Here is a 69,396-nt window from a genome sequence, read left to right as displayed (position 1 = left end):
GGTGGCTTCCCACCCCAAAAACAATATAAAGAGAGTACAATGCAGACTAAACCTGCCCAGTCAGCCTGTGTCCTAGAGAAAGAAAACCTCTTTACAATTCTGCTTCCATTTTGTTTTTCCTAATTATGACCTGTAGAAACTCCACTTTTGGGTTAGACTTGGCCGTGCTGGTGTGGAGGGAGAGGGTATCCCTCCCAGAGATACTAAGGGGACCATGTAGTACTAGGGATGAACCTAGGACTCCAAAATACAAAGCATCTGCTCAGAAGGTTGAGTTATCACTCTAACCCTAGAAATTTTTTTGAAGGGAGTGAGGAAGAGGCTCTCACACCTGACTATAAAGGTGTGTGTGTGTGTGTGTGTGTGTGTGTGTTTGTGTGTGATTTTCAGGAGACTATGATGTAATGCACACCAAATCCAGGGCCAGCATCTAGCACTCTAGCCAGAGACCTTTCACCTCAACCTTAAATGGCACTGCCCCACATTGTATTTCTATCTGACTGCACTCTAAACATCTCAAAATGGATGCCCTCTGGCAATGGCTCCTTTTTCAAAGTGTGGGAGGTAAAATCCAAGTGCTCTAAGGCTGAGCTATATCCCTAGCACCATCGCTGAAAATTTGGAATTGATGAGTTAATTTGAAGTGTCTCACATTGCAATTTTACCCAATAAGTCCCAAGTTTTCAATAGTTTTTTGGTTTTCTTTGTTGTTTGTTTTGGCATCACACCTGGCAGTGCTCAGAAATCAGTTCTGGAGGAGCTTGGGAAACTGTAAAGTGGCAGGGATTGAACCCAGATCATCAACGGGCAAGCAAGCGCCCCAGGGCCTGCTGTAGTACTATCTTTCTTGCTCCAATACGGAATCCTTTGAAATGTACAGGATTCTGTCCTAATCATTAGTAAAGATAAAGCAATAATAACAAAAGACAGGCCTGAGTGGTAATACAATAAGTAGGTGGGGAACTTGTCTTGCATATTGCTGTTCTGGGTTTGACCCCCAGCACCACACAATGGGTCCCCCAAGAACGTCCAAAGTGATACTTTAGTGCAAAGTGAGGCATTAAAGATTGTATGTGGTGATGGTATTTGAACTATTTTCAGGACCCAAGATGCCTGCAAAACTAGCACCTACTCCATACTATCTCTCCAGCCTACCTGTCATTATTTCTTTTATTACTTTTCCTCCCTTTTTGGGCCACACTTGGTGGTGCTCAGGGGTCATACCTGGACATTCTGAGGATTGTATATGGTGATGGATCAAAGCTGCATGCAAAGCAAGCACCTACTCTACTATCTCTCCAGCCTTCCAGTCATTATTTATTTTGGACCCTGAGCACCACCAAGTATGGCCCAAAAAGAGAGGGGGAAAATATATACTATATATACACATATTTATATAAAGAGATGCCTCCAAATCCTATTTTCAGATTTTAGGTTACTCTCAAATAACTCTTCAGAGCAAACCCCTACTGAGGCTGTAATGTTCCAGTAACCACAGCACAAATAATTACAGACAAAATGTAAAAACAATTCTTTAAAGATAGTGAAAGCTAAAACTGGTCAAATATTTTCAAATCCTAGAGCAGGGGTCTCAAACTCAATTTACCTGGGGGCCGCAGGAGGCAAAGTCGGGGTGAGGCAGGGCCGCATAAGGGATTTCGCTTACCGAATATTCACAATAAAAATCGCATTAGTAAGAAAAAAATCACAAAAAATCACATTAAACATTTGCATACCCTGAACGGAACTGCTCGGGGTATGCGAATGTTAAATGCGATTTTTTTCTTTTTCTTTTTTGCGATTTTTTTCTTTTTTTTTTTTTTTGGTTTTTGGGCCACACCCGGTAACGCTCAGGGGTTACTCCTGGCTATGTGCTCAGAAGTTGCTCCTGGCTTGGGGGGACCATATGGGACACCGGGGGATCGAACCGCGGTCCGTCCAAGGCTAGCGCAGGCAAGGCAGGCACCTTACCTTTAGCGCCACCGCCCGGCCCGCGATTTTTTTCTTACTAATGCGATTTTTATTGCGGTTTTACCGAATAATCGCGAATACTGCGATTTTGAAGGCCGGCCACGGGCCACAAACTATTGTACTGAGGGCAGCAAGCGGGCCGCAAGTTTGAGACCCCTGTCCTAGAGGCTCCCAAACTTATTTGGCCTACCAATGTCTAGAGAAGGGGAATTCACTCAGTAAGTCCCTGAAAAATCAACCTTTAATCAAAGAGTAAATGCCCCTTAATTGCGCTACCACCCAAACTGGGCTATTCCAAAAACCACCCCTTCCAGTGGGGCCACAACCAAAACCACCTGCCCCAACTTTCCCAGAAGCTTGACAGTTGCCTGCCAAGCCAGAGTCATAGTTCAGTGGGGAGGGCATTTGCCTCCCATACTGATAACCCCGGTTCAATTCCAGTGGCTCAAATAGTCCCCCATCCCCAGCAGGAATGATTTGGAGCAAGCCGGTGGGACCCCAAAAAAAGGGGGGACGGAGCGGTGGCGCTAGAGGTAAGGCATCTGCCTTGCAAACGCTAACCTAGGATAAACTGCGATTTGATCCCCCAGAGTCCCATATGGTCTCCCCAAAACCAGGAGCGATTTCTGAGCGCATAGCCAGGAGTAATCACTTAGCTTCAATGGGTGTGGCCCAAAAACAAAAACACACACAAAAAAAAAGGAAGGGGGAAGGTATCCTGTTTACCAGAAAATGTGACTGTTTTGTTCTAACCTTGTAAAGATCGTTTCTTTTTTTTTTTGGTTTTTGGGCTATACCCAGCAGCACTCAGGGGTTACTCATGGCTTTACGAAATCCATCCTGGCAAGCTCAGGGAACCATATGGGAAGCTGGGGATCGAACCCGGGTTGGTCCCAGTTTGATTGCATGCAAAGCAAATGCCCTACAGCTGTGCTATAGCTCCGGCCCAGCATTGTTTCTTTATATGTGCCTGATAGTATATGATAGCCTGAAAGGAAGGGGTCCAGAAAGTACAGGGGTTAAATAAACATAATTAAAACTCTCAGAGTTTAAAACTAAATGATAAAGCACCTAATCAAGATTCTTAAGATCTGTTTTGTGTGGGGGCTGGGGAGCTAGAGAGACAGTACAGCAGAGAGCATTGGCCCAGTACACGGTCAACCAGGGTTCCATCCTTAGCATCCTATATGGTCCCCCAGCACCACCAGGAGTGATCCTGAGTAGCCAGAAGGAACCCCTGAGTGTGGCCCAGCCTCCAAATTTGTTTTTAAAAGAATTCAGTATCCTAACTGTGCATAAAATAGTGCCTTGCCACTTAACTTTACTCCTAAAACTTGCTCTCATCTCTCATACTTGGAACCAGGCTCTATTCTAAATCTAACATTCCTTTCTCACTGTTTTCATATATAAATGCTACAAAGATTCTGAATTATTTGTTTCTAAGCGCTAAAATTAAGATACTTAAAGCAAGACAACAAAATGACTATCTATAGCTGTCGCTTATAGATAATAGCTGTCTGCTTTCATCTTGTCTTCAACAGTCAGTGTACCATTGGCCAGAAAGAAAATATAAAAGGGGCCCGGAGAGATAGCACAGCGGTGTTTGCCTTGCAAGCAGCCGATCCAGGACCTAAGGTGGTTGGTTCAAATCCTGGTGTCCCATATGGTCCCCCGTGCCTTCCAGGAGCTATTTCTGAGCAGACAGCCAGGAGTAACCCCTGAGCACCGCCGGGTGTGGCCCCAAAAAACAAAAACAAAAACAAAAAAAAAAAAAAAGAAAATATAAAAGGTAAGGTGCCTGGAGGAGAGCTACAGCTTAGCAAAACCAGGAGGGCTTTTGCCTAGCACATAACTGACAGAGGTTCAATATTGAGAATCCCATATGGTGCCATGAGCACCACCAGAAGATTCCTGAGTGTGGAGCTACAAGTAACCCATGAGCACTGATGCTGAGTGCTGTGATGGGTGTATGTGTCACACACACACACACACACACACACACACACACACACACACACACACACACTCTGGGTGTATGTGGAGCTAGGAGTAACCCCTGAGCACTGATGTGGGTGTATGTCCCCAACACAAAATAAATAAATAAATAAGTAAATAAATAAAAATGGGAGACTGCCAACGGGGTACTTGCATGTTTTCCTTTTTCTCCTAAAAGGGGGAGAGGTCAGTCAAATAAATGTGGGACCTCTGAACTAATGTCTAACTTCTACCACTACTCTTAGGACGGACTGCGATTGTCTGATTCCTCGGCGTCCCATATGGTCCCCTAAGCCAGGAGCCAGGAGTAATCCCTGAGTGTGACCAGGTGTGGCCCAAAAAGCAAAAAAACAAAAAAACCTGAAAGCTACAGTTCAATAAACATCATCAATGATTTGCAATACCCAGTTGTTCAAAGAATTTTACACAACTAAACTATAAGATACACAATGCTTTAAAAACATTTTTTTTAAAAAATAAGCACCATTTTAGGAGGGGGCCAGAGAGACAGTAAAACCGACAGGAAGCATCTGACCAGAGTCAGATCCCTGGCCCCCCCCAAATGGTCCCCTGTACAATACAAAGAGTAATCAATCCTAAGAGCCAGGAGCAAGTCTCTAAACACCATCAAGGATGCCCCCACCCCTAGTAACCACCAAACCACAAATTTTAAGTCAATAAAATGTCACATATAAATTTGCTACGGAATATACATGCAGCTAAAATATATTACAAAAAATCAAAGTATCAAATCCTATTAAAAGTTATAAGTATGAAGAAGCAACAATACTTCAAATGTAGCTGTTTCCCAACCACATATTTGCTCTCCTCAATGAAATCACTAATAGCCTAATAAAGAAAAATGCCAACCCCCCAACCACAGCCTGCAATTGTTCCAAACCATCCTCAAAGTGCTTCCACTCTCAAATTCCTAAGGGAGCAATTGCCCCGAATGTGAAACAAGTTAAGAATTCCTTTGTTGAGAGTCGCCAACTACTAGTTTAATACATCTTAAAAATAAACTGTTAGGAAATGCCACTTTAAAAGATGTCTTTTCATCTAGAGAAACTCCTCACCTAATTCATGTCGATGATTTCCATCACTGATATGAACAGTCGGCCTCTCTGGCACTTAGCTAGCACACGAGCTATCTATCTACAAGCCTTTTTCATGACTCAGTTACCTACTAGAACATTCTCTCTCTCCCACGTTTCTCCACTAGAACCTGATGGGGGAGAGTTTGGAAACCGTACCTGATAAAAGTATACATGCCAGGATCAAGGGCTCAAAAGATGGTACGGTACCTGAATGACATTTTGTGGGATATGGCAGATTCCCACAAGTCATTTTTCACACCACTGGATGTATTTGAGAATTTTGTTTTTTTAAAAAGGGCATCTTTCAAATAATCTGGATTTGACAGAGGTCTTGGAGAGGTCTTCTCCAAACAGTTCAAAAATCTTAATGGGGGAAAAAAAAAAAAAAAGCTCTCAATTATTACTTCTACCTTCCACATCAACATGATCAACTGGACGGACCCTCTGAGCCCACTTGGACAGGCTCCTAGATTCGCTTCATCAATGACAGGTTTGACATCTTCAAAAGCCTCTCTCCCTCTGAAAGCCTACTCGCTCTGGGGTGCCTGCGTGGAAGCTTCCCACAGCCACAGGCTGCCCCCCAAAGCGAGGTTCTCCCACGCAGTTATCTGGAAAGATGGATGAGAAACGAAACCGGAGTGCTACAGCCTCAGCAGCTTCCTGCAGTCGGAAACCTAGGACTTTCGAGAGGAAGAGGGGTTGTCGCTCCATGGGAATCCCCCCGTTCAGGCTAGCAGCCTTCGAAAGGACCCTCGTTTTCAAAATAGACCTTTTGAAAAAAAAAAAAAAAAACAACTCGGAAGCTTCAACCAGGAATCCCAGGGACATTATCATCAACTTGCAAACGATGCACCAGGATTGTGCAAGAAAGCCCAGGACAACCTCCGAGTGATGTTTCCTAAAAACACAACCCAAACATTGCCCTGGGGGTGTGCGGTCTCCAGATGTGACGATCTTTCTGGAGAGACAAACACAAAACTCACCAACCAGTCGGTGGCGACGCGGGGATGCTTACTTAAGCTGGGCGGGCAGCGCTGCGTGCCCCTCTTAAGGGAACTTTGTCCCCAACCTTTTCAAAGTCTGCAAACGCTCGTCCGGGGCCCTGAGGCCCACGGGGAGGGTTGGCCTGTCAATGAAGTCCACACCCGCCAAAAAAAAAGCAAAAGCCGCCTAGAAGAAGCGCCCCCGCTTCGAGCAAGATGCTGGGCCAACGCAATGGGGCTCATTCAAGCCGCCGGATCACGAGGCCTCAAATTAGGGTGCAAATGCAAAAACTTAAGATAGAGAAAAAGCTTTCCATTCTTTCATTTTCCCTTTTGCTCCAAGAGCTGCGCCGGCAAAGGGATCACCATACCATACCATACCTACCATGCCCGTCCCGTGCCCCGTCGCCCCCTAACTTGCCTTCCGCGGTACTTAAGACCCAAAGAGGCAGGACGAGAGGGACGAAGAGGACGGGGTCGCGCCGGGACAGTAAAGCCCGGGGACAAAGTGCACAGTGGGTGGCCTGATGGACGGACGGACGCAAGGCTGAATGCAAAGATGCGGGCTGTCGGCGGCGGCCTGCAATGCGAGCTCGTCCCGGCCTGCCAGTCGGGTGGCGCAAAGTGGCGCGGGGTGCAGAGGCCCCCCGTGCACTGACAGCTGCGCCGCCCTGGACCATGCATAGCCAGAGGACCCCCTGTGGCCCTCCCCACCCCAGCCCAGCCCAGCCCGGCCCGGCTGGGCCCCCCGCGTTGCAAGCCAGGATACTCCCGGGTGCGGAAGGCCTCCTGCGTGTGCGCGATGGTGAAGAGCCGTTCCTCCCCGGGCGGCGGCTTCACCAGCGGGAAGGGCTTGCGGCCCAGCAGCGGCGCCATGGCGGCGGCGGCGGAGACGACGAAGGCGGAGAAGGCGAAGGCGAAGGCGCAGGCGGTGCAAGCAGCAGCGGCGCCACGCTAGGCCCCGCGTCGGCGATCCCGGGGCGGGGTGGGGGTGGGGAGGGGTGAGAGGGCGGCGCGAACTCGGGCTGCTCCCTCAGGGCCGAGCCGCCAGGAGCCACGGAGCGCGCGCCACAGCCTCCCCGCCCCAAAACCTCTCGCTCCGGCGCTCGGTCGCCTCGACTTCGGCTGCAGCGGCACCGGGAGGAAATTATTGAAAAATGGCGGGAGATTCCCCTCCTCCCCCCCGGCCCGGGCCGCGCGCACACTAACTTGCTTCCCTTGTGGCGCCGCTGGCGGAAGCTCCGATAGGCGGAGAGATGGCCAGAGCTCTCCGCCGATTGGCTAAAAGCAGCCGCCGTTCCGAGCTCGGGTCCCGCCCCTTTTCCTCCCGCCCCTCCCTCCCGGGCGCGTAGTTAGGTTGCAGCGCGCACTCCAGGGCAGGCTGAAGAGGTGAAAGGTCACGTTATATAAGCAGCGCCGCTGACGGCCGCGCGGTTCTGCCGCCGCCCACCGGCGGAAAATGGAGTCCACCGGGTGATTGAAAGGTTGGGAAGGTAAAGCGGTGAGGCCTGAGGCGGATTCGAACGGATACAAACACTGCGCCATCTGTCACCCGACGGCGACACCGACATCCGGGCCCTGCTGTCCGTGCGGCGCGCCGGAGCAGGAGGGCGGGGGAGGGAGGGAGAGCGCGCGCGGCCAGGGGCTTTGTCTTTCCACTCTGGCTCCGCCCCTTTCTTAAAGGCGCCGCGCGCGCTCGGCCACGCCCGGGACTCTAGGGTGGGGCAGAGGGGAAGGGTATTGGCGGGAAGTTACCCCTCTCCCCTAGCTCTTGCTCAAGCAATCCAGTCTGTCTGAGTTAGAAAAGTTGAGCCCCAAGCCTTCATCACCCCCTCAGAGTTCACTTATTAGGGGAGGAAAAGGTTGGTTGAGGAACTGGGAAGCATTGGTAAACACAATTTCAGGCCTGGCTGGAAAGGAAAGTAGGATTTCTTTACAAATATATAGGAGGGCCCGGAGAGATAGCACAGTGGCTATCAGCCGATCCAGGACCTAAGGTGGTTGGTTCGAATCCCGGTGTCCCATATGGTCCCCCGTGCCTGCCAGGAGCTATTTCTGAGCAGACAGCCAGGAGTAACCCCTGAGCACTGCCGGGTGTGGCCCAAAAACCAAAAAAAAAAAAAAAAAAAAAAAAAAAAAAAGAAAAGAAATATATAAAGGCCGTTATCTGTTAAAATTATCTCCACTATTCAAATAGTGTTCACTAGCACGTAGGATCTTCTGGGAACTGTGCAAACTGCTACTGAAGAATAAAATTAGACGCCAAGCCTGCCTAAAGAAATAGTGTGGTAGCAATGCAGTAGAGACGTTGTCTTCTTGCACATGGCCAATCTAGGACTGATCCAGGTTCGATTCTCAGCATCCTATATGCCCAAGCCTACCAGGAGTGATTTCTGAGCACAGAGTTAGGAGTAACTCCTGAGTGGCTCCGGTGTGGCCCTCAAACCAAAAAAATAAAATGATAATTAAGCTAGCAGACAAATGAATAATCACAATTTTATGTGATGAGTGCATGGTGCACAGTAAGAAAACAGCAGCAGGGGCCGGGCGGTGGCGCTGGAGGTAAGGTGCCTGCCTTGCCTGCGCTAGCCTAGGACGGACCGCGGTTCGATCCCCCGGTGTCCCATATGGTCCCCCAAGAAGCCAGGAGCAACTTCTGAGCGCATAGCCAGGAGTAACCCCTGAGTGTCACAGGGTGTGGCCCAAAAACCAAAAAAAAAAGAAAACAGCAGCAACTGCCTGGTTGTCAGGAATTCTGAGCTATTTCTCCTTGCTGACTGTACCCACAAAAATCCAAAATTGTTTTGGCTATCCAGTACAATCAGAAACATTCACAATTCACTCTTCTTTAAATTGTCACTCACAGGGGCCGGAGAGATAGCATGGAGGTAAGGCATTTACCTTTCATGCAGAAGGTCATCGGTTTGAATCCCGGCGTCCCATATGGTCCCCTGTGCATGCCAGGAGCAATTTCTGAGCATGGAGCCAGGAAAAACCCCTGAGCACTGCCGGGTGTGACCCAAAAACCACAAAAAAAAAAAAAAAAAAAAATTGTCACTCACAGTCAAAGATTAGGTGTTCCTAAAAACAATTCCAGGATCTTGTCTCTTTTCACCTCAAGAAATAAGGCTAGGCTGGTCCAATGGCAGTGGTTTATCAGGACTTATTAACGTTAGTATATAAAAGTTGGTATATAACCCCCCCACTGCTCAATTTGACTGGCTTAAAAAAAAAAAAAGAAATAAAGCTAGAAAAAAATTGATAAAGAAAGGGGCCGGAGAGATAACATGGAGGTAGGGCATTTGCCGTGCATGCAGAAGGTTGGTGGTTCGAATCCCGGCATCCCATATGGTCCCCCAAGTCTGCCAGGAGCAATTTCTGAGCATAGAGCCAGGAGTAACCCCTGAGCGCTGCTGAGTGTGACCCAAAAATCCAAACAAAACAAAAAGAAATAGGCTAGAGTGATTGTAGGGAGAGTATAGCACTTGCTTTGCACAGGCTGATCCAGGTTGAATCCCAGCATCCCATGTGGTCCCCAAGCATCCCCCAAGCATCACCTGCAAAGTTTCTTGAATGCATAGCCAGGAGTAACTCCTGAGTATCTGCTGGATGTGTCCCAAAGGCAAAAATAGATAAATAAATAAAAATAAAGACAAACAATAGATAACTTCCCCTGATCCCCCAGTCAAAAACTAAATTCTAAGTCAGATATTACTTCTGTGAACCTTCACGATGATAGAAGAAAATTCATTTTCAATTAACATTTCTTTCTAGTACAGGATTTAGGAGAAACCTGTCATTGGAGTTGCCAGTGAAGGGATCAGTAATACTTTACTAGGCATAGAAATAAGGACAGAACATCTAGACAGGAAATTGAGCAGACTTGGAACATTGAAAAACAGAAGGCTTTTGAGAGAGTGAAAGAGGCAAAAGGAAGTAACAATCTTACTGGTGCTGATGGAACTGAGAAGTTTGAAAGAGGCGAGGATGGTGGTGAGTTTGGCAGGAAATGCAGCCAGTGGGCAAAGGCAAGTCACTTGGAGCCTCCAGATGAGGTGATTAAATGCATTTGTAGGACAACACAAGACTCCAGAAACATGCAGGGGCCAGAGCGATAATACTGGGAGGTTAAATGCTTCATATAATTCAGTCCCCTAAATGCAGTGCAGTCAGGCATAGGCCCTCAAGCACTACTAGGAGTGATAGCACAGGGAGTAGGGAATTTGCCTTCCACGCAGCCAACCCAGCTCGATCCCTGACATCCCATAAGATCCCCTGAACCTACTAGGAGTGATTTCTGAGCAAAGAGTCAGGAGTAATGCCTGAGCACAACCGGTGTGGCCCCAAAACAAACCAAACAACCTGAACCTACTAGAAGTGATTTCTGAGCATAGAGTCAGGAGTAATGCCTGAGCACAACCGGTGTGGCCCCAAACAAACCAGCCAAAACATAAAAAGCATATGTGTTGGGAATACTTGTTTAAAAAGCATTCCAGGGCAGGAAAGATAGAATAACAGGTAGGGCACTTACCTACCTTGCCCATTGCAGACTTGAGTTGATTCCCAGCACCCAATATGATCCCTCAGGTCCCACCAGGAGTGATCTCTGACATTGAGCCAGGAGTAAGGCCCCCAAACAAAAATATTAAAAAGTATCCCATTGGGGCCGGAAAGATAGCATGGAGGTAAGGCATTTGCCTTTCATGCAGGAGGTCATCGGTTCGAATCCCGGCATCCCATATGGTCCCCTGTGCCTGCCAGGAGCAATTTCTGAGCCTGGAGTCAGGAATAACCCCTGAGCACTGCCAGGTGTGACCCAAAAACCACAAAAAAAAAAAAAAAAAAAAAAAAGTATCCCATTACCCAAGAACAGACAGTATAACCATTTTGGGCACTTGGGGGCTGCCTGTGGACAGGAATCCAGCCTTGGTCTTGAAGCAGAGATCTAAAAGAAAACAGCTCAAATAAAAGCCACAAAAATCTGAGGTGCCCTAGAGAGCAAACTGAAATAAAGCTGAAAATCCTGAAGAAGGAGGTGGAACTGAGGCCCAGAGAAATAGCACAGTTCAATCCCCAGTATCCCATAGGGTCCCCTGAGCCTGCCAGGAGTGATCCCAGTGTCCAGAGTCAGAGTAAGTCCTGAGTATAGCTAGATGTAGCCTAAAAAATAAAAACAAGAAAAGGAAATGGAAATGAAGGTAGGCTGGAACAGATAAGCACCTCAAAAAAAAAAAAAAAAAAAAAAAAAAAAAAAGGGCCCTGAGAGATAGCACAGAGGTGTTTGCCTTGCAAGCAGCCGATCCAGGACCAAAGGTGGTTGGTTCAAATCCCGGTGTCCCACATGGTCCCCCGTGCCTGCCAGGAGCTATTTCTGAGCAGACAGCCAGGAGTAACCCCTGAGCACTGCAGGCTGTGACCCAAAAACCAAAAAAAAAAAAAAAAAAAAAAAAGGTTCTTTCTTTACATTTATTTTTGGGTTTTGAGCTACACCTGGCACCTGGCAGCACTCAGGGCTCTGAGCTCAGAAATCGCCCTTACAGGCTCAGGGAACCATAAGGAATGCTGAGAATCGAACCCAGGTTGGCTATATGCAAGGCAAACATCCTACCACTATGCTACCCCTCCAGCCCTCAAAGATAAGATCTTATAGACCAGGAAGACAGTTGGGGTGTGTGTGTTTTTAAGGCATCTGTCTTTTTTTGCAATAGACCAATTTCCTTCTCCAGTACCAGAATGGTCCCCACAAGTACTCCCAGGAGTGATCCCTGAGCACAGAGCCTAGAGTAAGGCCTGAGCACCACCAGGTATAGCCCAAAATAAATAATACAAAAGAAAAAGGGAAAAAGAAATAGTCAACTTTGTGGCTTCCAGGCGCCATATGGTCCCCAGAGCACCTCCAGAAACTGCCTTCCCCCCCAGCACAGCCTCATGTGGCCCAACCCTATTTCCCCCTAAAAAATTGTCACTGTCACCCTTAAATCTTCTATTTGATGGATGTCTTCCCCTCCTGTGACAAATCTACAAATAGTGAAGCTATTAACACGTGTTAACACCTTATCCTGGAGGTGTGGAAGAGTAGAATCAAGTCAGTGCAGCCAGGATTGGTTTCCAGTTCTAGCACATTGACTCCTGCTGCCCACAAATTGTCCTTTGGGGCCCGGAGAGATAGCACAGTAGTGTTTTGCCTTGCAAGCAGCCAATCCAGGACCAAAGGTGGTTGATTCGAATCCCGGTGTCCCATATGGTCCCCCATGCCTGCCAGGAGCTATTTCTGAGCAGACAGCCAGGAGTAACCCCTGAGCAACGCCTGGTGTGGCCCAAAAACTAAAAAAAAAAAAAAAAAAAACCGCACAAATTTTTCTTTGTTTGAATTTATTCCTTCTGCCCTGTCTTGGAGCCTCTGACTCCTAGAAAGTCCTAAGTGGGACATTTTCTGCTAACTCCCAGCATTTACCGCTTTTCTCCTATGATGAGTTTCTCCCTAATATTTCTTTGCAATAGTCCCCCATTTCATTTCACTGAATTCTCAGGACTTGTAGGAAGAATAATCATTTTAGGGGGAGGTGGTATGGATGACACCTAGGGGTCCAGGGGTCCAGGTGTGACCCAAAACCCAATAAATGAATTAAAATGTTTTAACCAAAATAATAGTCCAGCATGTAAGGCATTTGTCTTGAACAAAGTTGACTGGTATTCTATATTGTACGTACCCCCACCACTGCCAGGGGTGATTCCTGAATGCAGAGCCAGAAGTAACCCCTGAGCACCTCTGGCTGTGGCCCCAAAACGAATAAACACGCAAACAAAAAATGTCTTAAGGAAGGGGCTGGAGCAGTAGTACAAAGGGTAGGGCACTTGCTCTGCATGCAGCTGACCCGGGTTCAATCACTAGATTCTATATGATCCCCTGAGCCCTCTTGGGAATGATCCCTAAACTACACTAGGGGGTAAGTAACCCCAAAACAGGCACCTCAAACTCCCATCACTCATCACTCCCTACTCCCCCAGGCAACCATTTTCAATCTGGAAAGCAGTTTTCTTTGGTATTAATTAACCTTCAGAGTCCCAAATAGCATATTTTATATAGCTAATTAGCTTTTAGGTTTTATTATTAGTTGGTGGCTTTTTTCAGTGGAATTTGCAAACTTACCTCTTATCCCCACAAGTAAATCTGTTACAAAACTAATTATATTACTGGGCCAGAAACATTGCTCCCTCTAAGGGCTGGAGGGCCTGTTTATCATGAAGGAGCAGTTTGATCCCAGCAGGGCACCATCCCAAGGCACTGCTGGGAGTGATATCACTGAGCAAAGCTGGAGTAGCCCTGAACACTAGAGGGCATGGACTAAAGGCTATGTACATAGATCTAGTAGTTGTTTATTAATGTCCCTGGACCAGAGAGATTGGGGATTTTGGGTTTTTGACCATACCGAGGACTTACTCCTGGCTTCATATTCAGTCATTATTCCTGGCTACCTTGGCGGATCATACAGGATCCCAGGAATCAACCTGTGTATGCTGAGTGCAAGGCAAACACCTTTTTCTTTTTCTTTTTTTTTTTTCCGGTTTTTGGGTCACACCCAGCAGTGCTCAGGGGTTGCTCCTGGCAGGCTCAAGGGACCATATGGGATGCCAGGATTCGAACCACCATCCTTCTGCATGTGAGGCAAATGCCTTAGTTCCATGCTATCTCTCCGGCCCCGCAAACACCTTATCTACTCTCTAGCCACTACATTTTTCCCCCTCCACCTCACTCCAACACTGACCCCTACTTTTTAGTTTGGGTGCTACAACTAGCAATTCTTAGGACTTATTTCTGGATCTGCACTCAGAAATCACTCCAGGTGGGGTTCAAGGGACCATACATTTCAAATGCCCAAACCCTACCACCACTAAAGGAAAAAAGACCAAAGAGATAGAAGGTAAAGCATTTGGGGGCTGGAGAAATAGCATGGAGGTAGGGCATTTGCCTTGCATACAGGATGGTGGTTCGAGTCCCAGCATCTCCTATGGTCCCCCGAGCCTGTCAGAAGCGATTTTTGAGCATAGAGCCAGGAGTAACCAGAGTTCTGCCGGTGTGACCCAAAAACAAAACAAAACAAAAAAAGAAGGTAAAGCATTTGTCCTGCACACATACCACTCTAGTTTAGTGTGTTTCCCCACCCTTCTGCATGATCATTGATAGAAGCAGCCCAGAGCAGCCAGAAGTGAGGCTTCTGCCCCAACAGGTCTAGCCCCAAAATAAAAAAGAGCAACTAGGCCTTTTCTGGTGCTCAGCCTCCTATGAGTCCTGGCCAGGTCATGCTAACCTCTCCCCAAGAGGGTAGGGTGCTTGCCTTGCATGCTGTCAACCTGGGTTCAATTCCCAGCAACCCACCTGATCCCCTAAGTTACCTCCAGGAGTAATACCTGAGTGCAGAGCCAGGAGTACTGTGGGGTATGAGTCCTCACTAAAAAAAAAGAAAAGAACCCAGGATATGTTTTCAACAGATTTGTTTGTATATGTGGGGCCACATATGGTGGTATTCAGGGATTACTCCTGGCTCTGCACTCAGGAATTATTTCTGGTAGGCTGAGGGAACAACATCTAGTGCCAAGAATCTATCCCAGGTTGGCAGCATGCATTGCAAGAGCTATACCTGCTATTTCTCTAGCTCCTCAACAAATATATTTAAAATAAAACATAGTTTAAAAATAATAACATCAGGGACTAGAGTGATAGCACAGAGGATAGGGCGTTTCCCATGACTTGGCCGATCTGGGTTCAAACCCCAGCATCCTATATGGTCCTGAGTCTGCCAGTAGTAATTTTGATTTCAGAGCCAGAAGTTATAACCCCTGAGCATCTGGGTGTGGGCCCCCCCCCCAAAAAAAAATTCGTGATTGTTGATTCACAATTTACAATTTGGTTTCACTCAAAACAAAGATCATTCTTGGTTTCCTGGTGTGCAGGGTGGTCTCTACTCAATAAAAACTGCAGTTCTGGGGCCAGGCGGTGGCGCTAAAGGTAAGGTGCCTGCCTTGCCTGCGCTAGCCTTGGACGGACCGAGGTTCGATCCCCCGGTGTCCCATATGGTCCCCCGAGCCAGGAGCAACTTCTGAGCGCATAGCCAGGAGTAACCCCTGAGCGTTACCGGGTGTGGCCCAAAAAAACAAAAAAAAACAAACAAAAAAAAAAACCTGCAGTTCTGGCAGAAAGCTCTCTCTCTCTCTCTCTCTCTCTCTCTCTCTCTCTCTCTCTCTCTCTCTCTCTCCCCCCCCCCCCCCCCCTTCACTCTCTCCTCTCCCCCTTCTCTCTGTTCTCTTTCTCCCCCCTTCTCTCCTATCTTTCTCCTGTCTCCACCCTCTCTCTATCTTGTGTTCCAAAGCTGGAGAGATAGCTCAAAGGGTTGAACACAAGCTTTGTATGTGGAAAGCCCTGGTTCCAACTATACAATTCCCTGAGCACTGCTGGGAGTGACCACTCCCCAAGCACAGAACCAGAGTGCCCCTGAGCACCATTAGATATGACTCAAGAAGGGAAAAGAACAATCAATAACCAAAGAAGTTATCAGAGCTGTAGATCTTTTTGTTTGTTTGTTTTTGTTTTTGGGTCACATCTGGCAGTGCTCAGGGGTTTCTCCTGGCTCTAGGCTCAGAAATCGCCCCTGGCAGACACAGGGGACCATATGGGATGCCGGGATTTGAACCACTGTTCTTCTGCATGAAAGGCAAAAACACCTTACCTCCATGCTAGCTCTCTGGCCCCTGTAGATCTTTTTTTATGGGGGAGAAGGGATTATTCCCCAGGTGACTGGGGGGCTCATGTAGTGCTGGAAATTGAACCCAGGGCATCTGAAGAGATAGTACAGAAGTTAAAGTGCTTGTGTTATGTACAGTTTATGTAGTTCAATCCGTGGCAATCCAGAGAGTCTTCCAAGCACTGCCAGGAATGGTCCTGAGTGCAGAACCAGGAGGAAGCCCTGAGTATCACCTGGTGTAACCCAAATACAAATTAGCAAAAAACCAACTCAGGTGAAAGGCAAGTGCTCTATAAGTGATCTAACAATCCCAGGCCCTCCACTGATCTTAGTTTAATTTAGTTAAGTAATTCATTTAGTTGGGGTCTGGATCTTATATGCAACTTCCTTCATAACTAAGAAACACAGCGGCACAGAATCTTCCACTGTAAGCTGATTGTTCCTTCACTTTTCCTTTCTCATCGAATCCTCCCAGCTCCAGCCCCACCGAGATTAGCCTGCAAGATAGGAAACAGTTAAGTTGTTTGCCTTGCACACAGCCAATTTTAGTTTGATCCTTAGCACTGGATAGATCCCCCAAGCTGTATCAGGAATAAATCCTGAACACTGCTGGGTGTGACCTAAAAACTAAACACCAGGGGCTGGAGAGATAGCACACAGAGGTAAGGTGTTTGCCTTAGATGCAGAAAGAAAGTGGTTCAAATCCCGACATCCCATATGATCCCCCTAGCCTGCCAGGAGTGATTTCTGAGTATAGAGCCAGGAGTAACCCCTGAGCGCAGCTGGGTGTGACCCAAACAAACAAACAAACAAAAAAAAAAACAAAAAAAAAAAAAACCCAACTGAACACCAGAAACAAAACCCAAAAACAAATCAAGGTTCTGGCATGATGGGGCTGGAATGATAGCACAACAGGTAGAGCTTTTGGCTTGCATGCAGCAGCTGACCCAGGTTCAATCCCCAGCATCCTATATGGCCCCCCAAGCCTGTCTGGAATGATTCCCGAGTGCAGAGCCAGAAATAACCCTTGAGTACTGCTGGGTGTTATTCAACCCCCCACCAAATAGATCCTGGGATGTTAGTAGACAGTATTTGCCTTAACTTCCTGTCCCTACTTCCTTCCCCTCTGTTAGTTTTGTGTTGGGATGTCTGGGCTTTGAATGTCTGCACACCTGTTTGCTGGGGTCACTCTCTTTTTTTTTGTTTTTTGTTTTTTGTTTTTTGGGCCACACCCGGCATTGCTCAGGGGTTACTCCTGGCTGTCTGCTCAGAAATAGCTCCTGGCAGGCACGGGGGACCATATGGGACACCGGGATTCGAACCAACCACCTTTGGTCCTGGATCGGCTGCTTGCAAGGCAAACGCTGCTGTGCTATCTCTCCGGCCCGAGGGGGTCACTCTCTTAATTGAAGCAGTTTTTGTCTTGCTTTTTTTTTTTTTTTTTGGCCACACCTGGCCTCTGCACTCAGAAATCTTACACATCAGGCTCGGGAGACCATATGGGATGCAGGAGATCAAACCTTGGTCAACCGTGTGCAAGGCAAACACCCTATCCACTGTGCTATCACTCTGGCCCATCAGCCTGGATATCTTAAACTATCATTCAAGTGGTACCTATATATATTTTGTGTGTGTGTGTGTGGGGGGGGGTAGGGATCACACCCAGCAGCGCTTAGGGGTTACTTCTGGCTCTACGCTCAGAAATTGATCCTGGCAGGCTCGGGGACCACTTGGGATGCTGGGATTCAAACCACCGACCTTCTGCATGCTAAGCAAATGCTTTACCTCCATGCTATCTCTCCGACCCCAAGTGGTACCAATATTAAACAGGGCCAGGACCAATATAGTAGTTAGGGCACACACCTAACATGCACAGTCAGGAGTTGACTCCTGGCACCACATGGTTCTTTTTTTTTTTTTTTTTTTGGTTTTTGGGCCACACCCGTTTGACGCTCAGGGGTTACTCCTGGCTATGTGCTCAGAAATCGCCCCTGGCTTGGGGGGACCATATGGGACGCCGGGGGATCGAACCGCGGTCCTTCCTTGGCTAGCGCTTGCAAGGCAGACACCTTACCTCCAGCGCCACCTACCCGGCCCCTCACCACATGGTTCTTGAACATCCCCAGGTGCAGCCCTGAAAGTCCCCTCACAACACTGCTGGGTTTGCCCAGCACCACCAGGCTTGAGAAGCACCAGGTCCTCAGGCCCTTGCACTCAACTTCAGCTGAGACTGACTGAAGTGGGGCCACTGTTCCTCAGAGCACCACTGGCAGGCCCAAAAAAGTAACTGAAGGGGCTGGAAAGATAGTCGGGTGATACAGTAGGGCGATTGCCTTACATGAATGGAAATTAGGCCTTGATGCACAGGAGGAATGTGCTTCAACTCTGTGAAGCACATTTTGTGTTTATGTTTGTTTTTTGTTTTGGGTCACAGCCGGTAGCACTCAGTGGTTACTCCTGGCTCTACACTCATAAATCGCTCCTGGCAGGCTCAGGGGACCGTATGAAATGCCGGGACTTGAACCACTGTCCTTCTGCATGCAAGGCAAATGCCCTACCTCCATGCTATCTCTATGGCCCCTTGTGTTTTGTTTGTTTTTTTGGGTCACACCTGGCAACACTCAGTGGTTATTCCTGCCTCTATGCTCAGAAATTGCTCCTGGGGGCCGGAGAGATAGCATGGAGGTAAGGCATTTGCCTCTCATGCAGAAGGTCATCGGTTCGAATCCCAGTGTCCCATATGGTCCCCTGTGCCTGCCAGGAGCAATTTCTGAGCATGGAGCCAGGAGTAACCCCTGAGCACTGCCGGGTGTGACCCAAAAAACACAAAAAAAAAAAAAAAAAAAAAAGAAAGAAAGAAAGAAAAGAAAAAAGAAATTGCTCCTGGCAGGCTCTGGGGACATATGGGATGCCGGAATTTGAACCACCATCCTTTTGCATGCAAGGCAAATGTCCTACCTCCATGCTATCTCTCCGTCCTCTGAACTTTGTGTTTTGAGGTCTTAGTCAACAGTGCTCAGTGGCTATTCTGGGCTAAGTGCTCTAGGAGGAACAAGTGGCACCAGGACTTGAATCCAGACCCCCATAATGCAAAGTGTGCATACTAGACTCCATGCTTTCCCCAGCCCTGTTAACTTTATTTTTTGGCTTACACAAATAATAAAGTGCTAAGGAAGTTTGAAGTTTGAAGGCCTCACCAGTTTGAGGGATTAGGTAGTACTGGGAGTGGTTCTAACCACCAGATCATCTCCCACCTTCACCCCCCACTCCAATGTTAACTTTTGGTGTTTTTTGTTTTTTTTTTTGGGGGGGGGGGATATACCCAGTGGTTGCTCAGGGATCACTCAGGGACCAGAAAGATCATATATGATACTGGGGTTCAAATCCAAGGAGCTACTTGAAAGACAAGTAGTGTCCTACCTGCTGTGCTCTCTGACCCCTAGGTTAACTTCTTTTGGTTGTTGTTTGCTTTTGGTTTGAGGCCACACCAAGAAATGCTCAGAGGTCACTCCAGGCTCTACACTTTGGAATCATTCCCGGTGGTGCTTGGGGAACCAGGAGAAGCTGGGGATCAAACTCAGGTCAGCTGTGTGCAAGGCAAGTGCCCTATCCACTGTACTACCTCTCAGGCCTCCATGTTAACTTGGGAAGAAAAAAATGTGGGGCCAGAGATATCACTCAATGAACTAAGAACATGCTTCACTTGCCAGATGCTCAGATTCTATATAGCTGGCACCACATGGTTCCCATGAGCCTGTACAGAGTCAGGAGTAGTAGAGAACTAATGATTTTTCAGTGATTCTCAAAAACAGAATAAAAGCCAGGTTTCAAAGCTATGGCTGTGGTAGAGCATTTGCTTATGTGAGGCCATGGGTTTGATTCTTGGCACTGCCAAAACAAAACCAAAACAGCAGAGATGACATAGCAGGGACGCAAAGAAGAGCCAAGAATAAATCCTGAGCATTGCTGGTATGACCCCAAAAGAAAAAAGAAGGAAAGAAAAGAATGAGGGACCAGAGAGATAGCATGGAGGTTAGGGTGTTTGCCTTGAAAGCGGAAGGACAGTGGTTCAAATCCTGGCATCCCATATGGTCCTCTGAGCCTGCCAGGAGCGATTTCTGAGCATAGTGCCAGGAGTGATCCCTGAGCGCTGCTGGGTGTGACCCAAAAACCAAAAACAAAAGAAAAACAAACAAACAAACAAACAAAAAGAATGAGAACACTCAGACAAAAACATATTTCAAATAGTTTAATTTTTAAAAATATTCTATTCAGTGCTAAAATATGTCTTCACTTACTGTCATCCATTTCCGTTTTCTTAAACTTCTTTTTGGAACAAAAAATAAAAATCACAAAGTTCAGTTAAACATGCAGATTTCAAAGTAAAGGAACTTTCTAGAACATCTGAGCTATAGGGACAGATACTGTCCTCAAATTCTTGCTGGGGCAGGTTGTGGCAGATAGGGTGCTGGCATGAAATGCAGGGGTGAAAACAGGGAAGCTGGGGGTGGGGTGGGGGGACATACAAAGGACTCTCGGTAGCTGAGGAGACCATGACAGGCGACAGGGCCGAACCAGCAAGAACTCTCTGGACCTTTCCCATCTCTCTCGGGGAGGCCCTTCTCTTGCTGGGCTCCCAACTTCCTTCCTTGTCACTCTCCATGGCAGCAACCGTCTTCGGTCTCTAGCGCAGTGGCCCTGGGCATCTTCCTCTCCAGACGTGCCTTCTGCATCTCTGCCTTCTCTAAGCCTGCCGCCTAGGGGTAACGGATGGACCTAGGGCAGCCTACTTGGGGGTGCAGAAAAGAGATGAGCGCTTCTCTTCTTGTGAGCAAGCAGGCCTGGGTGCCAGGGACAGGGAGATGCGATGGCTACCCCAGGTCAAGGGTTTGCCTTCCAGCCCAGGAGGCATCTGGGCACAGCCACACAGCAGCACAGCCACACCAGACCAGACCAAGACCAGCACGCGTGGGGAGGGTCCCCAGCACAGGGGCACTGCTAGCTCTCGGATGCCGAGGCTATCTGCGGCACTGTGGGCTGCTCGGCACAGAAACGTTTCAGTGGTGGGGCACTCGAGTTTTCTTCTTCCTCAGCAACCTGGGGACAGTAAGCATAGCGTGCTGCCATGATTAGCCCTGAGCCATCAGACCTTGCCATCTCTCCAATTACATACCGCCCTTCCCACAAATGAACCCAATTTTCTCCCCTTCCCTCCTCCTAGGCACCTGGAGACATGGGTCTTTAATGAGTCTACCCCACTTTAGCATCTTTGATGCTACAGTCCAGACCCCTTGGTCTCACCTGGGTCTCCACAGGAACCGGCTCTTCCTTTGTCAGGGTGGGCGGTTCATCAGCCACTTCCGATGCAGGCAGGGAGGGTTCTGAAAAGCACCAGGGTCAGAAGCGCAGGCAGGACCCCTGTGTGCTCTGCCTCTACTTGGGCTGGGGGTGGGGGCTTCCTAAGAGCCTTGTGGAGGCATCTACACTGGTTCATGGATCCACACATTAGAAGAAATTGAGGGACTGAATGCAAAGAACATGAACTCAGATTCTGGGGTAGGAAAAAAAGTTGAAGCTTCAGTCAAGTTTAAGTAACTAGCTCAGTCCTCTTGGACCAATAGTAATGTGACTGTCACTGTGACTGTGTGTGTGTGTGTAACTTTTGTCTGTTTTTGTTTTGAGGCCATACCAGGCATCACTCAGGAGTTACTCCTGGATCTGCATTCCTAGTGGTGCTCTGGGGATCATATCAGAAACCAGGGATCAAACCAATCTCAGTGGCATGCAAGGCAAACACCCACCCTGCTGTGCTATCACTCTGGTACCTTGTGTGCATGAGTGCGTGCATGCGTATGCGTGTGTGTGTGTGTGTGTGTGTGTGTGTGTGTGTGAGAGAGAGAGAGAGAGAGAGAGAGAGAGAGAGAGAGAGAGAGAGAGAGAGAGAGAGAGAGAGAGAGAGAGAGCGTGCGAGTGGGTGTGTGCAACAGATATACACACGTAGCTGTGCTCAGGGCTTACTCCTGGTTCTGCATTCAGAGATCACTCAAGTGGGGGTTGGAGACCATATGGGGTGACAGGAATCAAACCTGGATTAGTCATGTGCAAGACAAGTAAGATGCTGTATTATCTCCCCAGCTCTGGCAATTGAGCCCTCCTAAACCTTTCTTTCTCTCAGTGATGGACCCACTAGGGCAGAGCATGTGCCTCACAATCTGCTAAGCCTGAGGCCAATACCCACAGGACCTCTGCTGGCACTTCCAGGAGAGGCCTAAGTAAATAAATGAAGGTAATCCAGGAGTGAAGGTGCTGGCCTTGCATGCCGTCGGCCCCAGTACAGTTCCTGGCAACAAGTCCCACCAGGAATGATCCCTGAGCAGTCAGGAGTAAATCCTGAGCACCGGAGTATGGCCTCCAAACCTCAAATCAATCAAGAAGTAAAGTTGGGGCCAGAGAGATAGCACAGCGATAAGGCATTTGCCTTTCATGTGGCTGACCCAGGACAGACCTGGTTCGATCCTGGCATCCCATATGGTCCCCTGAGCTTACCAGTAGTAATTTCTGAGCAGAGCCAGGAGTAAACCCTGAGCATCGCTGGGTGTGGCTCCAAAACCAATCAATTAATTAACAAATAAATAAATAAACCTTTATAAAAAAGTAAAGTTAACAGTTGTCCAGAGTTTTTGAGAGCATTAGACTAAGCATCAAATATGAATAGCTTTCTTTGGGCTGGAGTGATAGTACAGCAGGTCGGGCATTTGCCTTACACTCCACCAACACGGGTTTGATTCCTGGCATCCCATATGGTCCTTCAAGCCTGCCAGGAGTAATTTCTGAATACAGCTAGGCATGGCCCAAACGATAAAAACAAAAAGAAGTGCTCTACACAGAGACCCTAGCACTCAACTATCTTGTTCTTTTTTGTTTCTGAGTCACAACCAGCAGAGTGCCTTGGGATCCTGTGGTTTCAGGATCTAGCCTATGGCTCCAGCATGCACTCCAACCTGAGACATGGCCTCAGTTTCCCATCCCCTCTTTGTTTTGGGGCTACACCTGGTGGTGCTCAGGGGTTCCTCTTGCTTTGCACTTAGGGATCACTCCTGCCTGGCAGGCTCAGGAGACCTTATGGGATGGCCAGGGATCGAATCTGAGTCAGTCACATGCAAGATGCCTTCCCTGTTGTACTAGTGCTCTGTCCTCCCACTACCCTCTGCTTCTACTTTCTTTTTTTTGTTTTTGTTTTTGTTTTTGTTTTTGGGCCACACCTGGCGGTGCTCAGGGGTTACTCCTGGCTGTCTGCTCAGAAATAGCTCCTGGAAGGCACGGGGGACCATGTGGGACACCGGGATTTGAACCAACCACCTTTGGTCCTGGATCGGCTGCTTGCAAGGCAAACGCCGCTGTGCTATCTCTCCGGGCCCTGCTTCTACTTTCTATAGGAGCCTTATCCAGTAGTGCTTTGGGCTGGATCACTCCTAGCAAAATCTGGCCTGGAGTGCTTGAAGGGCTATAATAATTGTCCCAGTAGTGCTAGGGGTGGGGTATGGGAGGGAGGGTTGGGAGCTATGGTGTCAGGGCCTCTCACATGCCAGGTATAGGTCCTGCCACTCAAGTGATCTCCTCTCTGGCCTGGGCTACTAGTTTCCCCCTTTCTTCCATGATGGGAGGAAAGAGAGCTCTTCCCTCCAACATGGCCCTGCCCACCCAGCAGCTCACGGTAGGTGGGAAGGCCCCTGGCCTGAAGGTACACATTCTGACCTTATTCCAGAGAAGACAAATTGGGGCTGGAGAGACAGGACAGTGGAGAGAAGTTGTTTGCTTTGCATGTAGCAGAACCCATTTCAGTCTCTGGCCCTGAACATATCTGACCCTCAGCACTGTCAGGAATAACCCAATCCCACCTACACCTACCCCCTGAAGAGTCGCTGGAGCAATAATGAAGCAGGTAGGGTGTTTGCTTTGCATGCAGTCAACTCAGGTTCAATCCCTGGCAATCATATGCTTTCTCATGCAATGCAAACCCAGGAGTGATTCCTGAGTATGGAGCAAGGAGTAAACCCTGAGCATCACTGGGTGTGAACAAAAAAAGAAAAAAAGAAAAGGAAAAAGAGGAAAGGAAGAAAAAAGAGAAACGTGTGTCCAAAGTTGTCCCAGCTGAGGGAGACTCACCCTCAAGGATCTCCTGGCCCAGAGTCGGGGGCTGGGAGTCGTCGGTTCGGAAGTCGGACGTGTGCGCGGGGCTCAAGGACTCGCTGTGCTGGGGGCTGGGGCTGGAGTTGGTGCTGCTGTCCACCCGCATCTGACAGGCATCAGACACCGAACTCTGGTTGCTGTTCTCGTCTGGAAGGCGAGACAAGGGCACCAGCTGAAGGGGCAGGATCCGGGCCGACAGCCGCACCACCTCCAGACACCAGCATCACTGCTTGGTGCTCCTGAATATTGGACAGACACTCGGGGTATCTTCACAGATGCATGGGCATGTGCGTACCTACTGCAGCACAGAGGCTCAGCCCTGAGTGCAATATCTGTCATCGTCTGTCTTTTGGAAGGATCTGCTTGCTGATCCAGGAGTCTTGCTTTCCAACCCCCATCACAGCAGGGACTGAGTATTTCTTTTCTATTTTTTTTTTTATTGTGACTGAAGTTCATTTACATAGAACTATTTACCATACATAGTGACAATGAATGAAGGGCATTCCCACCACCAATGTTACCCTCCCTGGGACTGAGTATTTCTTACTGGTTGGTCTAAGGGCAGGACAGCCTAAATTCTGGAGCTAGCCTGTCAAACTGTGCCATAGTCAGTCTGGCATGCTCAGTGACCTGAGGGGGTCATATGTGCAGTAGGTGTGCCCTGGCCCATCTTCTGTCCAGCACCCAGACAGCTCTGCACCTTGCTTCAAATCACCACCTCACTTCTCAAGGTATGGTTCAGATGCTTTCCCCCCTCCTCCTCTGAGAACATGGCCTTTGGTGGTCTAGCCTTCAGGATAAGGTCCTTCATCTGGCCTGGCGTCCAGTTCCCCCATGGCACCCCATGAGATCAGACATACTTCACAGCCCTTGCTCAGCCCCCATCCCCATCCAAACTGCATGGAGGCTGCTCTGTACCCAGACATGTGTCCATGTGCCATCTCCGCCCATCACCATCTGCCTCAGCCCTTATAGTCAGCACAGCACAGGGTCCTCATGCACCTGACAGTCAAGGTGCCGGCCCCCATGAGTGGAATGACAACCCCTCTTTTTGGCCCACAGTTGTCGGCGGGCAACTGCACTCTGGTTTCCTCCCACATGCTATACAGCAGCCCAGGGGGCTTGGCCCTATATCTCCCACAACAGCTCACTCATTGTCCCTGGGATAAGAAGGATGAGAGTGACCAGGCAGAGGAAGGGGCCCCACATGTGTCCCCAAGCTGTGGACCTCACAGCTGAAGAGAACCTGCCTAACTTTCTCCTTTCTACAATCCCCTTTGTCCGGAAGAGAAAGCAAGAAACCTTTGGCCTCTTTCGTCAGGCCCCCCTCAGCCTGAGGAAGCATTGGCTGTGTGAAGAATTGGACCTGGCAGTCTGGGGTGTGTCTCCTTCTGAGGGTGTGAGGGCATCCCCAGGTCCCTATTGCAGGCATGGAACGGTGATAGGCGAGCTGAAGAGAATGGGTACGGATGGCTGGGATGGAAAAGGAACTCAGACCACTGAGTGCTTCCCGGGTCGGCCCCTCCAAATGGGTTTGGGAAGCTGGATCGGGGCCAAGGGAGGAGCAGATGCCAGTTTTGGGGAGCAGTTCCAAGACCTTCAGAGAGACTGTACCATCTAAGGAAAAGTGCTACAGACCCTGAAAACAGCACCTCCTGGTGCCTTGCTAGTCAGGACATCACTGGTTGAGCTGCTCCTGCTGTGGACAGGAGAAAGACATTTCTCTCCCTTGTGGGGTAACTGATGAGGTTTAAGTGAAAAGACTCTGAAGCACTGAGCAAGGTGAGAGAAAACCTATTGGTGAGGAAGTGGCGCACAGAACTAGCCTGGCTGGCAGGACTAAGTTTCTCCTTCCCTGCAAGGAAGACAGACATAAGGATGCAACTCACCCTGGAATTCAAGAAGGAGAGAGGAATTGGCTGAGGCATCAGAGGGAAAGCCATTAGGTTCCCGGGCTGCTGAACTGTTCGATTTGGACTTTTCTTTCTAGAAAAGGAAAAACAGAGGAATATGACAGAGCCAAGCAAGAGACTGACAGAGGGAGCACGAGAGGGGCGCTGCTGCGACCCCACAGAGGCCTGGAGAATCAGGATGGACTGAGGACCAACAGCAGATGTTAGAGTCCGGACAACGAAAGCTTCCCCACTTCCCCCCCACCCATGTCTCTGTGACAGCAACACGGAACCCCTACATCTGGCTCTGCCAAAGGAACTCAAACACCCAGGACAACCTGCGCACCTCCATTTCTGAGGAAGACACAGCCCTGTCCACCCACAGGAGAAAGCTGTCTTTCTGCAGCACACAGGGACAAAGGATGCCCTCTGAGAGGGCAAAGGGAGGTGCCTCTCTATGGGGAATTCAGGACCATGGGCCCAGTGATCTCAATTCCTGGCCAGTCAACCACAAGCTAAGTGGTCTCCGCATGTCCGCTTGTCAAGATATCAAGCTCCTAGAAGCAGGAAGGAGGTGACTAGTGGGGAAATGAGCAAATGAGCAATAGAAAAGGCACACATCACCCGAAGCAGCGTGGAAAACACCCCCCACAGCCGAAAGGCTAGGGTCGGAGTCAATTCCCGCTCCTGAAACCAGGCTCACCCACACACCCGCATCTGGTTACAGCCCACGAAGGAACAAAAAGCAGGAAGAAGCTCTGGTTTTGGCCTTTAGGACCCCGCCTATTTCTGCAACAGGCCAATTCAGCGGCACATCAGGCAGGTTCATCGATCTTGCCACTAAGCTCTCTAGAGATACTAGTCAGAGCTGCATACTTGTCCACAGCCATGAGCTTACTTTTCACTCGGCAGACACATAGCTTTATTTACTTGTTTATTTTTTGCTCTTTTGAGCCATACCTGAGAATGTTTAGGGTTTACTTCTGGCTCTGCACTCAGTTCTACACTCCTGGAAGGAATCATATGGGACGCTGATGGAATTCAGGCTGGCCACATACAAAGCAAGCAACCTCCCTGCTATCCTTATCTCTCCAGCACCATTAAAGTTTTTTTTGGGGGGGGGGGTCGAGAGGTGGCGCTAGAGGTAAGGTGTCTGCCTTGCAAGCGCTAGCCAAGGAAGGACCGCGGTTTGATCCCCCAGTGTCCCATATGGTCCCCCAAGCCAGGGGCAATTTCTGAGCACTTAGCCAGGAATAACCCCTGAGCATCAAACGGGTGTGGCCCAAAAAAAACAAAAGCAAACAAACAAAAAAGCCAAAAACATAGGACAGTAGGTAGGGCGCTTTGCATGTGGTTCAATACTTGGCATGCCAAATGATCTCCTGAGCCCACCAGGAGTGATTGCTAAGCGTAGAACCAGAATTAATTTCTGAGAACTGCTGGATATGGATCACCCAAAATAATTTGTTTTAAAGGTTATGGAACAAATTCAAGTCGTTATTAACAGAATATAGGGCCAGAGAGATAGTACAGTGGGTAGGAAACAGCCAACTGAGGTTTGCAAATGACAAACACAGGTTTGATCTCCAGCACCTTATATGTTCCTCTAAGCATAGCCAGGAGTGATTCCTGAGTAATTCCAGAGCCAGGAGTAACCCTTCCGCACCACCATGTGTGGTCTAAAAACAATCCAGAATTTTCAGATAGGATTCTATTTATTTACCTGATAGGTATGCCACAAGCTATTCTGAGAATGCACTTATGTTCTGAAACAATTTCAAGGAAAACTCATTAAATCCTAGTGCCCATCCTTCCACACCTCCTCCTGTTGCCCTGTATCTCCAAGTGTTGAATAAATGGTTGGCAATCAACGTTGAAACATGATAAAAAATAGAGCAGAGGAAAAGGGACTTGTTTAATGGGTCAAAATGGGTCAAGATGAGGGTTCTAGAGATTGGTGGCATAAGAAAGTGAACATAGGGATAGGGCCTGAGAGACAGACAGCACAGCGAGTAGCAAGTTTGCCTTGCATGGAGCTGAATCGGGTTTGATTCCCAGCACCTCATAAGGTTCCCTGAACCCACCAGAAGCAATCCCTTAGTGCAGAGCCAGTAGTAATCCCTGAGCACCACCAGATGTATCTACAAAACAAAAAACCCATACACTAAAGCAGCCACATCCTCATCCTGTTTCTATTATCCCAAATAACAGGAGAGTCAGGAGGATTAATTAATCTTCAGTCCTAGGATGGAATTCCATCAGAAGGAGAAGGAACAGAAAGCTCCAAAGGCATCATGGATGAATTTCACATGGAAAATCGGCACAAACAAGGCAGCGCTAAACAGCAGGACGCACAAGAATCAGCCAGCTACTGTGACAAGGCTTCTAGTTCAGAGCACTTATAGATGGTTCAAGAAGTGAAAAGCAAAGCAAAGGTAGAAGAAAAATGGCCATAGAGGGGACAGACAGCTTCAGAATCTTTGGGGAAGTTAGCAACGTTTTTTTACTGGGGGTGCTGAAGGCCAGAGCAGGGCTCCACACGGGACAGTCTCATCCCTGCCAAGCACGGGCCCTCCCACTGTTGCAGACCCCTGTCCCCAGCAATGCTCTATTTCCTACCCTGAGTGGTTTTCACCAGGTATGAGCTTTTTTTTTTTTTTTTTTTTTTTTGGTTTTTGGGTCACACCCGGCAGCCCTCAGGGGTAACTCCTGGCTTTATGCTCAGAAATCGCTCCTGAGAGATAGCACAGCGGTGTTTGCCTTGCAAGCAGCCGATCCAGGACCTAAGGTTGTTGGTTCGAATCCCGGTGTCCCATATGGTAAGGTGTCTGCCTTGCAAGCGCTAGCCAAGGAAGGACCGCGGTTTGATCCCCTGGTGTCCCATATGGTCCCCCAAGCCAGGAGCTATTTCTGAGCAGACAGCCAGGAATAACCCCTGAGCACCGCCAGGTGTGGCCCAAAAAAACAAAAAAAAGAAATCGCCCCTGGCAGGCACAGGGGCCCATATGGGATGCCGGGATTCGAACCACCTTACCTCCATGCTATCTCTCTGGCTGGTATGCACTTTATTCACTTCCCTGCACTGTAACCTGGGTCAGCTGTGTGCAAGCTGCTACCCCACTGAAGCCTCATCCCCCCCCCTTCCTAGGTAACTTGACCTTACCTGCAAGACCCCGCCCATTTCCTGGGAGGGGTCTTGGAAAGGGAAGATAAGGCTTCATCTCCCCCTTCTCTGAAATATAAAAGAACCTTTTGTAATCCTGACTCCACCTTTAGCCAAAGGTGGGTTAATATTTCATGTAACAACGTAATAAAGTGAAAATTAACATACCATCCCTTTTTAAAAACATAACATTTCTGCAAAATATACTATACTCTTCCTAGGTAACTTGACTTTACCTGCAAGAATGGGGGGGGGGGATGAGGCTTCACCCCACTATACTATAGCTCTGGGCACCATATATGAAATTCTTTTTTTTTTTTGTGGTTTTTTTTTTTTTTTTGGGGGGGGTCACACCCGGCAGTGCTCAGGGGTTACTCCTGGCTCCATGCGCAGAAATTGCTCCTGGCAGGCACGGGGGGACCATATGGGACGCCAGGATTTGAACCGATGACCTTCTGCATGAAAGGCAAATGCCTTACCTCCATGCTATCTCTCTGGCCTCGAAATTCTTTTTTTTTTTTTTTAGTCTGTGGGCCACACCCAGTGACGCTCAGGGCTATGCACTAAGAAATAGCTCCTGGCTTGGGGAACCATATAGGACGCTGGGAATTGAACATAAATCCATCTTGGGCAACTGCTTGCAAGGCAAACACCCTACCACTGTGCTATCTCTCTAGCCCCCATATATGAAATCCTTAAAATTATAAGGGGAAACCAAAACGATTATACAGTGGATAGGGTGCTTGCCTTGCATATGGCCAACTTGGGTTCAATTCTGAGCATACCATATGGTTCCCCAGTTTGCCAGGAGTGATTCTTAAGCACAGATCCAGGAGGAACCGCTAAGCATTAGTGGGACTGGTGGGTGGGTGTGGCCCCTAACAAAAATAAAAAAGCAACAACTATAAAGGGGCTGGAGACAATGTACGCAGGGAGGTGCTTGTTTTGTATGTGGCCAATGCTGATTGGCCTCAGCACTGCCTAAGGTCCAAATACCACCAGGGGTCACTACTGAACACAGATTTAGGAAGAGCCACTAAACATTGTTGGGTATGGCCCAATATCCTTCACTCCCCAAAAAACACACACAGAACTATGAGGGTCAGGGAGGCAGTTGAACAGGCTGGAGCACATGCTTTGCAAGAAGACTGGGGTCCAATCCAGGTACCAGGTCCTTAGTGCTACTGGAAGTGATCCATGAGCATTGTTAGGTATGTCCAAAAATATAGAAATCAAGATTAAAAATCTACCAGGCCAGAGAGGCACGCAGCTGACCCAGATTAAATCTCAGGCTACACATATGGTCCCTCATCCCTTTTGGGAGGGATCCCTGAACACAGAGCTGGGATTCAAAGTCCTGAGCACAGCAGGAGTGGCTCCCAAAAAAACCTCAAAACTAACAAAATGTTACAGGAGCTAAAGACATGTACAGGGATTTAAGGTGATTCCCTTGGGGTCTGAGAGATATCACAGCGGTAGGGTGTTTGTCTTGCATGTGACACAGGATGGACCCGGGTTTGATTCTCGGCATCCCATATGGTCCCCAGAGACTGCCAGGAGCGATTTCTGAGCACAGAGCCAGGAGTAATTCGAGCGCCACCAGCTGTGATCCAAAAATAAACAAACAAAGAAAGGTGCTTCCCTTGTATATGGTTAACCTCAGTTTGATCTCTGGAACATCTGATCCCCTCAAAACTACTGGAAGCAACTGCCAGCACAGAGATAGAAGTAGCCCCCCAAGCATGGCCAAGTGTGGCTCCAAAAAGCTAGGGAAACAGTACAGATGTTTATCACCCAGAGAATATGTTTACACCAGAGAACATGTACATAGAAAGAAAATAATACAAGGGCAGGAGAGGGCCACAGTTTAATATTTTCAATATTTTAATTTTTAGTATCTTCATTCTGGATTAATGAGTTCCTTTATAATTAGAAGAAAGGGAGAGAAGGGGAAAAGGCAAACCGGTACCTTTCGTTGTCTTGATTTTCTTCCACTTACCTCCTTGCTGTCTGTCACAGGAACCCACTTAAATATCCTAAGGGATGTGTCGCCCACAGTCACCCATTTTTTCTCCCTATAAGAAAGATACATTTTAGGGGCTGGAGAGATAGCATGGAGGTAAGATGTTTGCCTTGTGTGCAGAACAGTGGTTCGAATCCTGGCATCCCATATGGTCCCCCGAGCCTGCTAGGAGCGATTTCTGAGCATAGAGCCAGGAGTAACCCCTGAGCGCTGCTGGGTGTGACCCCCCAAAACAGACTAACAAACAAGATACATTTTAGCACCAATAAAAAAATAAGACTTTCCTTTTTCATAACTGCATTTTTTTTTTTTTTTTTTTGGTTTTTCGGCCACACCTGGTGACACTCAGGTGTTACTCCTGGCTACATGCTCAGAAATCGCTCCTGGCACAGGGGACCATATGGGACACCTGGGGATCGAACTGCAGTCCATCCTAGGTTAGCTTGTGCAAGGCAAACGCCCTACCGCTTGCACCATCTCTCCAGTCCCTAACTGCATTTTCTATTTCAGCACACAGATTACTCCTTCGATCTAAGTGCCTTTCCCTTCCACAAAAGAATCCTTCCAGAAAAATGTCTCTGTCAAATGGCTTTTGTCTCTAGCTACCACCTTTCCTGATGTAGAGAACCAAATTCAGGCATGCAGCGACCAGCACTGCCTGTTTCGGTTATTTCCTCTACCTGACTTTTGGGTAGGTGCTGGGAATCAGAGCCAGGCTTCCCATGAGTGAGGTGTTTGCTTTATTTTTTTATTTTCCAAAACAATCAAATTTCACTGCTATTTTTTTTTTTTTTTTTGGTTTTTGGGTCACACCCGGCAGCGCCCAGGGGTTACTCCTGGCTTCATGCTCAGAAATCGCTCCTGGCAGGCTCGGGGGACCATATGGGACGCCGGGATTCGAACCAATGACCTTCTGCATGAAAGGCAAACGCCTTACCCTCCATGCTATCTCTCCGGCCCCAATTCACTGCTATTTTTTAAGCCCTGCAGGACAGAAAATATTTTTGTTTGGGGCCTACACCCAGCAGTGCTCAGGGGTCACTCCTGCTGATCCTCAGGGGACCATAGGTGGTACTAAGAAGCAAATTGAGGCCTGCCACATGCCAGACAAGAACCATTGTGTTTCGAGGTCATACCCAGAGATGATCAGGGGTTACTTTTGGCGGTGCTCAGGGGACCATAGAGGATGTAGAGGATCAAACTAGGGTCAGCCATAAGGCAAGAGCCTTTCCTGCTGTACTATCTCTCTGGCCCCAGTGCAAGAGATAAGTTGGTAAGGCTTGCACACAATTGACATGCTTTTAATCCTAGCACCACCGGGATGGTCACAGGTAGTGATGATCATCAGGAGTGATCCCTGAGTAGTTGGGAGTAAGCACTGAACACTGCCTGATGGATCCAAACACAAGCCCCACATAAGGCACTGGCCTTGCAGTTGGCTCAATTCAGGAGTCATCCCTGAGCACGAGTGTGCTCAAATCCCTTCCCCCAAACAAAACTCAAATGAGTCTCAGCTGTATATAAAACCCTTGGATTTTAAAGAGGTAAGAAATGTGGTTTGGGGTGGGAGCGATGATAATACAGAGGGGAAAGCACTTGCCTCGCATGCTGTCAATCTGCATCACATATTGTCCCCTAGAGCCCTTTGGGTATGGCCCCCAAATAAAACGCAACAATCTGCATCACATATTGTCCCCTAGAGCCCTTTGGGTATGGCCCCCAAATAAAACGCAACGAAACAAAAAGAAATATGGTTTGCTTTTCAAGTCTGTGTTGTCCTTTTAACAAGTATCTCATCTGCTTGTTGGTTTCTTCTCCATTTACTTTCTATTTTGGTGCTCAAGGCTTACTCCTATCTTTAAGCTCCTTGTGTGGCTAGGGGGACCATATAGGACTCCAAGGAACATACCCAGGTTAGCCTTGTGCAAGACAAATGCCCTACACAGGCTGTACTATCGCTCAGACCCTGTTTCTTGGCTGGCTTATTTCCACTCTGAAAAAGGTCTGTATTCTTCTTCTTTCTCAAATCTTCCAAAGCAAGTATTGTTCAATAAAAAAAACTACCCGGAAACCAAAGAGATAGCATGGAGATAGTGCATTTGCCTGGCATGCAGAAGGATGGTGGTTCGAATCCCTGCATTCCATATGGTCCCCTGAGCCTGCCAGGAGCGATTTCTGAGCACAGAACCAGGAGTAGCCCCTGAGCGCTGGTGTGTGTGATCCAAAAACAAAACAAAACAAACAAAAGAAAAACAAACCAAAAAAACCCCTACCCGGCTGGGGCCAGGGAGATAGCAAAGTGGTAGGGCATTTTGCCTTGCATGTAGCCAACCCTGGACTGACCCCGGCTCAATTCCCGGCATTTCATATGGTCCCCGGAGGCTGCCAGGAGGGATTTCTGAGCCAGGAGTAACCTGAGTGCCGCTGGGTGTGACCCAGCCTGCCCATCCCCCCCCAAAAAAACTACCCTGCTTAGCAAAAGAAAGAAAAATAAAGAAAAGACATCTGGCCACAGATGTGGCCAGAAAATGGAAAAGATAAAAAATCTCAAATAAAGGGGCCGGGCGGTGGCGCTAAAGGTAAGGTGCCTGCCTTGCCTGCGCTAACCTTGGACGGACCGCGGTTCGATCCCCCGGTGTCCCATATGGTCCCCCAAGCCAGGAGCAACTTCTGAGCACATAGCCAGGAGTAACCCCTGAGCGTTACTGGGTGTGGCCCAAAAACCAAAAAAAAAAAAAAAAAAATCTCAAATAAAGCCTAAATTGGAGCCAGAGAAAAAAATTACAGCGGAAAAGGAGTGCCGGGCCAGGAATGATCCCGAGCTCAGCCGGGTGTGGCCACACCCAAGAACCACCACCACCACCAAAAGTCCAAGCTGACAAGCGCCCCTAGAGGGGGCTGGAGGGTGCGCGCTCGGGGATGCTTCCTTGAGGGTGCCAAGCATCTACCCGGGGCTCCCGAAAAACGACAAGTCATCAGCGACCACAAAAGCCTCCAGCGGTCGATGAAACTCTGAAGCTGCGATAGGGGCTGGAGCGATAGCACCGGTGGTCGGGCGTTTGCCTTGCAGGCGGCTGATCCAGGACGGACTTTGGTTCGATCCCCGGCGTCCCATATGGTCCCCCAAAGCCGGGGCGATTTCTGAGCGCATAGCTAGGAGTAACCCCCGAGCGTCACTGGGTGTGGCCAAAAATAAAAGCCCCAAACAAAAAAAGAAGCTGGGATAGAACAGCAGAGGACGCTTGCCCTTGCACGCAGCAAACCAGGGTTCGATCCCCGGCATTCCACAGGAAGGAGCCCGGCCTGAGCGCAGTGCCAGGAGGAGGCACCCCTGAGCTGTCACGGGTGTGGCCCAAAAACCTAAACACATAAATAAATAAAAAATAAAAAGTCGCCTAAGGAGTTTAATAAGACGCCCCGAGTTCAATGAATGTCACACGATCCGCTCCCCAAAAAGTTCCTTCTCCATTTATTTTCTATTTTGGGTGCCAAAACGGACACCAGGGCGGGGATCGGGGAAAAGAGCTAAGTTCAGGGCCCCCAAAATGCGCTAGCCCACGCCCCTAACCCAGACGAGAGAATGCACGCGGAGAGCCGGGACTGGCTCAGACTCCGGATGCTCGGGCCAGTCCCGACTGCGCATGCTCCGGCGCGGGCGCGACGTCAAGATGCTCCCCGGGCACAGACGTCGGAAGGCGAGGGCGGGGCCTGACAGTCGGGCGCGTCGCTGATTGGCTACAACCAGCGTGCCCTTTGACCTCACGCCGGCGTGAGCGTGAGCGGCGCCAGCTCAGCTCAGCTCAGCTCCCGCCTTTTCCGGCGCCCCCTCCCCCAGGGCCGGCCGCCGGGTCGCTCGCTTAGGCCTGGAGCTGACGGACTTGACGGGCTGGCCCCGCCAACCGAGTCCCCGCGGGCCCGGCGGCCCCTCACCATTTCCGCACTTTCTCGATGGCCGCCATCACTTTTTTGATGTCATCTTTAGCCCGGCTGCGGGTCTCGGCCCGGACCGACCGACCCGACATGGCGGCGGCGGCGGCGGGAGCGGCGCGGGGGGTCCCCGGGCACTCGCTTCCCCCAAGACGCGGGGAACTCGCGCGCCCGCCACCGCCCGCCGCAGGAGCGTCACCGCGGCCGTCGCCCCCTCCCTGTGCGCGTGCGCGAGGGGGAAGCGCGCCCCCGCCCGCCCCTTGGGGCTCGACGTCTCAGCGCGCCTGCGCGACCCGCCCCGGGCGTCCCCGCCCGCCCCGGCCGCCCTGGGAGTCAGTCAGTCCCCCTGGGCCCCGGCCGGGCTCGGGCACTGGGGGAAGCCGGTGGTGGCACGTGCCGCTCGCCTGCGTGGCGAGGTGCGAAGCGCTGCCAGGTTGCAGTTTGGGTTTTCATTCCCCAAAGGGATTTGGAGGTCTTACCCCCATTTGCTTTTCTGTCCAGGGCTGTTGCCATCACGATTGTTTTAAGGGGCTGATTTTATGGGGACTGAGTTCTGTCCCCCCCCACCCACCTACCTGGCCCCCCATGCCTCGTGCAGAAACTCGGACTGCCAACCAGAGTTTCACACACACACACCCTTTGCACCTGTTCCCCGCCACACACCTCAAATTTTCCCATCTTCAGTTTATGCACTGACTCATCAGCCCTTTGGGACCCCTGGGAAAAGTTTCCCAGGCAGTTTTTTTTTTGGGGGGGGGCATTTTGTTCAGACCGAGTAACTAGCATTTCATGGCTGAGTGCTTATATCTGCTTTGTGCCAAGGGCTAACAACGAAAGTCTGGGTTGTTTTTTGTTTGTTTTTTGCACTTCGAAATCTGGGTACAGAGGAATACCCAGAGCATAAGTTATTTTAATGGGCGAGAATTTGTAGGCATGTGTCTAAACCAGGTTTGAACCCTGAAACTGCTGGGGTGTTTGAGCAACCCCCTGGCTGGCACTGTAGGGGCTCTCCATTAAACTAGCAACCAATTTGGCTGAGAACTGCCATCGAATCCCCTGATAAGTAAAATCCTTTGTGATCGATGCTGATGCTCTCTAGCCATGCTGATGGAGCTGAAGGGGGGAGGGACGATCTTTTTTTTTTTTTTTTTTGGTTTTGGTTTTTGGGCCACACCCAGTAACGCTCAGGGGTTACTCCTGGCTATGCGCTCAGAAGTTGCTCCTGGCTTGGGGGACCATATGGGACACCGGGGGATCGAACCTCGGTCCGTCCAAGGCTAGCGCAGGCAAGGCAGGCACCTTACCTTTAGCGCCACCGCCCGGCCCCGGGAGGGACGATCTTATAGCTACAGGGTGAAGAGGCTTATGTTGGGGATAATGTGGGCACCAGAACCCCTAACTTCTGCCTGCCCTAGAGAAATGCTAAACAAACCCAGAACTTGACAACTTCAGAGTCAGCCTCTGGCTTTTCACCGCCCACCAATGTCTGGGCTGGTTAAACACTTGCAGTAAGGGAGCGCTGGAATAGCAAATAGGATGAAAGGGGAACTATGGAGCCAGCCCTGTGAGCAAACAGCTGTGCCTTTATTTTTCTTATATTTGTTTGCTTTTGGACCACACCCGGCAGTGCTCAGGGCTTATTCCTGTCTCTGCACTAAGGATCACTCCTGGTATTATGGGACCATATGGGCTGCTGAGGATTGAACCTGGACCTGATCTGTGCAAGGCAAATATTTGCCCTATGTGCTGTACTATTGCTTTGGCCTCCAAAGTTGTGCCTTGTAGAAATAACCAAACCCCAGGTGGGACAGCTGTTTCAGACCTGCCTGATCCCAAATAATCTCACATCACTGGGGCTCCCCTGGCTGGAGTGGTTTTGTTTGGGCCACACCCAGCGGCACTCTGGTTACTTTTGGCTCTGGGCTCAGAAATCGCATCTGGCAGGCTCAGGGGACCAGACTGGATGACGGGACTCGAACCCAGATCTGTCCTGGGTTGGCCACGTGCAAGGCAAACGCCCTACCGCTGTGCAATCTCTCCGGCCCCTGTACTATTGTGATTTTATTTTCCCCTTAGGGATTTTTTTCCACACTCAAACGAGTGGGTGCCTGAGCTTAACCCCACTGAGGTCTCCACTTACCCCACAGAGGAGCAAACATTCCCCAGAAACAGTCCTGGCGACTGCTAGCTGAGGCTAAAGCAGGGCTGGGAACACTTCAGGCTACCACCACCTCACACATTCCCGGAGGAGGCTGGAAACAGTCTGGCCTTGGGGCTCAGAAAAGCAGCAAAGAATGATGGGGAGCACTCGCTCCTCTGCAGCTGTGGACAAATCCCTTCCAGTCCTGCTATTTCTAGCTGGAAGAATCAGGCTCCACCTGGGAAACTCAGGGGAAAAGCAGAAAAAAAGAGATTCTAGTGGTGCCAACCTGGCCCTCGTTGAGGAAAGCCAGGCCAGCAGGGAGACATCACTTTTCACTCGGGCTCAGGGGTCCTGGGGTGAGGGAGAGGAATAAATGGGCTCTTGGCCATGATGGCCCAGTCTCCAGCTCACCTCAGGATGGCTATGTCAATAAGAAAGTGCCTTACTTGCTGTACTCTCTACAATTCCCAGACCCCTTTCTCGAAGCAGCTGCTTTTCTCCTCCCCACTTCACATAAATCAGCCCAACATATTCAAGGAAATGCCTCTCTGTATTATCTCTTCAGTCCTAGAACAATCCGTTGTTTTGGGGCTACATCTGGCAGTGCTGAGGGTTACTCCTGGCATGCTGCTGGAGGGTCACTCCTAGAGGTGCTTGGAGGACCACGTGGAGCCAGGAATTGAACCTGAGGCATCAGCATGCCATGGGAACCAGACCTTTGTGTGTAGAGAAATCTTTTTTTTTTTTTTTTTTTTTTTTTTTTGGTTTTTGGGCCACACCTGTTTGATGCTCAGGGGTTACTCCTGGCTATGTGCTCAGAAATCGTCCCTGGCTTGGGGGAACCATATGGGATGCCAGGGGATTGAACCTCAGTCCGCCCTACGCTAGCGCTTGCAAGGCAGACACCTTACCTCTAGCGCCACCTTCCAGGCCCCAAGAAATCTTTTATTCATAATATTTCCATGGGGTTAACCATATTTGGGTTTCAGAGCCATACTAGAGTAGCTCAGGACTTGCACCTGGCTCTCTGCTCAAGGACCACTCTTGGGGGTTGCCAGGGATTGAACCAAGATCAGCTACAAGCAAGGCAAGTGCTTTAACCCCTCTCTCTCTGGCCCCATAAATAGGCCTCTTTTGGAGGTGTGGGGGGAGGCCACACATGGCAATGCTCAGGGGTTATTCCTGGCTCTGCACTCAGGAACTGCTCCTGCCTGGCTTAGGGAACCATATGGAAGGAAATTGAACCCAGGTCACCACATGCAAGGCAAGCACCCTACCAGCTCACTAGCACTCCAGCTCACAAATATCCCTTTAATATTTTTTGGGGGGTAGGGGCACACCCAGAGATGCTAAGGGTTTACTCCTGGCTCTGCACTCAGGAATCACTCCTAGCAGTGCTAGGGGTTTGCATAGGATGCCAAGATTAAACCTGGGTCAGCTGCATGCAAGGCAAACTCCTTATTCATTACACTATATCTCTGGCCCTACAAATAGGCCTTTTACATGTATAGGTTTTTTGGGGGGGTTTCCGTTATTTCTGATGACTGATAAAAAACGGTTCTATCACCACCATTTTTAATATTTCCCCAACTTTTTATTTTGAAAAAATTCAAACCCACATAAGTTGAAATATTAAAATATTAATGCTATCAAGTGACACAACTGTTTGATCCCAGGACACTGGTGGCCTCAGCCCCATCTTCAACACCCACTACCTCTTCATGCTTAGGAACCTTCTAGTTGTTTTTTTGTTTTTGTTTTTGTTTGCACCTTGTTTTTATCTTCTTAGAAACTTATAGGCCCCCATTCCCACACCCTGGCACACAAGGACCAGTCTTATCTCCATTTTACAGATGAGGAGAGCCAGAGAAGTCCAAGATGTGCTCAGGGATCTACAAGACCCACCCTGCAGCCAGCAGAAGGGAAGGTGTCTGACTTCAGCGACTCAACATTCTGAGGTCTCTTCCTCTCCCTCCACCATGAGAATCAAGCCAGAGCTAAGCAGACATACAGAGAAGACTCGATTCTCAGACACAAAGAAAGCAAATGTTCACCAGAGCCCAGGTGCAGTGCGTGAGCACCCTACAGAACTGGTACTGAGCACAAAACCATGGTGAAAAAGTAGGACTAAGGAGAAACCCACCCTGGGAAGACACTGGCCCGCAGGTCCTCTGGGTCCTGAGCAAACAATGCAGACCAGCTGAAACCCTCTGTAGTAGGGTGTACATCCCCCTGGCTTAATGAACCGAAAAGCTGCCATAGAGACCAGTACCAACAAAGGATGTACTTTGTTTGGCCCATACTTTTTATATATATATAAAAAAAAGGTCAATTAACTCCTAAGAAAAGTCCATATCCTGAGGATTCTTTGTAGTCACCCTTGCACTATATATCCCCCACCCCAACACCAGATTCATGCCCTAATGATTACCTCAACCTCTCCTTTCCTACTGTCTAATATACCCTGGCAGGGATAATACATGTCTTGATATCAGCCATTTAACATTCACAAAGCTGAATACCCTGGAGCAGACAAAGCACCAAAGGAGGTTACTTCTGACAGCATGAACGGGTCTAAAAATGCAATAAAGTGTAGTCTGGTGCACTTCACTTAAGACTGGTCAGGTGGGGAGGGTTCCTGCTTAAACAAGCTTGACCAGCAGCCAATAGAAATGCAAAAGCTGGGCCCGGAGAGATAGCACAGCGGCCTTGCAAGCAGCTGATCCAGGACCAAAGGTGGTCGGTTCGAATCCCGGTGTCCCATATGGTCCCCCGTGCCTGCCAGGAGCTATTTCTGAGCAGACAGCCAGGAGTAACCCCTGAGCACCGCAGGGTGTGGCCCCAAAAAAAACAACAACAACAAAAAGGAAATGCAAAAGCTTCTAAGCAGAGGGAATGGCAGGGCAGAGGTGCCAGGCCAGGGCTAGACCCATCCTGAGGACCAGAGCGATATAGTGGAGAGGGCTCTGGCCTTCCACTGGGACCCAGGTTCGATCTTCAATATCCTATACAGCTGAGCTGTGTTCAATCCCCAGCATCCCATATAGTCCCAAGCACTGACAGCCAGGAGTGATTCCTGAAATGCTGAAGCAGGAGTTAAGCCCTGTGTATTACAGGATGTACCCCCCCCCCCAAAAAAATAATAATGTTGTGGAGGAGAGCTCAGCCAAGGTAGTTCATGAGGGCAGGTTGGGAGAGCAGTAATGAGACAGAGGGGACACATGAAGAGATAGGACAGTGGTGAGGGCATTTGCCTGGCATACGGCTGACCAGGATTTGAACTCCAGTACCCTATATGGTCCCCCCAGCCCTGTCAAGTGATTCCTGAGCACAGGGACAGGAGTAAGCCCTGAGCACTGATAGGTGTGGCTTCAAAACACAATACAAAGGACAAAGCCATATCCTGTAGGAGCTTGGTAGTTAGGGTGAGAACTATGGATTTTTCTCAGTGTGATGGGAGCCTGAGAAACTGTGGCTTCTGACTTTGGTCTTCACTACAAAGAACAGTAATTGGGCCAGGCTTGGGGATGGGGGCACAGAGAGCGTCACAAAATGACTGTGTTGTTGTAAGGGCTTGGGAAAACTGGTGTGTGTGTGCGCACGCACGCTAGTTTTAGGGCAAGGGGAAGAAGTTGCTTTCAGGTGGAGAAGCTTTGCCCAGATTCCTCTCCCTGAATTCCTCATTTCCCTTCTGGCCTGTGGTCAAACAGTCCTCAAATCCCTATGTTGGGGGTATGAGTGGATAAATACAATCTCATATCCACTTTATCCTTTCCACTGTTGGAGCAATGGAGACCTAGAAGGGAGCAGCGGGACACTCTTCCAGGTTTCCCAAGAGAAAACAACCACTTTTTGAACCAGCTTTTGAACCAGCTTGCTCTCCTCCAACTGGAGATATTCTGGAAGACCAGGTTCACCCTGAGACTGTCCCATGCCTTTTCACACAGCTGAAAACAGAACCTGATACAAACTGTGTGCTTTGGGGGCTAAAAAGACAGTACGCCCAGGTTTGATCCCCGGCATCCCAAATGGTTCATCCCCCATAGCCTGTCAGGAGTGATTCCTGAGTGCAGAGACAAGTTTAGCCCTGAGCACTTCCAGGTATAGCCCCAGAAGAAAGAAAATTGTGTGTGATTGACACCAGAAACTTCTCTGTCCTGCTGCTAATTTTGTCTCCACTACTGCTAGGCTTGTAATGCCACCAGCAATTGCAGGATATTGGACAACAGGTAAATAAATACCACATATCTCTCTCCTCTAAGTCTGGGGATTGGGCAGTTTCTACTCGAACCCTCACAACATCTTTGTATGGCGAGTACAGCAATGATTCTCCATTTCACAAATAAGCAAACTGAGGCACAAACCAAAGGCCTTCATTACTTTGTGACAGAGCTGGGCGCCCTGGCTGGCTGAACGTGAACCTCCCAGTCCTGAACCTGGGAAATCAACCTCCCTCCCAATTGCTGGCTGAGGTGCTCCCTTGGTTTGGCCTTCCCCAAACTGCTCTGGAGTGCCAGGGCCTTGGGTCCACAGGCCAAAAAGGCAGGTGACTGGTTGCTCTGCTACCTGGCAGTCTGGTCTCCTTGGTGGCCGTGTAAGCAGATTCCTTCCTTTGAGGCCCAGAAGAAAGGGAAGCAGCCAGGCAGGGCCAGAGATGACAGCGGGCCAAGAAGAGGAATCTAGGAATCTTCAGTGGAACCAAGGAGAGAGAAGCAGTTGCAGCAGCGCCAAGTAATCAAAAATGCTCCGTTCAACGAGGTTCCTGGGAAGGCCCAGTAAGATGGGCAGCAGTCTGTGCCTCTTCTCACCCAGCCCGGCGTGGGGCATCACTTCTTCAGGACCCCCAGTTTCTTTAGTGCTTCCTGGGCCTGGCTCAGCTGTTGCTGCAGCCGTTGGCGGGTGCTCTCGCTGGCTGCCTTAGTCAGCAGCCCCTGCATCTCCTCCGCCACGGCCCGCAGGCTGGGCGTGTTGTGCAGGAGCCTGACAGCACGGTCCCCACAGGAGGCCAGCAAGCGGCCACTGATGTCAAACGTCATGTCCGCAATGCGCTCGCTGTGGACATCCTCAAAGCGCTCCTCCTCCTCACCGCGCCTTGTGTTGTAGAGGCGGATGGTGGTGCCACAGGCCAAGGCCAGGACGTGGGCATCGGGGGAGAGGGCCAGGCGGCAGGGCCCAGCGCTGGCCTCGTCCAGGCGTCCTGTCCTCAGCACATAGGGATCCTGCTGCTTCTTGTACTCCACGTCGGTGTCCCACAGCTTCCACGTACCGTCCTTGGACACTGAGGCCATCCTACAGTGGGGAAAATCCTGGCTCTAGGGCTCACCCGTAGACGGGTGCTTGGAGGGGTGGGGTGCTGAGGATGGAGTCAAGGGATTGGGGGCCCAGAGGACTCACTCACCTGCGAGAGTCATTGGAGAAGGCGAAGAAGTGGACGGCAGCCGAGTGGCCCTTGAGCTCAAAAGCTCGGACCACCTCTTGGAACTCGCCTTTTTTCCCAAAGCAGACTTCCCAAACCTTGACATCTGGGGTGAAGCCACAGGAAGCCACAAACCTGTGGAAAAACCACAGCTCCTGTCAAAGTTTCTAAGAGCCCCAGCTTCCTGCAAAACTAACACTATGGTAGGGCTGGAGCCAAAGAACAGCAGGGAGGGCTTTTGCCTTGTGTGCTGCCCTCCCTAGCATCCCAACTGGTTCCCCAAGCACTGCCAAGAGTAATTTCTGAGTACAGAGGCAGGAGGAAACTCTGTTGGGTGTGTTTGTTTCCCCAAACAAACCAAGCCACAACCCACTAAAGCTCTGTCCTAAGAAAAGAAAGTTATCTTAGGGCCAGAGAGATAACATAGTGAAGGGGTCACCCCATAAGGGCTTTAGGGATCAAACATGGTGCTGCTGGTGACTGAATTGGGTGTCATGCAAGGCAAGCACCTGAACCCCTGTAATATGTCTCCAACCACGTAGTTTCCTCTTTTGTTTAGATGCCACACATATGTGCTTGCTTCGGCAGCACATATACTAACATTGGAATGATACAGAGATTAGCATGGCCCCTGCGAAAGGATGATATGCAAATTCGTGAAGCATTCCATATTTTTGGAAAAAAAAAAAAAAAGCCACACACGTTCATCTCAGGGTAATATGTGGTGCCAGGGATGAAACTGGGATTGGCCACACACAGGACAAGTTCCCTTATTGCGGATTCTCTCCTGCCCCACATCACCATCTTTTGGTTTTGTTTTTTGTTTTTTTTTGGGCCACACCCGGTGGTGCTCAGGGGTCACTCCTGGCTGTCTGCTCAGAAATAGCTCCTGGCAGGCACGGGGGACCATATGGGACACCGGGATTCGGACCAACCACCTTTGGTTCTGAATTGGCTGCTTGCAAGGCAAACACTGCTGTGCTATCTCTCTGGGCCCTGGTTTTGTTTTTTATGTCTGGACCATATCTGGTGGTGCGTAGGGGTTAGTTACTCTTGGCTCTGTACTCAGGAATTATTCCTGGAAGTACTTGGGGACCCTATAGGATGCTGGGGATTGGACCTGGGCAAGCGTCCTCTCCACTATTCTATGGCTCCAACCCTGCCACACTACCTTTCTGAGCACTTTTTCCTTTTTCACACAACCAATTAGCACTTCTGTGTGACCCAGGAAAATACAGAGGATCCCAGCCTGATCTTTGGAAGTCGAAAGAAGCAACCGAACAAGCGACCTGCTACAGATAAGCCCCATATCACATGCCCCAGCCCCTTCCAGAGGCCTTGGGGTTTCACCTGCTGCATGGTGAGATGGCAGCATGGGAGTTGTTCATCTGGTTGGTGTTGATGGTCGATAGCACATGGCCTTTCAGGTTCCAGATGAGGATGGTTGTGTCACTGGATGCAGTCATGATGAACTTCCCTGTGGTCAAGCAGGGCCATGAGTTGAGGGGCAAGATTGTCCTGACCACGCCTCAATTTTCAGGAAGATACAGGTGAAGGCCCCAAGCCAGGTCACAGCCATACAGGGACAGACTAGGTTTGAACCTGCACTTCTGCCTTGTCTGCTGGGACTGCCAGAGGAATTCCAAAGCACTTTTATCACACTGGGATAGAATATAGTTTAGACTTTGGTGGGGGGGGGAGAGGTATTTGCTTTGGGGCCTCATCCAGTGGTGCTCAGGATCACTCCTATCAGGCTCAGGTTTCATATGAGGTGCCAGAAATAGAAACCAGGTTGGCCATATGGAAGGCAAATGCCTACCTGTTGTTCTCTCTCTCCGGCCCCTTACATAGCACACTTTTCTCACACTTTTGGGGTGGATATTTGGGGCATGCCCAGCAGGGTTACCCAGCTCACTCCTGGTGGTGCTTAGGGGATCCTATCTGGTGTCACTTGCAAATCAAATGCCATACTCTCTCTCCTGTTCCTAGACCTCTGATCCAGCACTGGCTCACAAGTATAAGACAAAGAGCCATTTCTTCTCTCCTTAGGCAAGACAACCCCCCCCCCCCCAGTCCTACCTGTGTCAGCGATGCCGATGTTGACAATGGGGGCCTTGTGCTTCTTTGGGAAGTCTTCTGGGGCGGCCGTGAAGGTGTAGCCCCCATCCTCGCGTTTGGCCATCTTGAAAACCCGAAGGGTGTCACCACTGGCCAGCCAGACAATGAAGGCTCTGAAGACCAGGGGCAGAAACATACTCATACACTCGGACACAGGCCTTGGAGGGAGGGCCAGGGTTTCGGTTCAATTCTGAAAACAATCGAGGCCCGCCATCACAGGAACTAGAGACATGAGGAGAGCAGGGAGGGCACTGGCCTGGGTTCAGTTCCACAATATTCCATTAGATCCCGAGCCCCGCCAGGAGCGATTCCTGAGTGCAGAGCCAGAAGCAAGCTCTGAGCACTGGGAAATATGACCCCCAAACCAAAAAAAGTTCCTGCACCTGCCAGCCCTCAAAACTCTTCAGAGACTCCCCCCTTCCCCCCCACCCCCCCGCTGATAGGCCTTCCCCCACTGATAGGCCTTCCCAAACATGGGCCCTGTGAGCTTCTCTCTAGGTGTTCAACCTACTGTAGCTTCTAAGACCAACCAGAGGCCAGGCAGTGGGTAGGCCCAAGGAACAGCTGACACTCCCAGCGCTGCCAGGCCCCCTCCAAGCTCTAAGGGTGCTCTTTTCCTGCCACCCCATCATATAATCACTGTCCCCTACCCACCCAGGTGCAGCAGGGTAGAAGCCTGGAGTGCCCTCCTGTCCCACCTGCAATCAGGGCTGAAGCGCACCAGGGTTGCATGGTCCAGCTCCACATTGGCTCGCATGCTACGGTGCTCCCGCTGTAGGAAGTCTTTGGTGCTCCAGATGCGTACCGTCCGGTCATCAGCACAAGTAGCCAAGTACTTGCCATTGCTGCTGAAGTCCATGCAAGAGATGTTCCCGCTGTGGCTCTAGGGATAGGGGTGCAGGAAGTGTGAACAGGACCCCCTAACTAGCAGCCATGCCCCTCTCGCTGCTGGTTTCTGCCAGCAGCATCGAGCGAGAGGCGAGCACTGAGTGTCGGCAGGGAGCAATCGGGCACGGATAAGCTCTGGTGGACACTTCCCTACCTTCAGTGCTGCAGCCAGCAGGTGGTGGGTGAAGTTGTGTTGCTGCGGCTTCTTTTTGCGAATCCGCTGCTGCTGCAGTTTCTGTTTCTTGGAAGCCGCAGACTTGGTCACTGGCCCCCCATTTGCTTTCTGGTCTAGAAGAAAGGACATCATCATCCAGGCTTCTCCTCCCTCTTGACTGACCCGATAGTGGGCCAGAGGCTTGGGGAAAGCCGGAGACAGCAACACAACTGATGGAACCAGGACTGGAGCCATAGAATGTTGCTTGGCTTGCAAGTGGCTGACCCTGGTTCAACATGAACATGGAGTTCAATTTCTTTTTTTTTTTTTTCCCTTTGCTTTTGGGCCACACCCAGCAGCCCTCAGGAGTTACTCCTGGCTCTGGCAGGTTCGGGGGAACACATGGGATGCCGGGGATCAAAGCTCGGTCTGCCACATGCAAGGTGAATGCCCTACCTGCTGTGCTTTTGCTCTAGTCCCTGGAGTTCAAATTTCTGAGTGCAGAGCCAGGAATAACCCCTGAGCATTGCCAAATGTAGGCCCCCTCAAAAACCAAAACTTCCCAAACTCTTGAGGCAGATCTCCGCTACTAGGCAGTCAGAATGAAACTGCTAGCTTGCTGATCACCCCTCTGGGACCTTCCACACACCTCCAGACAAGCACCCGCTTAGAGATGGTGCTGGCAGAATAGCCCGATACCCTTGGACATTCGGAGACAACCAATCACATGTTCCAGGCTTCAATTGCTCTGGGACTTAAAGACCAGCAGGTTTTGTTGAATACCATCTACAATGGACAATCAGAATCCCCAGAACAGAATCTCAAAGTCTCAGAAAAACTCTTGGGCACAGAGATGAAGTGTTTCAAGCGCCCACCCACTGCCAGTTCCTCCTGTGCCTAACAGCTCAGGATCTGCCTAAGCACCAGTTGGCAAGGACCAGAGAGCTGGGCGCTCAATTCCTAGGTGCTCAGTTCCTGCAGAATTAGAAGGGAGAGTGTCACTGGCCTTGTTGTCACTCACACACATACCCCACACACACCCCAATCCTAGTAAAGGCAATGTCAGGTCTCTTGGCCTTCATTCACTTTTGCCATTTGCCAAGAAATCTTTCTTTGCTTGGCTTCCATAGTAAACTCTTTCAAGCCTATTATTTCCAGAACAACTGCCTGAGTTCTCCATTCCCATTTCCTTGATCCATCTCTGAAGGACATAACAAAGGAGAAAGGCCCATGCAAGGACTCCGGGTTCGAGGTCCAGCACCCACACACCATCCCAGCACCTTTGGGGGCGGCGACTTCGAGGCAGTGAACCAGGTGCAAGCAATATCCTTAAGCGGACCACGCCCACCTCTGGGTTTCCAGTTTCCAAAGCACGGACCTGGTCCCCGAAACCTGAAACCGATCACCCCTCTCTTTGCACGGGATCCTTCCACCGCCGGGAGTAGGCTTCCAAAAAGCAAAGACCCCCGTGGGGTGACAGGAGGCCGGCAGACACGCGATCCACGGGGCGGCAGATTTGGGGGGGCTACACGGATCATGCCCCATCCTCGGAAAACCGGGCAGTAGGAGGCTTTCTTTCCAGGCACCTCCAGGCACCTCGTGGCCGCCCGAGGGGGGAACTGAGGTCTCAGTGACCCTGGATCAGCCTCGGCGTGGGAACCAGCGTCTAATTCGTCCCGCGGGGCGACACTTCCCAGCCCAGAGACGACAGACACATACGAGGTCCGGGAAGGGGGCTCCCAGGCTCAGCCCCCCGCAGGCCCGAGCTGCAGCAAGACCAGGAGTTGGGGTGCCCCCCTCGCGGGTCGCCCCTGCCCGCCCACCCCCGATCTCACTGACCGGCGGGCCGGCTGCACTTCTCCTCCTCGGTGCGCAGCCAGCCCCGCGCCACGGCCGCCGTGGCCATGAGGGCCAACAGCCCGACCAACAGGGACAGCCCCATCAGCTCCGGCATCTGCGGCAGCTCCATGCTGGCCCGCCCGCTGCCAACTCAGCCTCCGACTCCGCGGGCACCCGCACGTCTGTCTCCGCGGGGCCGCGCACGCGCGGACGGTTAGGGAGGCCTAGGGGCGGGGCCTGGCCGTTAGTGTCCTCGGTGGGCGGGGCCTAGCCGTTGGGCGTCGTGGCGGTGGTCGTGGCCTGCCCGTTGGTGCCGCTCGAGGGGCGGGGTCTGGCCGGCAAGCACGTCGATGGGCGGGGCTTGAACTTCTGCACTGCTCGAGGGGCGGAGCTTGGCCGTTAGGCTTCCAACTGCCTTGTCTGGGCCTCGACCCTGCTGCGGGGAGGACACTTGCCTTGTACTAAGCCCACTGAGGTTAGATCCCCGGCAACCTCTATGGCCCCCCAAGGCCCGTCATGAGAGATCTCTAAACTCAGAGCCCGGAATAAGCCCTCAGCACCGCCGGATGTGACCCCAAACCCCCTTTACAAAAAAATAATAAAAATAAAAATAAAATAAATGGGGCCGGACAGATAGCATGGAGGTAAGACATTTGCCTTTCATGCAGAAGAACGGCGGTTCGAATCCCGGCATCCCATATGGCCCCCCCGAGCCTGCCAGGAGCGATTTCTGAGCGTAGAGCCAGGAGGAACCCCTGAGCGCTGCCGAGTGTGACCCAAAAACCAAAAGAGAGAGAGAGAGAGAGAGAGAGAGAGAGAGAGAGAGAGAGAGAGAGAGAGAGAGAGAGATTCTATGGTAATAATATCCAAAGACAGTAGAGATAAGGACCAGGAGAACCAGCCCATGGTACAAAGCTTCCCATAAATAGTATTGGGGTGCAGTTAGGGCAGAGAAGGGACCACTATGACAATTATAATTGGAAATGATCACTCTGGAAAAGAACTGGGTGCTGGAAGGAGATGAAATGATAGGCATGAAATTTCTCAGTAACAGTATTGCAAACCACAGTATGTAAAGGTGAAGGGAGAAAGTGAGAATGAGAGAGAAAAAGAGAGAAGAAAACTGAAGACAGGCAGGGGAGAGTGTGGGATAAAAACTGGGGACATAGGTGGCAGGATATGTGGACTTGTGAAGGGTGTTCCACATTGCATGACAAACTTAATCATGAGTAACTTTTGTATCTGTGGAAAAAATACTTATGAAGAACTTTGTGTTGTTTAAAGTCATTAAAGTCATGCAATTTGCTGTTTTGTGGTGGGACCTGGAGTGTCTCCTGCTGAGTGATGCTAGTCAGAGGGAGAGAGATGGACACAGACTGATCTTCTTCATATGTGGGATAAAAATAAACACAATTGGGCCCGGAGAGATAGCACAGCAGTGTTTGCCTTGCAAGCAGCCAATCCAGGACCAAAGGTGGTTGGTTCGAATCCCGGTGTCCCATATGGTCCCCCATGCCTGCCAGGAGCTATTTCTGAGCAGACAGCCAGGAGTAACCCCTGAACACCGCTGGGTGTGGCCCAAAAACCAAACACACACACACACACACACACACACACACAATTGTGGAACCACAAATGCCCAAAGACAGTAAAAACAACGAGCATGAAAATAGAAAATCAGTAGGAAACATGCCATCTGAAAAGACTGGGGTATATGACAATGCCTATGGTAGAGGGTAGTCTTTAGCCAGGAGGGGAGGAGGAAGTGCTGAAAGTGGGTAAAATATTATGTATGGAACACCATTGGCAACAGTATTGGAAGCCACAGTGCAAATACCCACCTATATAAGAAGAGTAGACTGATGGTTGGGCATGAAATGGGGGCATTGGTGAAGGAAGTAGAATGTAAGCCTGAAACTCAATCATGAATCTCACCCTGACTAAACGAAAAAACAATTAAATGAAAAATTTAAAAATAGGTTCCTGAATTTGGAAGTGGCCTGGGAAGTGGAAAGAAAATGAAAAAGATAAAAATGACATTTTTTTTTTTTGCAGGGCTTACTCCTGGCTCTGTGCTCAGAAATTACTCCTGGCAGGCTTATGGACCATATGAGTTTGCTGGGAATCAAACCCGAGATGGCTGCGTGTGAGGCAAATTATTGTATTAATTATATTAATAAGAGCCCTTGACTTGCATGGAATGGATGGATGAATTGTGCCTGCAGCCCCTATAGGTAAATGGGTCTGAGGGTATCAGGATAACGGCGAGGAAATGATCCACAGGCAGTCAGTAGAAGTCAGGTAGAAGTCCAGGAGCTTTATTAATAAGGCCCTATCCACCATGTGTGGCTTCTGAGCTAAACAAGCAGCCTCTGTCTCCATACTGTCTCTCTATCCTGATCTTCTAGCGGAGCTTCTGTTGCTGAATCTCTCTTTCACTCCTCCCCCAGGCAACCCCTCAAATTACCAACCAGACCCCTCCCAGCTATGAGAGAGTTTCCCTCTCCAGATGAGATAGCCAAAAAGTTGGGGGGAAGGGTAACACTGGCAGGCTTATGGACCATATGAGTTTGCTGGGAATCAAACCCAAGGCGGCTGCGTGCAAGGCAAAAGTGCTGCCCACTGTGTAATCACACTGGCCCCAAATAAGACAACTTTTACAGGAAGGTGGTAAAAGTGAACAGGGAAAAGTAGGGATCTAACCCAAACCAAACAAAAAATAGGATGGTCCCATCTACAATAACAAGATCCTCTCAAACTTCCCAGTGGTAGCAATTTTTGTTTGGTAAGTTTTTGATTTGGGGGCCATACCCAGTAGCTTACTGCTCAAAATTTACTCCTGGCAGGGATTGGGGGACCCTATTTAGTACCAGGGATTGAACCCCAGTCAATTACAGTTAGATGCAAGGCAAATGCTCTACCTCAGTACAATCAATCTCCAACCCCATCCATGCTCCACCCATGAATAACCAAACATCACCCCAGGGTGTCAAAACCAGGAAACTGGCTCTGATAACAATGTACAGAAGGACTGTGATAGTAAAGAAGGAGGGTGCGGCTGACTTGGATTGGATCCCTGGCACCTCATATAATCCTCCAGCACTGCCAGGGGTGATTCCTGAGTGAGGAGCCAGAAGTAAACCCTAAGCATCACCTAGATGTGGCCCCAAAAGAAAAACAAAACAAAATCTATGGGGCCGGAGAGATAGCATGGAGGTAAGGTGTTTGCCTTGCATGCAAAAGGACAGGACGGTGGTTCAAATCCCAGCATCCCATATGGTCCCCTGAGCCTGCCAGACGCGATTTCTGAGCATAGAGCCAGGAGTAACCCCTGAGCGCTGCTAGGTGTGACCCAAACAACAACAACAACAACAACAAAATCTACAGAGCATTCAGATTTTACCAGAAGGGAACTATTCCCAGGAGAGAGAGATTTGCAGTATAGTCCCTCCTGGCTGAGAAGGATGTTTCCAGAACAGTCCTACTGGGTGGGCCCACCTGAGCATCCAGAGCAGTGAGATCACCCATATCTAGATTTTAGAAGTTTCCACCCCACCAGAGTGTCTCCTTTGTGGAGCCTTCAGGAAACAGGCTGGTGAGGAGGCAGGACAGACAGACACACCCGCAATCTCTGCGGAGGAAACAGAGCCAGTCTGAGAACAAATGGAGGGGCCTTACTTCCTTCCCTTTTGTTCTGGTGTGGGGGGACTGGTGTTGACTGGGCTGTGGGCAGTGGGGTTGGGGGATGAGGAGGAGGTGCCCAGAGCACTCTGTTTGCTGAGAGCCAATAGGTCCTGCCATGAACTACTCTGTTCACCGAATCTAGAGGCAAAAGTTAGAGCTGGATTCCACCTCACTCACATACCCCAAGAAATAGTTCAGGGCCCGGAGAGATAGCACAGCGGTGTTTGCCTTGCAAGCAGCCGATCCAGGACCAAAGGTGGTTGGTTCAAATCCCGGTGTCCCATAGCGTCCCCCGTGCCTGCCAGGAGCTATTTCTGAGCAGACAGCCAGGAGTAACCCCTGAGCACCGCCGGGTGTGGCCCAAAAACCAAAAAAAAAGAAAAAGAAAAAGAAATAGTTCAGCAGGGAGAGCACTCGCCTTGCTTGTGGCAAACCTGGGTTCAATCCCCGATATCCCATATCCTCAAGCACCACCAGAACAAAACTAAACAAAAAGTTGCACTAGGGCCTGGAGTGATAGCACAGCAGTGGTAGGGCATTTGCCTCTCACGCGGCTGACCCAGGACAGACCTGGGTTAGATCCAAGGCATCCCATATGCTCCCCAGAGTCTGCCAGGAGCGATTTCTGGGCGCAGAGCCAGAAGTAACCTCTGAGTGCCTCCAGGTGTGACCCCCAAACAAACATACATAAATAAACCACAATGGTTTCTATAAAATAAAATTTAAAAAATTAAGTTGCAATGGAGGGGGAGTGTTGGATTACAACTGGCAATGGTCAGAGTTTATTCCTGGTGCTACACTTATGAGTTCTCTGGAGGTGCTCCAGAGACCATTTACAGTGGTGGAAATTCAAACCAGGGTCATTGCATACAAAGTAAATACTCCACTTCTTTTGGTTTGTTTTTGGGCTACAATTGGCAGTGCTCAGGGGTTATTTTTGGCTCGGCCATAGGCTTGAGGACCAACTGGGATGCCGGTGTTTGCACCAGGGTTGGCTGCATACAAGGCAAGCACTTTATCCACTGTACTAAATTTCCAGCCCCACACTCCACTTCCTATACCATCTCTCTGGCCCCACTTTTTTTTGGAGGGTTTGAATTTATGTGCCTCACCCACCTGTGCTCAGGGATTACTCCTGGCTCTGTGCTCAGGTCATCCCTGGAGGTACTTGGGGGCCCATAGCTGGAGCAGTAGTTGAATCCTGGTTGTGTACTTGCAAAGCAAGTATCTTACTATCTCTCCAGTTCCTTTTCTTTTATTTATATATTTTTATTTTTATTTATTTATTTTGGTTTTGGGGCCACACTCGGTGACGCTCAGGGGTTACTCCTGGCTATGTGCTTAGAAATTGCTCCTGGCTTAGAGGACCATATGGGATGCTGGAGGATCGAACCGAGGTCCACCATAGATTAGCGCTTGCAAGGCAGAAGTCTTACTGCTAGTGCCACCTCTCTGGCCCAATTTACTTATATTTTATTTAATTATTTTATTTATTTATGTTTTTTTTTGGGGGGGTCACACCCGGCAGCATTCAGGAATTACTCCTGGCTCTACGCTTAGAAATCGCTCCTGGCAGGCTCAGGGGACCATATGGGATGCCGGGATTTGAATCACTGACCTTCTGCATGAAAGACAAACACCTTACCTCCTTGCTATCTCTCTGGCCCCTTATTTTGGTTTTGGGCCACACCTGGTAGAGCTCAGGGTTACTCCTGGCAGGATCGGGGGACCATATGGGGTGCAGGGAATTGAACTCGGGTCCATTCCAGGTACAGCGTGCAAGATACATGCCCTACTGCTGTGCTATCACTCCGACCTCCTATTATCTTGGTTTTTGGTTTTCAGTCCAGCAGTGTTTAGGACACCACAGCTAAGCAGTGCTCACTCCTGACTCTGCTCAGAGGCTGATATGTGGTGCTGGGATTCAATCCTGGCTTGGCTGCATGCCAGGCAGGTGTAAAGTAACATGCCTGAGCCACTGTATTATCTGGCTGGCCCTGCTATTCACCTAAAGGGATTTATTTGGGGGCTTGAGAAAATTAGGTTTTCCTCTTGCAAAGCATGCACTCAGCCCATTAAACTATCTCTCCAGCTCCATAAGTTATAGTTTATTATTATTTTTTCAGCCCCACTTAGCAGTGCTCAGGGGATTCATGTTTCTGTGCTCTGGGGATCCTATGTGATACCAAGGACAGAACAGGGATCTATTGTGTGCAAAGAGATCGTCTTATCCCCTGCTCATCTTTACAAAACCCCAACATTCTTCTTTTTATTTTTCTTTTGGGGTCACTTTTATTTTAGGGCCTACTCCTGGTGCTGAGCCAGTAATCATACCTGGTGGTGCTCAGGGGACTTTATGGGATGCCAGGAATTGATCCCTGGTCAGCCACAAACCAGACAAATGTTCTATTTGCTGAATTATTGCTCAGGTCTCAAAAGCTCTAGCTTTAAGAATCTAACCACCCAGGGCCAGAGAGATAGCATGGAGGTAAGGCATCTGCCTTGCATGCAGAAGGTCGGTGGTTCGAATCCCAGCATCCCATATGGTCTCCTGAGCCTGCCAGGAGCAACTTCTGAGCATGGCGCCAGAAGTAACCCCTGAGTACTGCCGGGTGTGACCCAAAAACCAAACCCCCCCCAAAATCTAACCACCCCACTGGAGCAATATAGTACAATGGGTAGGGTGACAGCCTGCCGCCTAGCTGATCAGGGTTTGATTTCCAGCAGTCGACAAGGTCCCCAAGCCGTGACAGGAATGATCCCTGAGCACAGAATCAGGAGTAAACCCTGAGCACCACTATCAGGTGTGGCCCAAAATCTAAATAAAAAAAAAAAATGACACCTGTAATTTAGCTTCCTATTTCTTTTTTGGTTTTGGTTTTGGGGTCACACCCAGCAGAGCTCAGGTCTTACTCCTGGCTGTTAATCACACCTGGTGGGCTTATGGAGTTATGGTTATGGTGGGCTTATGACCATATGGGGTTCTAGGGATTAAATCAAGACAGACCACATGCAAGCAAGGCAAGCACCATTCCTCCCTCTATGCTATGGCTTCAGCCCCTTATAATGATTAATTCAGAAGAGAATTCTCCTGCTTCCCATTCTGTGGATCAGAAGTTTGATGCTCTGGGAAGAGCCCACTGGGGCCCTCTCCGGAGTCACATAGGGGAGGAGAGAGTCTGAGTTCAAATTTCTGTCTGGGTCACCATCAACTGAGGTATGGGCAAGAAGTGAGAACAGACTTGGGAGATGGGACAGTAGGGAGGGGATTTGCCTTTCACACAGCTGATCTGGGTTCAATTCCTAGCATTCCATAGGGTCCCCTAAGTCCTTCCAGGAGTTATCCCTGAGTACAGAGCCAGGAGTAAGCCTTGAGGAAAACAAAAAAGAATACTGATAACTGGGTTGGAGAATAATAAGGGGATCTGAGGATTGAGCTTTGCAGGAGACCAACAGCATTTAATCTTGGAACCACCAGGGGTCACTCCTGAGCACAGTGCCAGAAATGACCCAAGAAAATAAAAACAAAACAAAAGCTGAGGGGCTGCTAGAGAGACAGTACAGTGGGAAAGGTACTTGCCTTGCATGCAGCTGACCTGAGTTCGATCCCTGGTACCCATATGTCCCCTAAGCACCACCAGGAATACTTCCTGCGTGCAGAGCCAGAAGTAAGCCCTGAGCATCGCAGGGTCTGACCTCCCCCACAAAAAATACATATACATACAATAAAAATAAAAATAAAAGGGTCAGAGTGATAGTACATCAGGTAGGGTGTTTGCCTTGCACAGGTTTACCTAGGCTCAATCCCTGTCATCCCATATGGAATCCCACCAGGAAGGATCCCTAAATGCAGAGCCCAGGAGCAAACCTGAATAACCTAAATCAAAGTGTGGCCCTAAATCAAAATAAATAAATACAAATGGTTGGGTGGAGAGTCAACTCAGTGGTTTACATGCTGGAAAACTGCTCGGAATAGAGTAAGGAAAGTAGCCCATGAGCACCTCTGGGTGTATCACCCTAAAGCAAACAAAAAGGCTGGTGTCCCCTGGGGATGCAGCTCCATGCAAAGCACTTACGTTGTATGTGTGAGGCCTGGGTTCAATCCCTGGCATCACAAACACAATAATAAATGCTGATGTAGGCTGGAGGAAGAGTGCAGCGGTAGGGCATATCCCTTGCAAGTGGCTGACCTGGGATAGACCCGAGTTCAATCCCCGATATCCCATATGGTCCCCCAAGCCTGCCAGGAGCAATATCAGAGTGCAGAGCCAGAGTAACACCTGAGCACTGCTAGGTGTGGCCCACCCCCAAAAATAAATGCTGATGTCAAAATTCCACATTTCAGAAATTCTGAAAGCATCAATCTACATTGGTTCTTGTCATGATCTTGTGGGGAGGGGTTTGGAGGGTTTGTGTTGTGCTCAGGAGGACACTCCTGGTGAGGTTGGGGACCATGTATAATGCTGGGTATAGTAACAAAGATGGCAGCAGGCAAGCTAAGTGCCTTCATTTTTATTATTATGAGTATTGTTGAGTTTTTTTTGGAGGCTACACCCGGCAGCACTCAGAAATTATACTTGGCAGACTTGGGGGTGCCACATGAGATGCTGGGGATTGAACCTGTGTTAGCCACGTGCAGGATAATGCCCTCCCAACATTCTATTACTCCAGTCCCTCTGTCTCTTTTTTTGTTTGTTTTGTTTTGTTTTTTTTTTTTTGAGCCACACCCGGTGACACTCAGGGGTTACTCCTGGCTATGCGCTCAGAAATCAGATGCCTTACCACTTGCGCCACCGCTCCAGCCCGCCTCTGTCTTTTTTATGGGGGGCACCCCCCAGCTGTACTTACTATTGACAATAACTGAGCCCAGGCCAGGTCAGCTGCATGCAAAACAAGTGATATTATTTCTCCAGTTCTCACATTATTTTGGGGGGACGCTCCCCAGCAGTACTCTAGGAGTCCAGGAGACACTCCCTGCCATTCTCTGCCTGGAGGCTCAGTGTGCAGGCCCAATTATGCTGACATTATTCCCGACACTGCAAACTTATTGTATCTGGGCCCAAAACTTTCTAGTGCTTTCCCCTTCCGAGACTAGGGTATATCACTTACCACTGCTAACAGCTTGTTCATTTTTTATAGTTTGTATTTTTTGTTGTTGTTTGTTTTTGGGTCACACCTGGCAGCGTTCAGGGGTTACTTCTAGCTCAATGCTCAGAAATCACTCCTGGCAGGCTTGGGGGATCATGTGGGATGCTGGGATTCGAACTACCACTCTTCTGCATGCAAGGCAAACACCCTACCTCCATACTATCTCTCCGGCTCCTTTTTGTTGTTGTTTTTTGGGTCACACCTGGTGGCATTCAGGTGTTACTCTGCACTCAGAAATTATTGCTAGCAGGCTCAGTGAGAGCATATGGGATGCCAGGAATCTAACCTGGGTCGGCCACATTCAAGGCAAACGCCCTACCCACAGTGCTATCATTTTGGCAGCTCGGTTTTTATTTTTATTGGTCAAGAATTCTTTACAAAATCCACACACGCACCCACACACATCCACACGCAAGAGGCCTGTGGGGCTCTGACCTTCCACTGAGATGCTGGTCTGCAGCTTCCCCCCAAAGCTAGCAGTGAAGTCGCCAAGGGAGGGAATTCCCTCTTCAATTTGGGGGCCACACCTAGTGATGTTCAGGGGCTACTTTCAGCTCAGTGCTTGGGGGGTCACTTCTGGTAGTGCAGGGTTCTGGGGATCAAACCCAAGGTCTTCTATGTGCAAAGCTCAGTGCTCTGAGTTCTTTCTGCTCTTACAACAGAACCTCCTTGGTGGCTTCTTTGCTCAGAAACAGACTAGCACCCTCCACCCCTGGGCAGCAGGGGTGATGGGAAGGAAGTAGGACTGTCTCCTTCCCCCTTTCTTTCTTTTTTTTTGGGGGGGGCACACCCAGCGGTCCTCAGGGTTTACTCCTGGTTCTCTGCTCAGAAATCACTCCTGGCATGCAGGGGGACCATATGGGCTGCTAGGATTCAAACCACCATTGGTCCTGGGTTGGCGCTTGCAAAGCGAATACCTACTACTGTGCTATCTCTCCAGCCCCGTCCTTCCCCCTTCTTAAAGATGCTTCCCTGAGTTGATGGCTGAGATCCCCCCAGGCCTCGGGGTCACCATGCCACTGCCACTGTTCTGCTCCAATTGGCAGCTGAGAGAATGGAGGTGCCCACGGGCTGGCAGGAGCATTGAGTCCTAGTGTCTGTGCTGCTGAGAAGGGCCCAGAATGTGGCTCATGGGAGAGGGCACAGCCAGGGCTGGGCCATTTCAGTCCATTTATAAAGGCTTCCCCGAGATGCCCTGAGTAACGGCTCGCTTGGCTTGTTCGGAGATGCAGCCAGGGTCTGTCAGGATGCTCGTGGATGTGCTCAGCTGGCGGAGGGAGTTCAGCACCGCTGTTGGGGAGGAGAGAAGAAAAGGGGGGTTCATGGGGTCTGACCCTCTCCTGAGGTGCTAGAGACAAAAGCAAGGTTGGGGTTAGTTGGCAGGCCTGTCACCCTTTAGGGCCTACATCTGAAAGTGTCCTGGCGGCAGGAGCATCCAGGGTTTGGCGGGATATGGATATTTCTTAGGGTCTTGAAGTTTGGGGGATGGGCCCTTCCAGAGGTTCTGGGGCCACTCTCGTGAGATTCCATCAACCAGGCCCAAGTTCAGTGTTCAGGCCCAAGGATGCAGCACCGTGTGGGCTCGTGGAGCTGAGACCACCAGGGCTACCTTGGAAATGTTGGGGGTCCCCGAGAGGAGTGGTGGAGCCCCTGCGTACTTGGCCGGAGGGCGGGCAGTGAGCAGTACTGGTCGAGCCAGGCTAGCGCTGTCTGGCGGAGGCTATGCAGACTGGCCGTGGACACCATCCCGTTAAAGGACTCGAACAGAGGCCGGATGAGGATGCTGAACTGCAGCAGTCAAGGAGCAGCCCAGTTGGAGGTTCCCCAGACCCTGACATCAGCCCCCTGCCACCCTCCCTTTCTTTTCTTTTTTTTTTTTTTTTTGGATTTTGGGTCACACTTGGCAGTGCTCAGGGGTTCCTCCTGGCTCTACGCTCAGAAATCGCTCCTGGCTGGCTCGGGGGACCATATAGGATGCTGAGATTTGAACCACTGTCCTTCTGCATGGAAGGCAAATGCCCTATCTCCATGCTACCTCGCCGCCCTTTCAGGTTTTTTTGTTTTTGTTTTTGTTTTGTTTAGTTTTGTTTTGCGCCCTCCCTTTCTAACCCAACTCACTAGCTCTAAATCTCACCCTGTCTCTTCCTGGACGACAGCTGTCCCACCCATCTAGTTAGACAAGAGCATCACAAGGGAAGGGAGCCAGAGATTGTCCCCTCTCAGGCCACCCACTTCACCCTCAGAGTATAGATTTCCCATCCCCCAAAACTAGCACCCCTTGCCCTGGAATGGTAGGTGGGTCCTGGGAACATGGAGGCCTCAGTTTCTCTCTGCTCCCAGCCCCTGACTGGACCTGCCTCCCCTGGGGACAGCTTAGTATCTCAGCCGAGCCGCCATGGGACCAGGACTTGAGGATACGACCCAGAACTTCCAGTTGTGCAGTGTGCGAGTCCGGACATAGTCGTCGAACATGTCCCGCATCTGATCGAAGCGCTGGTGTGTGATGGGCACCCCGGTCGCAGGCAGCTGCTGCTGGCACAGGCTGGGACATGGGGTTGGGGGAGTCAGGTCAGGTCCTTGCACCAGCAACCACGACCCCACCACCACCTACTCTTACTTATTTGGGAGGTTAAGGGGCTGCACCTGGCAGTGCTTGGGGCTTGCTCTTTGGTCTGTACTCAGAGATCACTCCTGGCAGGGCGTGGAGGGCCAATGAATGCTATGATTGAACTGGGTCGGCCACATGGAAGACGAATGCCTTAATCCCTAGTCTTTCTTTCTCTCTCTTTTTTTTTTTTTATTGGGGGGAGGTGACACTCAGTTATGGTCAGAAGCTTTTGGGAAGCATGCACTCCCTTAAGCTAGGCTAGCTTCTACATTTATCTTTTTCTTTGTTGAGGCTGGTGCAGGGTGTGAGCCACATACAGAGGTGCTCAGGGTTTACTCATTAGGAATTACTACACTCTACTCTCAGGATTACTCCTGGATGTGCATTGGGAGACCATAGGGAATAGCGAGATCTAACCTGGGTTGGCTGTATGCAGGGCAATTGCCCTTCCCACAGTACTATCTCTGGGGCCCTCTCTTTTTGGGTTTTGTTTTGATTTAGGACCACATCTACCACCTACTTCTGCTTCTGCCCGCAGGGATCACTCCTGCAAAAGCTCAGAGGACCCAATGGGTGCTAAGGATTGAACTGGTGTCAGCAGCCGGCAAGTAAGTGCCCTAGTCACTATACTATCATCTAAACGCCCTATTCTTTTTTTTTTTTTTTTTTTTTTTTTGGTTTTTGGTTTTTGGGTCACACCTGGCAGCGCTCAGGGGTTACTCCTGGCTGTCTGCTCAGAAATAGCTCCTGGCAGGCACGGGGGACCATATGGGACACCGGGATTCGAACCAACCACCTTTGGTCCTGGATCGGCTGCTTGCAAGGCAAACACTGCTGTGCTATCTCTCCGGGCCTGTAAACGCCCTATTCTATTTATTTGTTTCCGGGCCACACCTGGCAGGGGCGCTCAGGGGTTACTCCTGACAGTCTTAGAGGACTACATGGGATGTCAAGGGTCTGTAGCCTGCTAGGCAAATACCCTACCCACACTATCTTTCCAGCTCCGTCCCTCCTATGAGCTCAGGAATCAACCTGATGGGTTTGGGGGGCCCATACGGAATGTGGAATATTAAACCCGGGTTGGCCCCCATGCAAGGCAATCACCCTCCCCAATGTGCTACCCACTGGATGAGGGGGGGAACCCCATTCTGCTTCCTTCTTTAGCGGTCAGACCCTGGGATGAGGCTCCGGATGGAGCAAACACGCCCACCCGTCCAGGTGCTTTGAGCTGCCCACCCCACCCTAGCCCCCCTACTTAATGGCCGAGTTGAGCTCCTCAATCTGTTCGCGCAGTTTCTGGGCCTCCTCCTGCAGCGTCGCGCGCTCCTGCTGCAGCATGGAGATGTACTCGGCTGTCTTCTGCAGCGTGGTGGCCTTGCTCACCTGCGGGCACGAGGGTGGGTGGGGGGCTTAGAGACAGGCTCTGAGCCCCCCTACCATCCATCTCTTCCTGGGCCTGCTCTGTGGCTGGGAGCAGCGGGGTGCTCACCTTGAGGCTGGGCTGCGCGCTCAGCGTGGTCACCAGCCCGTGCAGCGTGTCGAAGCCGAGTTTGATGTTGAAGCGACGCTTCTGTTCGGCTGAGATGTGCGTGATGCGGCGGCTCTCGGTCTGCGGGCGTGGACGGCGGGTGAGCGCGGCCCGTGGAGCCCACCTGCCCGTTGGCCCAGAGCCCGCGGGGATCGGGGATCGGCGCCCACCTTGCTGCTGTCCGGCCGGCCCCGGCCCAGGAGCTGGTGCGTCGGGGTGTCTCGGGCGCTCAGAGGCGCTGCGGGAGCTGGGAGCGACTTGAGCTCCGCAGACAGACGCCGCTCGCCTCCTGCGGCACGGACAGAGCGACCCGCAAATAGACGGATCCAGGGGAGAGGATTCCTCTCGCCTGGACCCCCGATGTAGCCCCCCATCTCCTCCTGCCCTCGCCCTCCTGTCCCGGGTCCCCTCTTTACCGCTGGGCGCGGGAGGCGACAGACGTTCAGTTTTGGGGACCAGCAGAGGCCGGTGCGGGGCTCTCGGGGGCCGGCCCGGACGGGGTCGGGACGGTGCGGGTGCCGGGGCCGAGGGGAAGATGGGGGCGTTGGATACGGCCTCCTGCTGGGGTGCAAAGAGGTGGTGAGTCGGGGTGAAGCCCTCCAGGCCCCCTAGCCTGTACCCAACTTCTTTTTGTTGTTGTTCTTGTTTTTTGGTTTTGGATCACACCCAGCAGCATTCAGGGGTTACTCCTGGCTCTACGCTCAGAAATCGCTCCTGGCAGGCTTGGGGAACCATATGGGATGCCGGGATTCGAACCACCGACCTTCTGCATGCAAGGCAAACACCTTACCTCCATGCTATCTCTCTGGCCCCAAACATTTCTACAAGGTTTTCAATTTTTTGTTTTGTTTTGGTTTTGGTTTTTGGGCCACATCCGTTGACTCTTAGGGGTTCCTCCTGACTACGCTCTCAGAAATTGCTCCTGGCTTGGGGGACTATATGCCGGGGGATCGAACCAGTCCGTCCTAGGCTACCGGGAGCAAGGCAGACGCCTTACTGCTTGTGCCACCGCTCAGGCCCCTGTACCCAACTTCTTACCGGGGAGCCTGAGGGCTGCAGAAGGGCGCTGGGCGTGGGGGGTGGTTCCAGGGCCTGCTGGGACTTAGCTGTGTGAAGAGAGAACAATGGAAGGGGGTCCCTGAATCTTCCAGGACCTCGCCCCTCCCACCCACCACACCTTGCCTTAACAGCCCGGTCTCACCTGCTGTCAGCAGCCGAGCGAGGCATGGGTTGGTGCTGCCCACAGGGCCGCCTGCCAGGGCAGGGGCCAAGTTGGGGGTGCTGGGTTTGCGCCCCCTGGCATTTGGGGCTGGGGGCTTGCCTCTGGGCCGCACCCCCTGGGGAACTGCGAAATGAGGCCTGAAAGGAGGTTCGGCATAGCCCGAGGGGAGCAGTTCCAGTGGGAAGCGGGTAGGCGCGGGACCGGGAGGCAGTGCCTGGGTGGGAGGGAAGGCCGTGGGGGCTGGCAGTGGGGACATGTCTGGTGCTGGAGGAACGGTGGGGAAGGGGAATTGGGGAGAAAATACAGGCTCCTCCGGCAGCAGCGTCGAGGGCAGGGCCAGGGGCTGGAAGGGGGCACGAGGGCGGGGCTCCAGGCCGGGCCCCTCGGCCCCAGGCGGGTATTGCAGTAGGGGAGCCGCTGGGTGCTTGGACTTGGCGTCTTCCGGAAGGAGGAACTCGGGGCTGAGGAAGCTGCTGGGGTCCAGAGGGACAGGGCAGCTGCTCTGGGCCTGGGTGGGGTGACAAGAGGGGAGAAAGCTGTCCTGAGTGGCCCCCAGGAACCTTCTAGCCCTGGACAGTGTTACCCCGTCCTACAGACAAAAGGAAGGTCCCAGCCCCATAGCAGCGCAGCTGGAAGATTCTAAATGGAGAGAGGAACATATTCATACACACTAATCACTAACAGCTACCCTTCACTGTCCATCGAGCCATCCATCATTACCCACCCAGTCAACCATCCATTCATCCATCCATCCATCCATCCATCCATCCATCCATCCATCCATCCATCCAACCATCCACCCAACCATCCATTCATTCGTTTATCCATTCATCCACCCATCCACAAGTTCATTCATCCATCTATCCACCCATTCATCCACCCACCGAACCAATGTCATTCATTCACCCATCCACTCATGCAGCCATCCATCTATATACTCATCCATCCAGCTATCCATCATTCATTCACTACCTACCTTCCACCCATCCATCATTCATTCACCCATCCACTTACCAGCCACTCATCATTCACCTACTTATCCATCCATCATTCATTCATCCATCATCCATCCATCCATCCATCCATCCATCCATCCATTCATCCATCCACCAACCATTTTCACCAATCCAGCTTCTAACTCCTCCATTCACTGCTGTCCATTCACTGACTACTGTGTTCTCTTCCCTATGACCATGTCTACCTTCCAAGCTTCCCCACCTACCAGGTTGTAACCTATCAACCATCCCAACTTTAAGTCTCCTTTTCACCCACTGACTAATCTATAACCCATTCTCTGTTCACCTTTCCAGCCACCACCAGTCTTGGACCCCATTTTTCATGGGTCCATGCACATATTTGTCTATTTCCACCCACCACCCTCATACCCACACACCACAAACACATTCATCCACCCACCCCCTTGTCCTGCCCTCATCAACCTTTGGACCACTATTGTCCAAGCTCCAGCTAGGGTAGGCCAGGAGGAACACTTGCTCCTGAGTCAGTCCCTCAGCCCAGATGCCCAGTTCTGATTCCTTAGCACATACTCAACTCAGCCATGCTTCTCTTCTGCTCCAGCTGCCCTGGGCCCAGCCTGTCTGTCCACTCAGGACAGTGGGTAAAAGCCCCAAACCCAAGGAAATCTTGCACATGCAACCTAGTCCTTGGGATGCTGCCTCCCTGTGCCCCAAACTCGATCTTTCCCCTTCCTTAATTATGCTCATAATGCCCACAGGGCCCTTCTTTCCTCCCCCCACAAACACTTGGGGAATTGGGGATGAGCTTACCTGCAGGCGCTGGTGCCCTGAGAGGTGGGCCACACCCGAGCAGCTGGGAGGCAATTCAGCACCCAGGATCCCGCTGCCAAAGTGGGGATCTGCCATGGGGCTAAAGCTGGGGGGCTCCAGGAAGTTCGTTGGCGTGGGCGTGGGTGGGGGTCGGTAGTTGGTGAAGAAATCTGTGAATCAGACACGTGGGGACATAGTTAGGTGCGGAAAGGGGGGGCTTCCCAGAGATTGTGCAATCATGGAGTTTATGTTGCTCTGGGGAAGCGCCAGACTCTCAGGGTGAGTGGAATATCCTGCGGAGCCTCTCACTGAGCCCCACACTGGGTTCAGCTTCATGGCCTGGCGAGCACTCTCCGTGTCTACTCTGTTGGGGGTAGAGAAGGGGGTGACAGAAAAGGGCAGGGGGAAGGGTGGAGTGGAAGGGGAAGAGGGTGTGGGGGAAGCTTAGAGTGAGTCAGGGGTTAGGGGTCAGGAGGTCAGTACTTTGGGACACGGTGGGTCTGTGGGCTCTAGGGGTGACAGCAGGCGGATCTCTGACAGGGAGGAGTAAGGGGTGCGGGAACACTGGGAGACAGGCAGCAAGATTGGGGTGCGGTTGTGTAAGCCCCGGGCTATTCTGGTTTTGGGAAGCAGCCACTGTGGCCTGACCACATCCCGGCTGGTGCCGCCCGCCGCCCGACACCCGCTCCCTTCCGGGCACCTTTCTCTGACCCTAGGGGGGCAGTCCCATCCCCCATGCTATATAGTGCAACCGCTCCCCAGCAGTCATTCCTTCCACCCAGTAGTCACCTCGAAGGGGACTAGGAGAGGCTCAGGAGCCATCCAGACCTTGAGCTTTGGGGTCAAACCTAGGGCAAGGCTAAGAAGGCTCAAAGGTCTGGTGTTACTTAAGGTATGCATGATGCCCAATTCAGTGCCATACTGCTGCACCACCATGTCTAAGTAAGCACAGGATTGTGATGCCTGTAGCCCTGGCCTAGGCCCACAGAATACTTGGGGAACCCCTTTCAAAAATAAGGGAATAAAGTACTGAGCTGATGAAGCCTGCCTTGCCCCAGATCCAACACAAGAAAGACACTCTTCCTGGGAGTGTCAAGGTGGCTCTGGGGACTAGCACCATCTCCTGCATCCACTGTCTGTCTGTCTGTCTGTCTGTCTGTCTGTCTGTCTGTCAGTCAGTCAGTCAGCCAGTCAGTCAGTCAGTCAGTCAGTCAGTAAATCAGTCAGTCAACAGCCAGCTACATAGTCAGTCAGCTGGCCAGCTAGTCAGTTATTTTGTCAGCCAGTCATTTGGTCAGCCAGTTCATCTGTCAGTCTGTCATTCTGTTTGTCAGTCAGCGAGTCAGATAGACTGACAGAAGACAGTCCTTCTGTCATCAGTCTTACCAGTCACTTACCATCACTTACCCAGTCAGCCAGTCAGTTAGTCAGTGTGTCTGCTTCCCTAGTGTCTGTCCAGTTACCTGGAGCTGCCCACATTGGAAGAGCTCAATATACCTGTCATGTGCCCGAATCTGCATGTACATGTGTCTGTGATATGTGTTGTTTCTGTGTGTTTGTCTCTGTGTGAGCTTGTGTGGCTGCGTGTGCATCTCTGCGTACAAGTGCCTGTGTGTTTCCGTGAGTCTATGTGTGAGCATGCGAATCTGTGTGCCTATTGAGTCAGTGCGTGTCTGTGTGTCTATGTGTGAGCGTGTGGTTCTGAGTATGTGTTCCCTAAACATGGTCAGTTTATCCTCAGCCTTTGCTCCTTGCACCCTGCTTCTAGGGGCTGGTGGCAGAAGGGAAAGATGAGCCCGTGGCCCTTCTCTCTTCTGCCCCTCAAGGCACTCCAGCTCTTCATGCCTGCTTCAGCACTTCTCTTCCAGCTGAATCCCAAGAGCCCTCAAGCTTCTGATCCCCACTGGCAGCCCCCAGACCCTCCACCCAGCACTCCCTCTCCACCTCACTTGGATGCCCTTCCAAGACGGACCCTGGGGACCTCAAAGCCACAGCCCTGGGGGCTCCCCACACACCAGCCCTACTCCAACATGCAGATCCAGGGAAAGGAGCAGATGCCTTTCTGCCTGTCTAGGCTGGGGCCAAGAGTCCTACCTGTGCCCACTTGGGTCTGCTGTGCCCCCAGGCTGCTCTGCTCCCAGGGCGCTGCCATCAGTGCTGTGATCTCCGGCTGCCCCCCCTCTGGACTCAGCCAGGAGGAGGTTCCTCATTCTCGAGGCCCCACCCTACCTCTTAACTGACAGGCCCAGGACCCAGTGGGGAAAGAGTCGGGGGGGGGGGACCCCCTTATTTTCTCCAGGGCCTTGCTGGAGACGGGCTGAAACTCAGCATCTGTCTGACCTCCAAAGCAGCTCTAGGGTCCCCTAAATATATGATTATTGGAAGAAGCTATTCTCCCAGACTGGGGGGGGGAGGGAGGAAGGGGGAGAGAGAGAGAGATAAAGAGAGAGAGAGAAAGAGAGAGAGAGAAAGAGAGAGAGAGAGAGAGAGAGAGAGAGAGAGAGAGCCTCTGGGTGTCTCTGTGGCAGGAAAACTAGATGAGTACCATGTGACTTTCTGCAGGGACAGGGATGGAACCCCCAGGTTTCACATTGGCCAAGAGGTGCTTAGCACCAGTGTCCCCTGGCCTCCTAGTCCAGCTTTATGGAAGGCATTACAAGACCAGCAGTTCCTTGACTGACTGTTCCCTCTGCCTGTATGTGTGCCCCCTGAAACATTATTATTAGGTTTTATGTTTTTATTTTTGGGCCACATGCAACAGCACTCAGGGGTTACTCCTGGCTCTGCATGCAGGAATCACTCCTAGCAGGTTCGGGGGATCATATGCAATGATGGGGATAGAATCCAGGTTAGTTGCATGTAAGGCAAATGCCCTCCCTGCTGGACCATCGCTCCAGCCCAACCTGGATCATTCTTTAGCCAATCATTTTTGGGGGCCACACCCAGCAGTGCTCATAGCTTACCGACTCTGAACTCAGAGATCACTGCGAGGGTCTCTGAGAACCTTATGGGGTAACCAGGATCAAACTCAGGTCAGATATGTGCAAGGCAAGTGCCCTCCTTGCTGTCCTATCACTCCAGCCCCCATTTTATTTATTTTTGGTTTTTTTTTTTTGGGGCCACACCCTGTGAGGCTCAGGGGTTACTCCTGGCTATGCGCTCAGAAGTTGCTCCTGGCTTCTTGGGGGACCATATGGGACGCCGGGGGATCGAACCGCGGTCCGTCCTAGGCTAGCGCAGGCAAGGCAGGCACCTTACCTCCAGCGCCACCGCCCGGCCCCCATTTATTTTATTTTATTTTATTTTATTTTATTTTATTTTATTTTATTTTATTATTTTATTTTACTTTTGCCTGGTGGTACTCAGGGAATTACAGGGTAAAGCCAGGTAGAGACCAGACAAGAGCCACATAGACTCTGTCTCCTGAGGGTCCCAACACTCTCCCCTATTCCCAGCAGCAAGAGTGGGGTGGGGTGGGGGCCTCACCTGAAATGTCCATGAAGTCATCCAGGCTGGGCTGCAGTGGCGCCAGGTCCGGCTGGATCATATCAGCGTTGCCCACGTAGGCTGGGGAGGGGGCAGTGAAGCCAGCAGAGCAGTTGGAAGGATGTAGAGCATTGGGGGACCCAAAGCAGCGTGGACCCCCACCCTAACCTCCAGGTGAGCCTCACCATCCTCAGTGGGCAGCTGCAAGGGTGGGGGGCTGGTCTGGGTCATGGTGAAGAGGGTGTCGGAGATGTCAGACAGGAAGGAGTCAAGGTCCAGCCGTGGCCGCCTGTGGGGCTCCTCGGGGCCCCCCAGCAGCACAGGCACCACGCTGGAGAAGAGCTGTCCCCATCGCTCTGGGGAGGGCCAGCTTCCATCCACCTGCGCACAGGACTTCTCAGCAGCTGCTGGCATGGGCAGCTCCCCCAGAACCCTCGGCCAGCTGCTCCCCATCCTGGGGGCAGAGGTAGCAGTGTTCCTGTAGCATTATGGGGGACTCCCCTTGATGCCCGTAAATCTCAAGCCATGCCTTCCCCACAGAGAGACCTGTGATCTGGCTGCTAAAGGGGGTCCCCCTCCCCACCTCAAGGTCCCCAGGACTGGCTTAGTCCATTCCATACTATGGTTGGGGTGCTGATACTACAAGAGAGAGGAGCTCCCTTGATAAGGAAGGGGTTGGGGTCTCACAGCACCCCTAGGAAGTCATTGGCTCTCCCTCATCCAGGGTCCACCCACCTGCTTCGGGGCCAGGAGGTCTCCCTCTCTGCTGGACTTCCGGAGCTGCAAGAGCACACAGCGGTGGCCACTGGACCCCTTCACTCCCTTCTCCATGGAACCCCAAGAGACCCTCTGTCCAAGCAACCCCAGACCCATGGGAGCCGCAAGGAGGTTTTAGTGGCCACACTGTGGTGCTGTCAGGCTGGTGTTACCGTGGGGTGGCAGGGAGACCAGGGGGCATTGGCCCCGGGTGGAGGAGGGGAGGGGGAGCGGTGGGACCCCGGGAGGGACCTCTCCCCTTCGGGCTCCCCACTGACCCGCTTCTTGTAGTAGATGCGCCACTTGTGGTATTCCCGCATCACCACCTCGATCCGCCGCTTCCAGTAATTGCCCTCCAGGACCACGGCCTGCAGCGGAGGAGGGAGGCGGGCGGACTCGGGGCCGGGCCTGGACCCCTGGACCCCCTGCGCCCCCGCCCGCAGCACATCCCGGTGCGACTCGCCGCGGGACACCCCCGAGCCCGGCCTCAGCTACCTCGGGTTTCCGGTGCGCGTCGGCCTCTGGCCCTTGCAGGGGTGTCACGAAGCCGCACACGGGGCTCTTCCTCCGCTGCACATCTAGGGACACGCCAGGGTGAGTCTGTGCCGGGAGATCCTGGGGCACAAAGGCCACCCCAGGAAATCCTGCCTGGGGTTTGTGTAGATGAAGCGTCCCTCTCCTCCAGGAAGCCTTCCTGTCTACTTTGGTCCTCTCTGAACTACTGTTTCCTTTTTCCTACACTTTCTTTCTCCTTCCTTCCTTCCTTCCTTCCTTCCTTCCTTCCTTCCTTCCTTCCTTCCTTCCTTCCTTCCTTCCTTCCTTCCTTCCTTCCTTCCTTCCGTCCTTCCTTCCTTTCTCTTTTCTTTTCTTTTCTTTCTTTTTTTTTTTTTTTTGGTTTTTTGGGCCACACCTGGCGGTGCTCAGGGGCTACTCCTGGCTGTCTGCTCAGAAATAGCTCCTGGCAGGCACGGGGGGACCATATGGGACACCGGGATTTGAACCAACCACCTTTGGATCGGCTGCTTGCAAGGCAAAGGCCACTGTGCTATCTCTCCGGGCCCTCTCTTTCTCTTTTCTTTCTCTCTTTTCTTTCTCTTTTCTTTCTCTTTTCTTTCTCTTTTCTTTCTCTTTCTTTCTTTCTTTCTTTCTTTCTTTCTTTCTTTCTTTCTTTCTTTCTTTCTTTCTTTCTTTCTTTCTTTCTTTCTTTCTTTCTTTCTCTCTCTCTCTCTCTCTCTCTCTCTCTCTTCTCTCTCTTCTCTCTCTCTTCTTTCTTTCTTTCTTTCTTTCTTTCTTTCTTTCTTTCTTTCTTTCTTTCTTTCTTTCTTTCTTTCTTTCTTTCTTTCTTTTCATGTGTTTGAACTACACCCAGCAGTGCTCCAAGGACTGAACTGTAGTACACCATTGAACTGGGGTCTATCACATGCAGGGTAAGCCACTTAAACTGTTTCCTCTCTGGTTTAGGTCCCTTTTCTAGGATGCCTAGGAAAAGCCCCCCACACCAAGACATGCACACACCCACACGCACACATGCACCTCCCACCTCCAGTGGGTCCTTGGTACCAGTCCCTTGAACCTGTCCATTTTTTCATCACCTCTCAAGCTCTCCCTTTCCTGTGCTCCCCACACTGCTATGCTTAC

General features: G+C 50.8%; 4 protein-coding genes and 1 non-coding gene across 5 annotated transcripts in view; 1 reads left to right on the top strand and 4 right to left on the bottom strand.

Annotated features, from left to right (window-relative positions):
- Positions 1-6,956, bottom strand: part of BAZ1B (bromodomain adjacent to zinc finger domain 1B) — a 68,961-nt gene extending 62,005 nt beyond the window's left edge. Inside the window, exon 1 of the mRNA XM_049787839.1 lies at positions 6,816-6,956. Coding sequence (XP_049643796.1) covers positions 6,816-6,922 — 107 coding nt within the window. The 5' untranslated portion in view covers positions 6,923-6,956. The remainder of the gene's footprint in view (positions 1-6,815) is intronic.
- A 13,659-nt stretch (positions 6,957-20,615) lies between these two features.
- On the bottom strand, positions 20,616-35,185 carry BCL7B (BAF chromatin remodeling complex subunit BCL7B). The gene is made up of 6 exons (XM_049787881.1): positions 34,985-35,185; positions 31,031-31,106; positions 25,866-25,962; positions 23,953-24,123; positions 21,088-21,167; positions 20,616-20,883 (listed from the first exon to the last, which is right to left on the bottom strand). Exons 1-6 carry the CDS (start codon positions 35,074-35,076, stop codon positions 20,785-20,787), a joined length of 615 nt encoding a protein of 204 aa, XP_049643838.1. The 5' UTR covers positions 35,077-35,185; the 3' UTR covers positions 20,616-20,784.
- Positions 35,186-41,476: 6,291 nt separating this feature from the next.
- TBL2 (transducin beta like 2) lies at positions 41,477-47,711 on the bottom strand. Its single transcript, XM_049787863.1, has 7 exons — positions 47,540-47,711; positions 45,701-45,834; positions 45,357-45,541; positions 44,620-44,771; positions 43,891-44,017; positions 42,523-42,675; positions 41,477-42,413 (listed from the first exon to the last, which is right to left on the bottom strand). Exons 1-7 carry the CDS (start codon positions 47,667-47,669, stop codon positions 41,951-41,953), a joined length of 1,344 nt encoding a protein of 447 aa, XP_049643820.1. The 5' UTR covers positions 47,670-47,711; the 3' UTR covers positions 41,477-41,950.
- On the top strand, positions 43,113-43,216 carry LOC126031731 (U6 spliceosomal RNA). The gene has a single exon (XR_007503563.1). It is a non-coding gene; the product is annotated as a U6 spliceosomal RNA (small nuclear RNA).
- A 9,607-nt stretch (positions 47,712-57,318) lies between the features above and the next one.
- The window catches only part of MLXIPL (MLX interacting protein like), a 22,696-nt gene continuing 10,618 nt past the window's right edge, over positions 57,319-69,396 (bottom strand). The window contains exons 3-17 of the mRNA XM_049787848.1: positions 68,254-68,336; positions 68,037-68,126; positions 67,738-67,782; positions 67,188-67,383; positions 67,003-67,083; positions 63,517-63,686; positions 61,709-62,237; positions 61,546-61,613; positions 60,924-61,068; positions 60,678-60,796; positions 60,469-60,588; positions 60,235-60,362; positions 58,790-58,913; positions 58,030-58,159; positions 57,319-57,661 (exon numbers count right to left, since the gene is read on the bottom strand). Of these exons, the coding sequence (XP_049643805.1) occupies positions 57,543-57,661; positions 58,030-58,159; positions 58,790-58,913; positions 60,235-60,362; positions 60,469-60,588; positions 60,678-60,796; positions 60,924-61,068; positions 61,546-61,613; positions 61,709-62,237; positions 63,517-63,686; positions 67,003-67,083; positions 67,188-67,383; positions 67,738-67,782; positions 68,037-68,126; positions 68,254-68,336 (2,147 nt within the window). The 3' untranslated portion in view covers positions 57,319-57,542. The remainder of the gene's footprint in view (positions 57,662-58,029; positions 58,160-58,789; positions 58,914-60,234; positions 60,363-60,468; positions 60,589-60,677; positions 60,797-60,923; positions 61,069-61,545; positions 61,614-61,708; positions 62,238-63,516; positions 63,687-67,002; positions 67,084-67,187; positions 67,384-67,737; positions 67,783-68,036; positions 68,127-68,253; positions 68,337-69,396) is intronic.

This window comes from Suncus etruscus, chromosome 15, assembly GCF_024139225.1.
Source record: "Suncus etruscus isolate mSunEtr1 chromosome 15, mSunEtr1.pri.cur, whole genome shotgun sequence".
NCBI lineage: Eukaryota > Metazoa > Chordata > Mammalia > Eulipotyphla > Soricidae > Suncus > Suncus etruscus.
The sequence above is the reverse complement of the archived record's forward strand: the minus strand, read 5'-3'. Positions and strand labels throughout refer to the sequence as shown.

Coding starts and splice junctions, on each gene's coding strand:
- TBL2 (XM_049787863.1), bottom strand. CDS start 47,669: ATGGAGCTGCCGCAGATGCCGGAGCTGATGGGGCTGTCCCTGTTGGTC. Junction 44,018..44,619: donor CATCGGCATCGCTGACACAG/GTAGGACTGGGG, acceptor GCTTGACCACAG/GGAAGTTCATCATGACTGCA. Junction 42,414..42,522: donor TTCTCCAATGACTCTCGCAG/GTGAGTGAGTCC, acceptor TCCCCACTGTAG/GATGGCCTCAGTGTCCAAGG.
- BCL7B (XM_049787881.1), bottom strand. CDS start 35,076: ATGTCGGGTCGGTCGGTCCGGGCCGAGACCCGCAGCCGGGCTAAAGAT. Junction 21,168..23,952: donor GGGCCAGGAGATCCTTGAGG/GTGAGTCTCCCT, acceptor GGTGCTTTTCAG/AACCCTCCCTGCCTGCATCG. Junction 20,884..21,087: donor CGGTTCCTGTGGAGACCCAG/GTGAGACCAAGG, acceptor TACTGTCCCCAG/GTTGCTGAGGAAGAAGAAAA.